The sequence below is a fragment of the Nannobrachium achirus genome, assembly GCF_963921795.1.
Source record: "Nannobrachium achirus genome assembly, chromosome: 9".
In the NCBI taxonomy this organism is placed as follows: Eukaryota; Metazoa; Chordata; class Actinopteri; order Myctophiformes; family Myctophidae; genus Nannobrachium; species Nannobrachium achirus.
The window spans coordinates 54,038,069-54,110,157 of NC_137818.1; the positions used below are offsets into that span (position 1 = coordinate 54,038,069).

Genomic DNA, 72,089 nt, shown 5'->3' on the forward strand with positions numbered 1-72,089 from the left:
ATATTGAACAAGGGATGTGTGTGTGTGTGTGTGCGTGTGTGCGTGCGTGTGTGCGTGCGTGCGTGCGTGCGTGCGTGCGTGTGTGTGAGAAGAAAGAGAGAAAGAGAGAGAGAGAGAGAGAGAGAGAGAGAGAGAGAGCGAGAGAGACATGTTCCATGTCAACCTGCAGGGTCAGGTACACACACACACACACACACACACACACACACACACGCACGCACGCACGCACGCACGCACGCACGCACGCACGCACGCACGCACGCACGCACGCACGCACGCACGCGCGCACACACACACACACACACACACACACACACACACACACACACACACACACACACACACACACACACACACACACACACACACAGACACACACACACACTGAAAAAAAAGAAAGATATTTAATATTGGAGGAGGTGTGCCAAAATGAAATTGTAACCCCTCCACTATACTATAAAAGAAGGTTCTCAAACTCACTCTGCATTGAACCTTCTACTGGAGCTGAACACACACTCAACACACTCAGAACTCCTTTCATCTGAACAACAAGGTGCAACTTGCAAGACTTCAAGATGATTCTTGTTGTTGCAGTTCTGTTACTGGCTGTAACAGTCCACTCTGCTCCTCGCTGTGATCTCAACCTGGTTCTGGACTGTGATGAAATCTACAAAGACGTCTCCACACAGAGTGGTGTGTACGACATCTACCCCACTACTGCACCTGTCAAGGTCTACTGCGACATGGACACAGATGGAGGGAAGTGGACAGTCATCCAGAGAAGAGTGGACGGCACTGTGAACTTCTACAGACCCTGGGCTCAGTACAAGGCTGGGTTTGGAGACGCATCGGGCGAGTACTGGCTGGGACTGGAGAACATGCATCTCCTTACCAACTCCAAGAAGAAAAAGTATCAGCTGAGGGTGGACATGGAAGACTTTGAGGGAAACACAGCGTCTGCCTCTTACTCCTCTTTCTCTGTGGGTTCTGAGGCTGATGGATACAAGCTGCAGGTCAGTGGTGTATACATTAAGTAGGCCTACTTTACTTAAGGGATATTTCACTTTCAAAAAAGTATTTTTTTTCTTTCGTCTAATCACCCCGGTGAGATTTTATTTGCTTGATTCAGTATTTAGATATTTCATATTCATTTTTTCAGACACGCCAACTGCCTATACAAACCCATTGTAACTTCAAACTCTATTTCTTTTTTTTTAACAAAAGGTGTTTATTTGCCATTCTGTCTCCATATACATTCACAAAGTTATCAGCAACTCCATTTTAACCATGATAGATTCATCAAAAACATTTTCATTTTTCCGGGTGACTCCTGATGCCCTCCTATTATCCCATAGAGTTAACACAGAAATCGCAAATGTAATGCAATTTCCGAATAGTAAAGTATAAAATACGGCTAGCATGATCAAGAACACAAGATAGTAAAAGGCACAAAGCATTATAATTTACTTTACTGTTCGAAATAATGATTTGTTGGCTTTAAGTCCAGCTATTTCTGTTATAGTTTCCCCTTCAAAATGTGACTTCAGCACCCGGGGGATGCTGAGAAATTTGCTGAGTGGGCGGGCCGTGAATAAGGCTTATACGTGAGCTGTGTTTTTTCGATGAACCTTTTTCATTTATTTGTATCTTTTTGGGAAAATGATTAAAAAAATAATAATAATAAAAAATAAAATAAGTTACTGAAAAAACTTGGGTGATTTTGATGAATCATGGTTAAAATTTAATTTGAAGTTGTATCTGATAAAATTAATATCAAATATCTAAATATCGAATCAAGCAAATTAAAATCTCCTCAGGGTGATTAGATGATAAAACTGAAATATCCCTTTAGTACAATTTTTAAGTATTTGTACTTGCGTATTTCTTTTGGCTACTTTTACTTCTACTCCACTACCTCTCATAGGCAAATATTGTAGTTTTACTCCAATTATTTGAACACTTTAGTTCCTACTTCCTAGTTACTTTGTAGATATTGATTATTATTACAAAACATAACCTACATTAACCACTTCAGCCCTATCTAGACTTCGTCTATTTGGAAATAGCAGATCTACAAGCTCACAACGTATCGCGAAGTCAGCTTGTAGATTTGCTATTTTAAAATCATTTTATTCATTTTGAAAACATGAAATGGAAGATTTCTGTTTCCAAGTACATCTTGATGCCTACTTTTACTCAAGTAAATTCCCAATAGCGTAACAGAGTATTTCTGCATTGCAGTATTGGTACTTTTACTTAAGTAACAAATGTGACTTTTTCCACCACTGCTGCAGGTTGCTGGCTTCAAGAATGGAGGAGCAGGAGACTCTCTGACCTACCACAATGGAATGAAATTCACAACCTTTGACAAAGATCAGGACACGGCAAGGTCCGGCAAGAACTGTGCACTTCTTTATTACGGTCCATTTTGGCACAAGAACTGTCACCATGCTAATCCCAATGGTGTTTACCTCTGGGGACAGACGCCTCATGAGTCCACAGGTGTAGTCTGGTACCACTGGAAGGGTGTTAAATACTCCCTGAAGGCTCTAGCGATGAAGATCAGACGTGTTCCTTAAACATGTTTAGGTTCACATGCAGAGATCCAGAAGCACAGCCGTGATATAAAAGGCATGATGCAATATTTACTCATTTTCAGGGTTTGATTTTGTTTTCTTTTTTCTCTCTCTTTGAGACTCTGTTTAATCCTAAACTCATACAGTAGATACTGTATCTGTATTGTATCACATATTATTACAGTGGTGACCTGTCCTCTATGGCTGTTAAATCAATAAATAATACAAGCTTTTGACCTAATAAAGAGATGCATTCAAAGACAGAGGTGTATTTGGTGATTTGGTAACAATTTACTTAAAGGTTTGTGTCTGTAATGCATTATAATCACCTTTGCCTTATAGGGATTCATATAACTCGTTATAAATGTTTATAATGATGCATAACAATGTATAACAAGGCTCATGAAGTATATTATTAAGTGCTGCTCATACTACATTAAGTCTTTATATACTGTATGGGCATAAAAGTGACACAGACAGACGTGTACAACAGGTACTCTGACAAAGCCCAACAACTATGACTCAGGCATATTGGTCGAATCGGCAGTGCGACGTAGGTGTGAACCCTAGTTGTGAGGGCCGCGTAGGCCCGAACCTCTAGTTGTGGGCTCGCTGAAAGGCAAGTGAGACATGATATAAATAACAACAACACGTGGGCTCGAGACCAGTATGTTATATCAGTATGTTACTATGTTACCAAAACTTTATAGACCAAGGTTATTCTCCTCAAAAGAATTACCGACAGTACAAAGGCAGGGCCCTTGGGGAGCAGCCAAAGGGTAGATCTTTGTGCTAATACATGGTGTTCCATGCGAGCCCACACTGTTTCGTAGGAACAGTATTTCTAGTTATCAATAAAATCTTAGTGTTCTCACAGATATTTGGAAGCCCAGCATGGGCCCAGGCCCACAGGTTGGGAATCAAGTTTTATGCAAACACTTTGAATTGGGGCGCTTACCATGAGCAGTTTTGGCCACATGCTCACTAGCCCATTCTTGTCAGTGCTGGCAGGATTGTGTGGTCTAACTGATGGGCTAGACGACCAGTACTCGGCTTTGAAGCTGATAAACCTTTTAAAACCATGACAAATATTCACCCACAATCTTCCCAGAGGATAAGCAAAGAAATGGAATATAGCCTATATAACCGATCCGATACCGTATGCTATTCCATGCACCTCAAGATTGACACAAAATGGATAGCACATGCAAGTACTGCGTTCAGCGTTCTTGGTGACGCCACCATCAACAAGTGTGACCTAATATAAATAACAAGGCACATGTTGGCACCTCAACAGATGCCAACTTCATACACATTCCACATTCATTCACAACCACATTCATACAGACAGCACCGAACAGCACCGATCGCACCGATATGGCCATGAGTGCACAAGATGCTCGACAGAGTGAAGTCTAGTTTAGTTTATTAGTCGAACAGAAAACATCAAAAACATCCCCCTAAAAAGTACATTTCATTAAGCATACCGCGAAGCTTGGCCTAGAGCTTTAAGATTTCTGCCCAAGCCCACACCGACCCGTCGGCTTTGGGTCGGGTCGGGCTTTGAAGCTGCGCGAGCCGCTTTTCGGTAACGAGAACCGCTTTTCGGTAACGTGAGCCGCCTCTCACAAACTCCTGGTTTAGTTGCACTCTGCAAAACTTATGTGTGACTGTGTGTGTTCATGCGTGCACTGCCGAGCGGGGGACATCTTTGAAACTGTCCACACAGTCACTTTAGTACAGCCTAATATTATAGAAGTTGTGTGGAGCGGCTGTGAACGTTGTCTTTGAAGCTATAATAGCCTGTACGCCTGCTGGCTGATTTAGCGGAGGTCGATCAAACCGTGTTCTCTGAGCGAGGCTCTGATGATTATTTGTTCCTTCATTTGGACGGTATAACAGCCTATTTGATACTGTACAAGCTGTTTTGTTTTTGATAAAGACAGCTGGAAAAGGATAGAATGACTCGGTTCTTAACGAATCACCGATATTTAATGAGAAAAAAAGGCTGCAGTGCATGCAGCGATTAAGCTTGTCTAGAAAAATGGGTCGGGCTCCAATTGTCAATTATGTATCAGAATTTGAGTCGGTCTCTGGCAGACGTTCTGTCGGCTGGGTTGGGCTCGGGCTCACGAATTTAGGCCTGATTAAAGCTCTAGCTTGGCCAAGGAGCCAAGGGTGGGACATACGTATATACAAACAGACAAAGCCAGATGTAGGAGTGGTTAGCACCACTAAAAAATTGGTATAAAGCATTACTACCTTATTACTTGCGCAAGCAGAGCGCGCAAGTACTGTAATGTCGGTGTCTCCTCTTGTTGAAGACCGTAGCCCAATCAGGGACCAGCATCTCTGGCAATGATATCATTAACAGCCAATGACGGACCAGCATTCCTGGTGATGCCACTGGTGATGTCAGCAGAGTTTGGTATATAAGAGCATTCCTGGTAATGTCTTCATTAACAGCCAATGAGGCCAGCAGAGCACACCTCATGGCGCGCACTGCTGGCGCGCACTGTATGGCCTGCGTGCGCAAGAAGCAAGTTGTCACCTCGACAGAGTGCAGTTCTAGTATTCACTAGTTTGGGTTCCTGGGGACACATCACATTTCTTTTGGGTCTCAAGCTAAAACGTTTGGGAACCAATGCTGTAGGCGGAGAAAGCTTGGCAAAACATTGAGATACAGTAGTTATTATTTGCCGCATACCCAATTCCCATCTGTGACTGACAGACGACTGCATGACATAAGTTAGGCAGAATATTTACTTGAAAGATAACTGACTACACTGCAGAGTAAATTGGGGTGAGGGCTTGGCTCTGGTCCATTTCCATAGTGATGCGGTTGAATGGAGGAGATTAGAAAGCCTGCATGTGTGCTGAGAAGGGATTGTGGCAGTTAAATCTACCATCTTAACAACTCCATGTCTGGGGTTGTTCATGAATCATTTGGGAAAGGCTGAAGGCTCGACATTTCTATGTGTCATTAGTTCGACTAAAGGGTTAGGGTTAGGTTTTAGGGTTAGGTTTAGGCATAGTTTTACTGAGGTTAGGGTTAGGGTTTGGGTTAGTTTTAGGCATAGTGGTTAACATTCACCTGGTTAGCATTCACCACTATGAAATATTTGGTGATCTAGGTGTGTGTTAACAAATAATAGACCAGTCCAGAAACATGCTGCGTGACAATGAAAGTGAATATTTTGTACCTGATGAATACATATATGCTGTATATGAGGAACTATGTTTCTTGTATTGTTTTTAAGAAATGTAAAAGCTATTAGATTTCAATTACTTGTTCGGAACCTCAGACTGCACACAAATCTTACACTTATAATTCATAACACATCCTTTATTTATACATTTGCCTTCTCACAGCACACCAGTAGTGCAATTGTTTCCAAGAGATGCGTTGTGAGCTTGAGCTCTGGGTCCCGGGCAAACGTCGAATTGTTCTTTTGGGACTTGAGCTAAAAACTTTGGGAATGTTTGAGTGCGTTAGTTTTTGCCGAGATGGCTCGACTTTGGGAGACGAGCATAAATGACAGGCGGGCATGTTGTGGCCACCGGAGTTTGTGTGACTGTGACAGACACAGATGAGCTGCATGCAGCAACTTCTCGCACACTTCTCCTACACTTCACTTTTAATATGCAGCAGCCAATAGTGTGAACAATACATCAATGCCCATTTATTGTACAGTACTACTTACTACAAGCCTATTTATGTTGAAACTATCCAATAACGAAGAAAAGAAAAAGAAAACAGCAAACACACACGCACGCACGCATGCACGCGCTGGATTACAATCTAATTTGCAGAGGATTAGATTAGATTTCTTTTTTTTATATATTCTTTTTATTAGGGGGGACAAAAACAAAACAAAATTAAGGAAGGGCCTTTTGTCTAGTCACAATAATACAGTAAGCCAGGGGTACTCAAATAGCTTAACCTGTGGGCCACATTACAAAAATGGCAAAGGGCCAGGGGCCAGTTGATAAAATGTCAACATTAATGATACTTGATTACCGGTACTTCTGTCTTTCATTGCCGCCTTATATTGTTGATCTTAACAACTGACACTGTTTCCTGTCAAATCAAACAGATTGGTATTGAATTCGCAAGAGATGGTAAAATGAAAGCGAAAGCATCCGTCCATTTTGGGTAGGCACCAGCTTTTCTTTTTACATTTTTGAGCGGTGGTTACACCGTCTCCTATACGTGGCCGTGTGTGTATGCGTGCGTGTGTGTGTGCGTGCGTGTGTGTCTGTATGTAGCCTGCAGGCCTGCAGTACCTTTTATGACCACACATGTTAAGGGAGGGGCGCTGTTGTTCAGGCCAGGCCAGACCAGGCACACACACACACACACACGCACACACACACACACACACACACACAGGGGGGAAGGGGGGGGGGGGGGGGTAAACCACCGCTCAGTTCACACGGGTGTGATTTTTAATGATTGATTGATTGATTGATTGATTGATTGATTGATTGATTGATTACTGTTACTTATGTATTTAGGACCCCCTCTAAAATGAGATGCTGCATCTCAAGGAGCAATCCTCTCAATAACTTCTGACCAAATTCTGATTGATTGACTGGCCAGTCAAAATTGTGCCACGGGCCGAAGTGGCCCATGGGCCTAGGTTTGAGTATCACTGAGTAAGCTGTGGGTTGCTGGGTTTTTGAGCAGAGCAGAGCTGTCCATATGGTGCTGAGTTGTGCTGGGAGAGTATTTTTTGCAGGTCTTTCAGTCCGAGTGTATCAAAGAATCACACCCAATGTGAAGTGAGCAGTGGTCGTGCTTGCATGACGTCTTCAGACTAGGATTTGAGTCTAGGATGTACAGGCTATGCTACACACACACGTTTTGCTATGGCAAAACGCTGAGGAAAAAGGCTACAGACATACGACATATGACATCACTAGACAAACTTGATGCTACCTACGTACACACATTTTACTATGGCAAAACGCTGAGGAAAAAGGCTACAGACACAGGCACAGCCACTCTATGGAGCGGTTTACTGTACCACCGCTCAAAAAGCAACTGGGTTAAGCGCCGTTGGTCCCACCAGTTTAACATTCACCAGGTTAGCATTCACCAGTGTTGGCAGGTTAGCATTTCACCAGGTTAGCATTCACCAGCGTTAGTTTTACTGAGGTTAGGGTTGGAGGGTTAAGGTTAGGTTTAGGTGTATCTCCGTCCCCCTAACTTTCGTCACCTCCGCGCAGCCAATCATAAGCTTCCGCTGACTTAACCCAGTTGCTTTTTTGATACACTCGGACTGAACGACCTGCAAAAAACACTCTCCCGAGTTGTGCTGGACAGCAGTGGACACCTGAGCTCTGTCCATTAGTCCAGGATGTTAGCTCCAGAATATGAAGGAATCGTTCAGTTTGTGATAAAAGCATGAAATTTGGTACACTTATAGCCAAAGGCATTCCGAAAAGATTTGGATATGGAGGCATCATGAATTTTCAACATGGCGCTCATGGCAGCCATTTTTCAAAATGGCTTCCAGCAACGACTGTTTTATTATGAGTAATGGATATAATATGATATTTTAGACATATGTATCATACATATGGTAAATGTATTTTGAATAATTTAAAAGTTGTCATTGAATATTCAAGATGGCCGCCATTTTTCAAGATGGCAGCCGTCACTTGTATGACTGTCTGATATGGGTGATCTCTGTGTCAAATCAGTAATTTTTTATGACGCAGAATTCAAATTTGGAACTTTGGAATTGGCCAAAAGCTTCCTTCTATCTCACTGCACAGGCTACTGTATATACAGTACAGTATAGTATCACTGTTTCTTTAAAGATGGCAGCCATATGGCCAAAATCTAAATTATAATTGCAAGAAAATAGAGCTATTATCTATTTTATTGGAATTACATTTTGATCCAATAAACTTAACAATCCATATATCAGCAACAAATGCACCATTTGATGAATGGAAATGTAATAAAACTAGAAGTTTGCGGCCCTTCGTGCCGCTCACCTCTAGAGTTTGCGTCCGCTTCCTTACTATACTGTAGTGTACTGTACCTTACTTTACTGTACTGACCTAACTGTACTGTACTGTACTGTACTGTACTGTACCTTACTGTACTGTACTGTACTGTACTGTACTGTACTGTACTGTACTGTACTGTACTCTACTCTACTGTATGGTATTCTACCGTACCTTACTGTACTGTACTGTACTGTACTGTACTGTACTGTACTGTACTGTACTGTACTGTATGGTATTCTACTGTACCTTACTGTACTGTACTGTAGTGTACATTACTGTACTGTAGTATAGTGTACTGTACCTTACTGTACTGTACTGTCCTTACTGTACTGTACTGTACTGTACTGTACTGTACTGCACTTCTGTATAGTACACTACTGTACCTTACTGTACTGTAGTGTACTGTACTGTAGTATAGTGTACGGTACCTTACTGTATTGACCTTACTGTACTGTACTGTCTGGTACTGTACTGTACTGTAGTGTACCTTACTGTGCTGTACTGTAGTGTAAAAGCGCTATATACTGTACTGTTGTGTACCTTACTGTGCTGTATTGTAGTGTAAAAGCACTATATACAGTACAATCCAGATAGTATTATTGTTATTATTATGACTATTGTTATTGTTATTGCTATTGCAACTGATATGGAGATCTCTATCTTTATCCATCCATCCATCCATCCATCCATCCATCCATCTGTCTGTGTCTGTCGGTCTGTCTCTTTCTCTCTATTGATAGATGTTTCTATCTATCTGATATGGAGAATTTCTTGTACATTTTCTCATCAAACAAAAAACAATGTTTGCAGTAGGCAGAGGGATCCTTTACCAGCTTTTACTACAGGGAAACACATTCAAGTATAGTGCAGCAAGTAACCAAAACAATCGTTCAGTTTGTGATAAAAGCATGAAATTTGGTACACTTATAGCCAAAGGCATTCCGAAAAGATTTGGATATGGAGGCATCGTGAATTTTCAACATGGCGCCCATGGCAGCCATTTTTCTAAATGGCCACCAGCAACGACTGTTTTATTATGAGTAATGGATATAATATGATATTTTAGACATATGTATCATACATACATAGTACTTGGTAAATGTATTTTGAATAATTTAAAAGTTGTCATTGAATATTCAAGATGGCCGCCATTTTTCAAGATGGCAGCCGTCTGTTATGGGTGATCTCGGTGTCAAATCAGTCATTTTTTATGATGCAGAATTCAAATTTGGAACTTTGGAATTGGCCAGAAGCTTCCTTCTATCTTTCAAGATGGCAGCCATATGGCCAAAATCAAAATTATAATTGCAAGTTATTATCTATTTTATTGGAATTACATCCAATGATCCAATAAACCTAACAATCCCTATATCAGCAAAAAACTGAACCCTTCGAAATGTATAGTGGATGTTGAAACACAGCCAGGGCACACTGGCGACACCACTGCTGTGAAACTCAGCATGGGGTTCAGTGCCAGCTAAATAGACTTTGCTTAATAATGCCATAGTTTCTGTCGTTAATGTGCTGGTTGTGGTGATAGTTTAGTGGTAGCAGGCCTGGAATTTCATCATTTTAGGGGCAAGGCCACTGGGCCTTTGGTGTTTGGTCTTTTTTTTTGGGCACACAGGCCAAATGTCAGGACAGGAAGGCCATCAAATAAAACATGATTTAATTTAAGTGTTAGGGATGATAACCTAATCTGCAGTGAAATAGATAAATGATGGTATTTACACTCTGATCCATGCTCAGCCCTGGCCTGCACCAATCAAAGTCACTGGATTGGTTTAAAGATGCAGACTCTGGGGAGTTAAGATTTCAGAAAAAAAACACTGGTGTCTACATGACAAGAAAGAGACACCAGTGTCTACTGTCTACATATTGACAAGTAGGAGATAGAGGAGAAAGTGGTACAGTCAGATGGGGCATTTAGGCCACTGTGGCCAAAGGGCATAGTATACACTTGTTTTGAGGGGCACAAGGCCAAACTGAGGGGCAACAGAGTCCATGGCCTTCATGGCCTCCATGAAATTCCTGCCCTGAGTGGTAGTGTAGTTTAGTTTCCTAAATGCTATCTAATTTTAGTCCCACATCTATGTAGTTTACATTAGATGTAGTTAGATAGCTGCACCTGAATGGACAGGGTGTGTCAGTGTGGAAGAGCTGAGCCACTGGTAACGGGGCTTTGTATGACTTTCACATAGCTACCCAGATGGTGTACAGATCGCATAGGAATGGTACTGGATGAACGATCGGTCTAGGTGTAGGGCTAGGTGTCTTATCCGAACCTAGTTCCCATATCCCATACTAGTCCAGGATGTTAGCTCCAGAATATGAAGGAATCGTTCAGTTTGTGATAAAAGCATGAAATTTGGTACACTTATAGCCAAAGGCATTCCGAAAAGATTTGGATATGGAGGCATCATGAATTTTCAACATGGCGCTCATGGCAGCCATTTTTCAAAATGGCTTCCAGCAACGACTGTTTTATTATGAGTAATGGATATAATATGATATTTTAGACATATGTATCATACATATGGTAAATGTATTTTGAATAATTTAAAAGTTGTCATTGAATATTCAAGATGGCCGCCATTTTTCAAGATGGCAGCCGTCACTTGTATGACTGTCTGATATGGGTGATCTCTGTGTCAAATCAGTAATTTTTTATGACGCAGAATTCAAATTTGGAACTTTGGAATTGGCCAAAAGCTTCCTTCTATCTCACTGCACAGGCTACTGTATATACAGTACAGTATAGTATCACTGTTTCTTTAAAGATGGCAGCCATATGGCCAAAATCTAAATTATAATTGCAAGAAAATAGAGCTATTATCTATTTTATTGGAATTACATTTTGATCCAATAAACTTAACAATCCATATATCAGCAACAAATGCACCATTTGATGAATGGAAATGTAATAAAACTAGAAGTTTGCGGCCCTTCGTGCCGCTCACCTCTAGAGTTTGCGTCCGCTTCCTTACTATACTGTAGTGTACTGTACCTTACTTTACTGTACTGACCTAACTGTACTGTACTGTACTGTACTGTACTGTACCTTACTGTACTGTACTGTACTGTACTGTACTGTACTGTACTGTACTGTACTGTACTCTACTCTACTGTATGGTATTCTACCGTACCTTACTGTACTGTACTGTACTGTACTGTACTGTACTGTACTGTACTGTACTGTACTGTACTGTATGGTATTCTACTGTACCTTACTGTACTGTACTGTAGTGTACATTACTGTACTGTAGTATAGTGTACTGTACCTTACTGTACTGTACTGTCCTTACTGTACTGTACTGTACTGTACTGTACTGTACTGCACTTCTGTATAGTACACTACTGTACCTTACTGTACTGTAGTGTACTGTACTGTAGTATAGTGTACGGTACCTTACTGTATTGACCTTACTGTACTGTACTGTCTGGTACTGTACTGTACTGTAGTGTACCTTACTGTGCTGTACTGTAGTGTAAAAGCGCTATATACTGTACTGTTGTGTACCTTACTGTGCTGTATTGTAGTGTAAAAGCACTATATACAGTACAATCCAGATAGTATTATTGTTATTATTATGACTATTGTTATTGTTATTGCTATTGCAACTGATATGGAGATCTCTATCTTTATCCATCCATCCATCCATCCATCCATCCATCCATCCATCCATCTGTCTGTGTCTGTCGGTCTGTCTCTTTCTCTCTATTGATAGATGTTTCTATCTATCTGATATGGAGAATTTCTTGTACATTTTCTCATCAAACAAAAAACAATGTTTGCAGTAGGCAGAGGGATCCTTTACCAGCTTTTACTACAGGGAAACACATTCAAGTATGGGATATGGGAACTAGGTTCGGATAAGACACCTAGCCCTACACCTAGACCGATCGTTCATCCAGTACCATTCCTATGCGATCTGTACACCATCTGGGTAGCTATGTGAAAGTCATACAAAGCCCCGTTACCAGTGGCTCAGCTCTTCCACACTGACACACCCTGTCCATTCAGGTGCAGCTATCTAACTACATCTAATGTAAACTACATAGATGTGGGACTAAAATTAGATAGCATTTAGGAAACTAAACTACACTACCACTCAGGGCAGGAATTTCATGGAGGCCATGAAGGCCATGGACTCTGTTGCCCCTCAGTTTGGCCTTGTGCCCCTCAAAACAAGTGTATACTATGACCTGAGGCCACAGTGGCCTAAATGCCCCATCTGACTGTACCACTTTCTCCTCTATCTCCTACTTGTCAATATGTAGACAGTAGACACTGGTGTCTCTTTCTTGTCATGTAGACACCAGTGTTTTTTTTCTGAAATCTTAACTCCCCAGAGTCTGCATCTTTAAACCAATCCAGTGACTTTGATTGGTGCAGGCCAGGGCTGAGCATGGATCAGAGTGTAAATACCATCATTTATCTATTTCACTGCAGATTAGGTTATCATCCCTAACACTTAAATTAAATCGTGTTTTATTTGATGGCCTTCCTGTCCTGACATTTGGCCTGTGTGCCCAAAAAAAAAGACCAAACACCAAAGGCCCAGTGGCCTTGCCCCTAAAATGATGAAATTCCAGGCCTGCTACCACTAAACTATCACCACAACCAGCACATTAACGACAGAAACTATGGCATTATTAAGCAAAGTCTATTTAGCTGGCACTGAACCCCATGCTGAGTTTCACAGCAGTGGTGTCGCCAGTGTGCCCTGGCTGTGTTTCAACATCCACTATACATTTCGAAGGGTTCAGTTTTTTGCTGATATAGGGATTGTTAGGTTTATTGGATCATTGGATGTAATTCCAATAAAATAGATAATAACTTGCAATTATAATTTTGATTTTGGCCATATGGCTGCCATCTTGAAAGATAGAAGGAAGCTTCTGGCCAATTCCAAAGTTCCAAATTTGAATTCTGCATCATAAAAAATGACTGATTTGACACCGAGATCACCCATAACAGACGGCTGCCATCTTGAAAAATGGCGGCCATCTTGAATATTCAATGACAACTTTTAAATTATTCAAAATACATTTACCAAGTACTATGTATGTATGATACATATGTCTAAAATATCATATTATATCCATTACTCATAATAAAACAGTCGTTGCTGGTGGCCATTTAGAAAAATGGCTGCCATGGGCGCCATGTTGAAAATTCACGATGCCTCCATATCCAAATCTTTTCGGAATGCCTTTGGCTATAAGTGTACCAAATTTCATGCTTTTATCACAAACTGAACGATTGTTTTGGTTACTTGCTGCACTACATGGTTCTAAACCACTTGCACTGATATGACTGTGAGCTGTCCATGGTGCTGGACAGGTAGTTCTAAACCACTTGCACTGATATGACTGTGAGCTGTCCATGGTGCTGGACAGGTAGTTCTAAACCACTTGAACTGTGAGCTGTCCATGGTGCTGGACAGGTAGTTCTAAACCACTTGCACTGATATGACTGTGAGCTGTCCATGGTGCTGGACAGGTAGTCCTAAACCACTTGAACTGTGAGCTGTCCATGGTGCTGAGTGTATAATGGTTACTTGATTGTAAAAAAGTGGAACCAGCTTTTCCACATACCAACAAGACAGTCTCATATATAAATGGCGTGAGCCTGACTGGCCTCCCTGTCCACTCTCGAACTGTAGTAATTTTCACAATGATTTTGAATGAAGCCTTACAAACCACACTGCAGTGTACAGCGATGAAGCCGAGCTACCGCATACAGGCTGGCTGCTTGTGTGAATGCCTTATAGTGTGTGGTGACGGTCTGCGGCTGATTTGACCAAATTGAAATGGCGAGTACAAAGGTTCTTCCCGTGAACAATGTTCAATGAGGCTTTCTTTTTTACATGCATAAAATGTCAATTTCAATCCAACTTTAACACTCTTCATGTAGCAGAATCTACTTTTGAATAGAGAGATTTACACAGATACTGTAACAGCAGCACATACAGGTTAACCCTGTTCTAGTTTGGCCAAAGGCTGATAGTGTAGCAGCTAGCTAACTATATGTCAGAAAATAATACATAGCTTACTAGAGGAAATTATCTGGTAGCCGTCTATCATCCCAGTCGCTTCCATCATTAGTTATAGTTACGGTATTCTAAACTGATTGATGGCGGCTAACTTAGTTGTGAGGAAAATAATATGAACCAACGAACAGCTGTTCCAAGGGTATTGGTTACTTCTAATTAATCTTTTTTTGACACCAAAGCACTTCATCACTGATTTCATAAAAGGCACTCTAAAAAAGCCTTCCTTCTGAAGAGGGGGGGGGGGGGGGGGCTTTATCGTCCTATATAATCACATTAACCGTTTAATCTAAAAAACGTGGACCTTAGAGTTATGACAAGACATCAAACGATTCTCTGATAGACATTAAGAATACTGTATCCTTTGAACTCAAATGAAACATGCCATGTGTTGATATACAATAGTTTAGCTGCCACTAAGAACATTGTGCCCTAGCATTTTTCACATAATTATAATTCTTATTCAATAGGTTACTAATAATACCTACACATGTTACCATAATTTGATTACTTATACCAAGATTGTATTTATTTGTTTGTTTGTTTATTTGTCTTTAGGCAGAGAATCCAGCACTATGGCATTAAGTGCCATTAAAGGGATATTTCACTTTCAAAAAACTTTCTGTCATTTCATTGTCTAATCAGGCTTTTGGGAACACTCAGGACAGTTTTTGAATTTCTTCATTCAGTATTTAGATATTTGATATTCATTTCCTCCCATTTTCCCCCTTCCAAGACCTTCCTATACAAACCCATTATAACCTCAAACTCCATTTTAACCATGATAGATTAAATGAAAACAACTGTCCTTTTTTCTGGTGACTCCTAACACCCTCCCAATACGTGAGCAGGCTGTGTTTTTTCGTTAACTTTTTTTCATTTATTTTTTATAATCTTTTATTGTATTTAATAATTTTCATTTCGCCAAATAATTTATAGAAATCAATGAAAAAGGTTATTGAAAAAACACAGCCTGCTCACATATTCGGAGGGTGTCAGGAGTAACCAGAAAAAAGGACAGGTGTTTTAATTGAATCTATCATGGTTAAAATGGAGTTTGAAGTTACAATGGGTTTGTATAGGAAGGTCCTGGAAGTGGGAAAATGGGGGGAAATGAATATCAAATATCTAAATACTGAATGAAGAAATTCAAAAACTGTCCGGGGTGTTCCCAAAAGCCTGATTAGACGATAAAATGACCAAAAGTTATTTTGAAAGTGAAATATCCCTTTAAAGCACTGTTTTATTCTGCTTACTTTAGACTGTTTACAATTGCTGCCATTTATTGGAAAACACAATTGCAGAATGATTTAGAAGGCATGCATTTAACTTAATGGATCCACTACATAGGGGATTCAATTGATCACTAATACTGTATACAGTATTATTTTGATACAGTACGTCTTGGTGAATTGAATACACAGGACCACAATGGAAACAAGCCCTCAGGGATTTTTGTGTTATCCTTTTAGCATTATTGTATATCGTCGTTGTCGGGTGGAAACCTTGTATGTCCAAGACCGTTCGTTTTGTATATATCATTTTAAAAATGAACAAAACTAGTGAAAACAGCAGATCTACAAGCACACAACGCCTCGCACTGCTGTTTTCACTACTTTTGTGCGACAGACTTGTATGATGAAGCAGGGTTTTACTTGGTGAAAAAACGTACAAACGTGAAACTTGGAGATACGAGGTTTCTGCCCAACAGTGACGATGTATAACATCTGTACTTTTTGCAAACTGTTAAGTTAAACAAGTTATTTAATTTCATTGAAACTATTACTGCTAAGTTAGAATCTAATAGCCGTATTGGCTATTTCATTTCAAAGGCCCCCTTTTTGTTCATCTTTGACACACATTTGCACATTCGTCGTTCCACATACATCTGGGTAGGCCACTGATGTGTGTTTTTTTCTCCCCCCGTAACCCTCAGAACCTTAATCTCTGCCATTAATGGAGTTTTTGTAGAAGTTAATTAAACATTTTCAGCGATAGCGGCACAGCAATCCCAGCAGAGAGTGCGAGGGCCGTGTGCGAGAGGAGGGAGACCGAGACCGATTATGCTGTTGCCTAGCAACACATGCACAAAATTTGAAGCGATTTAGTGCCCCCATAGTGGTTCTCATGGAGGTCATATGTTTGCTAAATCCCCATAAACGTGTTGGCTGTCTGTCAGACAGCGCTGTGAGTCTATGCACGGCAGACGTCCTCTGACTGGATACGCCAGGGGTCTTCAACGTTTTCAGAGCCAAGGACCCCTTAGCTGAGAGGGAGATGAAGCAGGGACCCCCTCCCCTCTACATATATATTGTACGGTGTAAATGTTGTGATGGAGATTCTCATCGATTTCATAGATACAGTAGATTCATGGACTTGTTTGACAGTTAACCACTTAGAATCTTACGGTATATCGTCGATACTTAGTAAACTTGACCTTTCACTCTGTACATGGTCTGCTAGTTTTTACCTCTACACCAAACCTATTTGCCAAAAATAGCTGATCTACAAGCTCTCAACGCCTCGCGCTGCAAGGCGTTGATAGCTTGTAGATCAGCTATTTTTGGCTAAAGTTCTCCTCAGACTCAGACACCTCAGAGTAGGGATGCGAGGGTTCAAGTTGTTCATTTAAAATAATTATCCTATCACACAAGGATTTGGTGGCCCCCCCTGGAGTAACTCTGAGGACCCCCTAGGGGTCCCGGACCCCCTGTTGAAGACCCCTGGTATACGCCACTGTGTCCTTGCAAACACTGTCGGACTCACAGGACTTGTGTCTTTGATTATATACCGGTAGCTTGTCTTAAGCAGACAAGAGCTTAAAATCAGACATTACTCCACTATCCATTGGCGAATGGTCTCCATTTCTATTGCACCGTCATCCAACCCGCGTTAAATTAGCTCATTCGCACACACACACACACACACATGCACACGCCAATGGAGGCAAGTAGGACAGGGGTTTTCAAAGTGGGTGACGGGGCAATAATTTGATTATATTATAATATTATTTGGACACTTAAAAAAATATTTAGTATCATTTTAAACGTAGTATCATTTTAAAAGTAAAAAGTTATTTTCAGTCAATTCTAACTAAAATGGCTATTATCTCAACGTTTTCCTCACAACATAATCGCTAAAATATGCTATAAAAATAAGGTGCTGGGAGTGAAAATTATGAATATAATGTAGGGGTGCCTCGGATGAAGAAAATATTTTTAGGGGTGCCCTGAGCCAAAAAAGGTTGGGAACCCCTTAAGTAGGCAACCAACCATGCAAGGCACCACATTCTCATAGTTTGGGATTCAGTGTCTTGCTCAAGGACACTTTGACACGAAACCACGCAGTAATCGAGCCGGGGATTGAACCGGGATCCTTTCAGTTCCCAGAAAACCACTCTACCTCCTGAGCCACTGTCCATTAAAAGGGTTCTTTTAAAAAGGTTCTTTTAATGAAGGAATGATATGCAAATGCTCATAGAGAAATAAAACAATGTGACTCATTTGCATCAAAGGTGAAGACAGAACCATGTATCGCAGAGGAGGCTCTGCTTCACTCAGTGTCCCTGAAATACCGTTGGCTGACCCACATCATTGATTCTTGCATCCCACAGATCACTGCGAACAGGGACGTGCAGAGAATGTTAGAGAGGCAGGGGCTGACATTTCTAAAAGGGTCTTTTGGTGGAAATCTATTTTCAGTGCTTCATACCACACTAAACTATGCATAAGTAAATACTGGAAATTTGGCATGAAGGCATGGAATTCTACAAAGAGAGGACAATTCTTTCAACATAAGATGCTGCATTCAAGTTCAGGAGAGTTTGGACAAGGCAATTCTCTTGAATGCTGCCTTCAGGTATGGCATGGAAAGAGGGCATTTGCATTTCTTCCACCATAGTGAAAACTGCATTCATGGTCTGGAGAGGGCACTTTTTACAGATGGATACATGTCTATGTCTATGTGTGCACGTGCCTGACTGCGAATGTACAAAATCAAGCCAAAGCTGTTCTTTACTTTGCTTTGATAGGGCGAAAGAGATGGGGAGGGCGAGAGAGAGAGAGAGAGAGAGAGAGAGAGAGAGAGAGAGAGAGAGAGAGAGAGAGAGAGAGACTGCTGGAGCATTCACTTTTAGGTCACGCTAAACAAATGCTTTACCACATAGCCAAATAAGAATATTCAGTCTTGGGGTCATTTTGGTTTCTGGGAGGCTGGGCATTGAATGAAACACAGAGAAATAAAGTAAGGGGCCATGCACAGTAAAATCTGCAGTGATATTCTAAATGTACAAATGGATCTAAATACGCTTGTTTCCATCTGTACACTCTCTCTCAGGGAGAATTTTACTGTGCGGTGTTTATTTTGTGGGTTGAGGTGTTGTATTTCATGGTATGAAATCAATTCAGTCAGTAAGCCCTGTGTGGGTATACAGGGATAAATTGTAATCACTTAAAACTAAACCATTCTCCTGGCTGTAAGGGAACGCTCACTCAATTATGCATTTATATCTTGATGGAAATCTATCAGCAATGTATCTTCAGCAATCCTGGACACAATTGGACACAAAAATATGGAAACAATATTCTACTCAATTTGATTCTCAACAAAATTGAGAGAGAAAGAGAGAGAGAGAGAGAGAGAGAGAGAGAGAGAGAGAGAGAGAAAGAGAGAGATCCAAATAAAGGGTCAGAAACATAACAAGGTCTGCATGCATAGCCATTATTCATGGAACCACAATGGAATTAGGCGCTCAAGTTTTTTCCAGATAATGTACAAATATTCGTATATATATATATATATATATATATATGCATTTTTTCAATAAAGATGTAAATCAATCAATCAATCAATCAATTGGTATTTTAAATGATATGAACACATTGACAATGACAGTTGAGCATTTGTACCATTGCAAAAATGTTATATCTTGTGTGAGTGCATGCATGCCTGCGTGTGTGCGTGCACGCACGCGTGGTATTATTTTGTATATGACCAGATTTTATCCCACATGATATTCCCTCCATCAGAGAGCATGACGTGAAGGAGCCATAGGTCGCAGTTTACTGTCAGTACCAGCACAGCTTGTCCGTATGTATGTATATATATACTGATACTGTGGTGATGTGTCACTGTGACATCACAGGTGACATCGCAGTGATGTCAGATACTCAGAGCAGGGATCTCCATATATAGGCATAAACAGGTGACATCACAGTGATGTCAGATACTCAGGGCAGGGCTCTCCAATCCATATACGGGCATAAAAGGGATTCTGTCAGGGATCTCCATATATGTGCATAAAAGGCATTAGTGATGTCAGATACTCAGAGCAGGGATCTCCATATATGGGTATAAAAGGGATTCAGTCAGATACTGAGCAGGGATCTCTATATATGGGTATAAAAGGGATTCAGTCAGATACTGAGCAGGGATCTCTATATATGGGTATAAAAGGGATTCAGTCAGATACTGAGCAGGGATCTCCATATATGGGTATAAAAGGGATTCAGTCAGATACTGAGCAGGGATCTCTATATATGGGTATAAAAGGGATTAGTGATGTCAGATACTCAGATTAGGGATCTCCATATATGGGCATAAAGGGAAGCTGTTTGGGATCTCCATATATGGGCATAAAAGGGATTGTATCCCAGATGATGCCCTGTTAGGAGAACCACGTTATTCATTGCATTTAATTGAACCATAAAAGAGTATTTCACCCTTTTGTATATGGTCTTTATATGCCTTTATTAGGTTGTAAACATTGTTCATCTGTTCTTCATTTGTATATTGGATGTTAAAGCACATACAATCACAATTACATAATGTCACTTGTTTAGAACAAATACAAAGAGAACGTGTAAACAATTTTGAACTGTCGGGAAAACAAGTCCTGCACCAATATGAATAAAATATGTGTATCTCTTATTATCAGTATGCTAATCACCAATCATCATGCTAATCAGTTCATTTTGTGTTCTCAAATTGCAGACTGGGGATGAGAGCTGTGAGACCATGAAGATTTATCACAATCTGAGAGAATGTGACTGAAGCCTACATGTTGGTTTATTAGAAATGTAGATGTCGGGGGCATCCGGTGGCCTACTGGTCAAGGCGCATACCACATAGGCACCGCCACATAGGCATGGTTGCCGCGGCGTCGCCGGTTCGATTCCCGATCCGGGCGACCTTTGCCGCATGTCACTCCCCATCTCTCTCTCTCCCCGTTTCCTGTCAGTTTACTGTATACTATCAATAAAGGCATAAAAGCCCCAACAAAAATCGAATAAAAAAAAATGTAGATGTCGAGTGTGATCATCTCATTGAGGATATTTCTGTCCCAAAAGAAGAGGGATTTTTCTTCATTTTCCTCTTAACATTTCTTAATTACAAAAATGTACCTTAGTGTATAGCTGATGCACTGAAAACTCCAGAAATTCATATTCACACTGTATATTCGTATTAAATCATAATCTTTGATTAATATCTTCATCCTTTCTGAATTACGGTATTCAGTTACGTGAGTTTTTCATCTAATTATATGAGGACAACATATTTCATTTTGACACGTGCTTCTGAACGACTCAAAACACTGATTTAGCTAAATATAGTTTTGATAAAACCGTTTGTGGACCTGAATATGAACATGTATAATAGATATATCAAAGTGAAGTTGCCAAGTCAAATCTTGAGTGATCATTTACCTCTGAGATTGTACAAATAACCAAGTAGCCAAGGTCCATCTGGTTACATGTGTTACAATCTCTGAGTTGATATAACACTCAAGAGCCTCAGTCGTAGCATATTCCCCTCCAGTCAAATTATCCAGCAAACGTCAGGACTGTGTGAATCATATCGTCACTGTCGGGCAGAAACCTCGTATCTCCAAGTTTCAAATTTGTAGGTTTTTTTGTAAAGTAAAGTCCTGGTTCATCATACAAGACTGTCACACAAAAGTAGTGAAAACACCTCGCGGTGCGAGGCGTTGTGTGCTTGTAGATCTGCTGTTTTCACTAGTTTAGTTCATTTTTAAAATGATAAATACAAAACAAACGGTCTTGGACATACAAGGTTTCCACCCGACAACGGAGATATGGCTGCTGTTCATTTCATAGCATGTTTCTGTCAATATTTCACAAGATCAGAGCTCTAAAGCAGTGGTTCTCAACCAGTGGTCCGGGGAACACCAGTGGTCCTTGAGGGGGTTCCAGGTGGTCCCCAGCTAAATGATGGAGAGTTGGTAACCAAATGGATCCTTATAGATCCATTTTACACTCTAAAGGGTTAAATTATTGTTAAACTTCTGCATTACTTAATTTACAAGAAGTAATTAGAAAACGTAGAAGAATTGTCATTTTGATCAACGTTTAACTGCTATCTCTCCTATGGTATACCACATCAATACAGCATGGAATTGTGCACAAAATCCTGTCTAAATCTCATCAAACGGTGGTCCGTGGCTCAAACAAACGCAGAATAAATAATGGAGCTTGATATGAAAAGGGTTGAAAAGAGAGCCTTCATGAACCCTGGTGTCAGGTAAGGTACTGCTAACCCCTGTCACGCAAACTCTGCACACAATGAACTGGAGCTTAAAGGGGCCCCACCATGCTTTTCAAAATATATTTTTTTATATAAATATTGGTCCATAATACGGTTTTATACAGGTTTTAGCCTAAACAACCCCTCGGATATTGAAATGTCATGTTCTGTCTGTCTCTAATTCCAAGCCGTTTCAGAAGCAATACCAAAATGCCCTTTGTTGGCAACGGGGTGTTGTCTTTGGGCTAAAATTGGAACGATACAGAGAATATTAGAGAACCACGGTGAGAACCATGTAGAGTCAACCGTAATCTTCTCTGTATCGTTCCAATTTTAGTACCACTTTACCTCATGGTTCCACCTATAGTCTCAATAGAATATAGCCTCCCAAAAAGTACCGCCCCCTTCTCGAGGGAGGCCAACAGGAAATGAGCCCCCTGTGACATAGCATGGTGCCGATTTCAAAAGAGGACCGTTCAGACACACCCATTCACAAAATCACTGAAATGAAAGGCAAGGCTTAGAGTTAATAAATGTGTTTTGGGGGGGCTGGAAGAGGCACTGAGAAGACCAAAAAACAAGAAGAAAATGACTAATGTGAAATTCATGGTGGGGCCCCTTAAATGAAGCACATTCTAAGGATCCATGGAGTCAGATAAGATGCAGAGGGGAGTTTGGAACAAAAGCCATGCACGGGGGTTAGGAGGTCAGCTGGCTGGGGCACGCATGTCACCAGCCCATCCGACACGGTCTGCGTACCACCGTCAGCAGGTGTGTAAATATGTGTCATGATTCACACTCTTCTCTGTGTGTCCCGCAGGGGACGGCTACCCCAGATGGGAGTTTAAATGCTGCATTTTCATGTGCTATCATTTAGTGGGTTAGTTCACCCCTCATTGGGTTTGCCATCTGGTGCCCTCTCTCACTCACACACTGTAGCTGCTCTGTTGCCTTAATGCCCCTCAACTTTGTACCACCAGAGCATTGCCAGCCCATTTATTCCACCGTTAACAAAGTCACAGCAACCCCAGTCAAAATGACATTGAGCCAAGTATATCTGTCCAGGGACGTGCACACATAGACATCAAAGGGGGCTTGAGCCCCTGGCCTTTTATCTGTCTGTAAAAAAGTGCCCTCTCTAGACCATGAATGCCGTTTTCACTATGGTGAAAGAAATGCAAATGCCCTCTTTCCATGCCATACCTGAAGAAAGCATTCAAGAGAATTGCCTTGTCCAAAGTCTCCTGAACTTGAATGCAGCATCTTATGTTGAAAGAATGGCACTCACTGTGTAGAAATCCATGCCGTACGCCACATCTCCAGTATTGCCTTTTTTATGCTTAGTACAGTGTGGTATCAAGTACTGAAAATAGCCGAGGTCTGCTATTTTCAATATTTTCACCAAAAGGCCCTTTTAGAAATGTCAGCCCCTGCCTCTCTAACATTCTCTGCACTTCCCTGTCTGTCTGTCTGTCTGTCTGTCTGTCTGTCTGTCTGTCTGTCTGTGTCTGCATGAGCAAAAGACACTGAAAATAACTACGCAATCTGGAGTTTGAAAACAAAAATTAGACGAGGATAACGAATGTACATTTGTATGGCATTATGCTTTGAAACAAATTAAACCACATGGCGTAATAATACGCTGTGATAGGATGTTTTCTAACAATAAATACAGCCATTTGGTGATGGATTTGCTGGAAAAGTTAAAACAACCTCTTATAGCATAGCATCAATATTCATGCACCCCACAACTCATTAAACAGAAGAAAAATAACTCATGCTAAACATTCATTTGAACTAACCTTGTTGTTCTACTTTGAAGATGTTTTAAATCTGTATAGTTTTATAAATATAACTAACAATAATAAGATTTACAGTTTATACATGTTTATATTTATTCTTATCTTGTTTTATTGGCACTGGACTCCATACTCTTATCTGTACCTACTACCTATATATGACACCTGAATTTACCTCAGGGGATCAATAAAGCTTGAAACATAAAACTCTATAAAGTTCTGAAGAAAGAAAAAAAAAACAATAACTCACCTTTTAACAACTTCCCAGAAGTATTTGCCCAAAAAGAGTTGTTTTCTTCTTTCTTCCTTATTTTCCATTTGGTTTGTCAATCACAGACTTCGACTCAAGCACCTTGACTCCTTAATTTTCCTCTCAAGAGAAGGGGGGGAAAAAACATCTCAACGTCTTTTCTTAATTCTCCCCACTTGGATCTTTACTTCTTGACGCAGTGGTGTCTTTCAAAAATGTGTGAGTATAAAGATTAGTCCACGAGTTTATTCCTCTGTCATCATCCCTTCATTTCTGGAGACGCTGGGCTTATAGGCGATTACAGACACACTTAGACACCCATAGCGACTGTTCCCTCCCTTTATTGACGGACTCTCTTATCACATTTGCCAGAAAGCAGACAGCCGCTAAACTGCTCATGTCTCACCTTCCAAATGTGCTCGTTTGGAATTGTTAATTGCATGTGCTTACACTGCCCTCAATATGTTTCCATTTTGCACAACGAGATTCATTTCGTTTGGGGGAGGAGGTTTTGGGGGGGTGTCAATCAGGTTGAGGTGCATGGGAGCGCAGAGCGGGGAGCAGTGATTAGCCTACCCATTTCAATTCTGTATTGGAGGAAAGAAAAGGGGGAGAAAAAAAACCTTCTCCAAACACACAGATGACAAATTGAACCATTAATCGCTTACAAACGCTCATCTGCAGCCTTTTCCCCAAATTCCCCGTGAGTTTCTTTGCCAGTGCACAAACTTGATCGTTAATGGGAGCTCGAGAGACAAAAGTATATCCGTTCCATGTGATCACCTGGTTATCGATCATCATTCACAGGCAACAGACAACAACAACAAAAACACGCAAAAAAACAATGTTATGATTATTAAATATTGAGGGAAGAACACACTAAAGCGCGGGTGCCTGTGCTGTGCATGCAGTCCATAAAGGAGGAGGGGGGACGACTTTCAGATGACATTGACGCTATGTAGATGGGAGTTGGTTTTCTGGTTGTGTTGATGTTAGACAGTCGTTTCTCTCGTGTTGATTCAGCCACCTCGTCTCGTCAGCACCGAGCGCCAGTGGACAGCTCCCTGCAGCGGGATAATACGTGCGCGCGCGCTCTCTCTCTCTCTCTCTCTCTCTCTCTCTCTCTCGCTCCTCCTATAGCTTTGGACACATATCGTGCGTCGAGTCCGCTCCTCACCATCGCTCCAAGTGCTTTCACCCCCTTTTAATGGAAATAAAACACATTTATGTTACAAGACCTGGAAGTTTACAACCTCGGGGGGAATCTACGGATTATACCTCGTTTCGGTGTTTGTGGCAGGTGCGTCGTCGGCGGCATCATCAGACAACACAGATCTGTGAGTAAACTGGATGTATTTGTTTTTTTTGGCGTGCGTGCGTGTGCGCGCGAGCGTGTGTTTGTGTGTGTATGTGTGCGTGTGTGCATGCGCGTGCGTGCGTGTGTGCGTGCGCGTGCGTGCATATACGAACTCCATACAAATTCTTCTCGGCGTTAACGAGATGCAAATGAATGATCGATTCATTTATTGCACAATCACAATAATAATACTATTGATGTTGGTGTTTAATCTCAGATTGAAGCTGTCAGTAATACATAGCAGCTGGTCAGTGTGTGAGTAGCCTATACATAAATGATGAGCACCAGACCATGTGTTATAGCCAATTAAACACCAAATTGACGCCTGTCCCTGGTGTATATCGCACGGTGCGGACATGTAGACGCGTTGTCATGTGTGTAATGCTGCGTTTGGTTGACAATTAATCGGATGGAATTGGGGTCGGTGTTTTCGTGCTGCCTGCCCGATGCATGCGTAAAAGCTTTACGCTTTGGCCATTCCTTTGTCTCCACGATGCGTTTGGGTTCTTCTTCTCCTCTGTGTTCCTGAAGGATGGACGCTTGTACGTGTGGATGATTATTGAACAAAAGATTCTGCAGGTGCTGGTCGGTATAGGCTATAGGACACACATTGTTTTAATTTCTTAAATTGGCTATTTGGTATTTCTGTGGCGCGCCTGCATGCATGGGGGCGCGTGATGTGCATGTTTTGGTGCTGGCTCGAATTTACATGCAAGTTGTTGTTTTTTTCCCCATTCGCTATTGCTATATCATTCGTGTGAACTAGTCTTTAAATTTCTTGTTTTAGTAGCAGGTTTACTTTTTCCAGGGACCAACGTGTGCAGAATGCTCATCTGATTTTGTTTTTACCTGGCGTCAGTTCATAATATGCAATCTGGTGGACTGTGTTTGACGAGAACGTCTAATATGACAAATGTCTAATTGATGATTGATGGTGATTGTTGATAGTATAGTATAGTGATAGTATAAGAAAACAAGGGAAAGGGGGGGGGGGGGCGTCGTGGATGCAGACGTTCGTGAAATGCTATTATGGATGGAGATTGGAAAATGTCTGCGTTTTTTTCTTTTTTAGTTTCACCTGTATTTCTTCCCCCCCATCCATCCTCTATGAAAAACAAGCCATCACTGTAGGCTATGGCATTCATCATGTAACCCAGTTTGAGTGCTTTCCCAGAGAAACCGACCGCTTCTTGCTCTATTAACGCTCCCCCAGGTTAACGGCGACTGACGAGCCGTACGTTGTCTCGGCGTAGAGGCAGCCTCAGCCCCCCTCCTCCTCCTCCTCCTCCACCTCCTCCTCCTCCTCCTCCTCTTCCAAAACATTTTGGTCCAAAAGGTTCGGTCGCAAACCAACCGCGAAGCTGCTGTCTACGTGGACTGGTGCCGAAGCCCCCCGTCCTCCCAGGTCATCTGCCGCCAAGCCCAGAGGAGACATGGCGACGAACGGCACCAAGACGGACGGACAGGTGACGGAGCTGAACGAGGTGGGGGCCGCCAACGCCAGCGACAACAAGCCCGGGTCGCTGGACGTCAAGCCGAAGAAGGAGAAGGAGATCAAGGAGAGGGAGACGTGGAGCGGGAAATTCGACTTCCTCCTCTCATGTGTCGGCTACGCGATTGGACTGGGGAACGTGTGGAGGTTTCCTTACCTGTGTGGAAAAAACGGTGGAGGTAAAAATTATAATTATGATGATAATAAAGTATTGATACTTGATGAACAGTTTGTCAAAAAAAGAAAGAAAAAAAAAGTAGGCATATAGCCTACTGTGTTATACAGATTTATAGGCCTACAAAAGGTGCTAAAAGGATAACCCCCCCCCCCAAAAAAATACCTTATTTTCATTGAGGTCCTGCCACTCATAAGTCATATTTAACTTGCCTAGGACAGTGGTTCTCAACCAGTGGTCCGGGGACCACCAGTGGTCCTTGAGGGGGGATCCAGGTGGTCCCCAGCTAAATGATGGAGAGTTGGTAACCAAATGGACCCTCATACAGATCTTTAAGTCTCTTGAGAGTGTGAAATGAAACCAAATGATTGTAAAACATCTGCATCACTTCATTTACATGAAGTCTACACAATTAGAGAATGTATAGAAGAATGGTTATTTTTGCTCAACGTTTGCCTGCTATGGTACCAACATTTATAGGCCTACAGCATAGAATTGAGGAAGCTGACAAAATGTTGCTGGCTGAAGTAAAATCTCATCAAATGGTGGTCCTTGGCTCAAATGCCGAATTGTATGCAAAGGTTGAAAACCACTGGCTTAGGAGATAATAAGAACTCGCCATCACGTGGCAGAGAATAGGAATCCATAACCCTATATAATATAATGCTTCACACTTTGCATGCATGGGGCTGTAGGCTCAGAATGCACTGGTGCAGTTTTATAATTGACACGCTTTGACTCTTATCTGTTCCCATTCGTCCGTGCCAGGGGCCTTCCTGATCCCCTATTTCTTGACTCTCATATTCGCTGGAATGCCCTTGTTTCTACTGGAGACTTCCCTGGGTCAATACACGTCAATTGGAGGGCTGGGTGTATGGAAGCTGGCCCCTGTGTTTAAAGGTAGGCCTATACCCTCCCCTAGGTTGCAAACACCCACAACTACAAGCCAAGAAACTGTCCTTATTAGGTCTGTCACGATTATGACATTTTACATGACGATTCATTGTCACTCAAATAATTGCGATTAACGATTTAATTTTTTTTTTTTGTCGTTCACAATTACATTTCTGTTAGGCTTTGAAGTTGCACATGGCAGATATGACACATAACCTAAATATGCAACGAAATGACTGATATATCTGACAACTTTATACTTAAAAAAGAACATTGATAGCGGAAATAAATAGCCGATCTACAAGCTCACAACGCGTCACGATGCGGCGCGTTGTGAGCTTGTAGATCTGGTATTTCTACTATTTTTGACTTAAAAAAATATCTGAACATTTTTCAACATGGAAACGATTATGATGATTATGAAAAATAATCACGATTATGTCCAAAAATTGCGATTAGACGATTATGTAATAATTGTGACAGCCCTAGTCCTTATATTATTTAAACCCGAATCATATATTAAATTGTCGCCTAATTATCAGCAATAAATACAAACAAAAAAGAAAGAAGACTTTGGTCTGCATCAATAACCTCTTATATCCACTTCTGTGTGCCATAGGTGTTGGCCTTGCGGCGGCCGTGTTGTCCTTCTATCTTAACATCTATTACATTGTCATCATTTCGTGGGCCATTTACTACCTGTGGAACTCCTTCACCACTGTGAGTATCGTACCGTACCGTACCGTACCGTACCGTACCGTACTGTCCATCAAGATTAGAGCTCCCAGTTTCCTTCCAGCTCACAGGGAAGAGAGTTAGAAACATGCATGCTAATGCCAAGTGAAGCATAAACCCCTAGCTCATAACCAGTGGTGTAAAGTAACTAAGTAGGCTACATTCACTCAAGTACTGTACTTAAAGGAGTAGTTCACCACTTTTCAACCTGTCTTCATATAATAGGTCCTCAGCTAATGTTCATGATAAAATATCACAATTTTTTTCTACTCAGTCCAAGTCTCCTAGGAGAGCTGTGGGAAGTTCAGAATCCATCGTCTTGTGACATCATTTTCCCCCAAAAAATCAAAAAAGTATCAATATTTTTGAAAAACATATTTCGATTTTTATTATCGCAAGAACAATGGCTTCCACTTTAACATTGCAACTTTTCAGGAGTAGAAAGCCTGTATTTTCTATTAGCTTGGATTCCCAATCGATGATGTCACAAGACGACGGGTTTCTGACCTGCCCACAACCCTCCAATAAAAAAAGAAAAAAAAGAAAAGCTATTTTTTTGTGAAGACCAATTATATGAAGATAGGTTGAAAAGTGGTGAAGTACTCTTAAGCAACATTTTGAGGTATCTTTTACTTTAGTTGAGTAGTAAAACGTGTGTACTTTTATTCCACCACTCACTGCTCATAACATTGGTTTTGTTACTCATGCAGACACTTCCGTGGAGCTCCTGCAACAACCCATGGAACACAGAGAACTGCTACACCAACTACAGCATCGTAGACACCACCAACCTGACCAGCGCAGTGGTGGAGTTCTGGGAGTAAGAGACCGTCTTGTTGTACCTTCCTCTCGCTTCCAGAAACGGCACATTATATCGTTGTTTTCGGGTGGAAACCTCGTATCTCCAAGTTTCAAATTTGTATGTTCTTTCGCAGAGTAAAGCCCCGCTTCATCGTACAAGGCCATCGCAACTAAAGTAGTGAAAACAGCAGATCTACAAGCACACAACGCCTCACGGTGCGAGGCGTTGTGTGCTTGTAGATCGGCTGTTTTCACTAGTTTGAATCATTTTTAAATGATAAATGCAAAATGAACGGTTTTGGACATACAAGGTTTTCACCCGACGACGACGATATTAGGCCTGGCCTAGCCTGCATGCTTCCTTGAGATGCATAAAAGAGAAGCCATTTTTGCACCACAGCCATCTCCCTGTGTGTGTATAATAGTCTTATTGTTGCCCGCTCTTATCTTATAGGCGCAACATGCATCAGATGACCGACGGCTTGGAAAAACCAGGGCAGATCCGAGCGCCACTGGCAATAACGCTGGCCATCGCTTGGGTCCTTGTGTACTTCTGTATCTGGAAAGGGGTTGCCTGGACAGGGAAGGTGAGGTTTGATTTCTAAACTAGGGCTGGGCGATATATCAATGTTATAGCGATATCGTGATATACGACTAGATATCGTGATATGCGTCTATAGATATCGTTTGGGATTTTAGATTTTTGAATATTGTAATTTAAATGTATTGATAGGGCAAAAGGCCAGGCCTTTCCTGGTTTTACATACTATTCTTTATTTTAAATAAATATCAGAAATGGTCAAAAATACAGTGTATATCTACAATATATAAAATATCTACTAGCTTACCACGTGCAGTGATGCGACGTGCGGTGAGCTATTTTCACTATCTTTGAATTTTTTTTGGAAAAAACGTAAAAGAAAACAGATTCATCACCATATCGATATCGAGGTACTTGGTAAAATAAATGTTGCGATTAGATTTTGTCCATAATATCGCCCCAAGCCCTCATCTGTGTTGGGCATTCACGAATAGTGATTTTTTAGTATTCAAATTAAATATTAGATAAGCAAGAGGCAAACATTGTGAAAATAGCCGATCTACATGCTCACAACGCCTCGCGTTGCGAGGCGTTGTGAGCATGTAGATCTGCTATTTTCACAATATTTATCTGCGGAACCGAGTCACATTAAATGTAATAACTACAATTCCAAGTGCTTGTCAGGGTGGGGGTCCCCAGTTAAAATATGTTTATTTTGGGGGTCACGGCCTAAAAAGGTTTGAGAACCCCTGGTATAGAGCGTTAACAAATTCATCCACCAGGGGCATTGACAACTCATTCTTATGACTTCCTATCTAGCCAAGCTTTATAAACTATATATTTTTTAAAGAGAGAAAAAAAAAAAAAAAAAAACGTGAATATTTGACTTCGGTGAACAACGTCAAATAGTGACTTTGATATTCGAATATTCGAATATGTGGTGAATGCCCTATTTTCAACAGGGTTCAGTTGTTTCACAGCCATGCCGAACACATCATTCTCCTATCACACCATCACTCATTTAGATCGCAGCAGCAGAGTATAATTGTCCAGATTGATTTCTCCAGTTCTGTAGAGGAGTGGAGACATCAAACACTCCCTCTAATCCAGTGCAGTCTCATGGCAGCTTCCTCTAATTCCAATCCTCCTGACAGCTCTCTGTGCTGTGTGTGTGGACCCATGATATGAGCAGCAGCGACACGCAGCCAAACGCCACACCAGGGGCGTCAATTGGGTATGGCAGGGGTATGCAGCTGCCATACCCTGGGTCCAGGGAGGAAAATAAAAGTTACTTTTACATTTAAATCCATGCTTTAAAAATTACAGTAAAATAACCACAAATAATGGTCACTTTAACAAGGTATTATAATTATCACACTTGTATTCTCCCCATCTTGACAGAATGGTATATTCCCAGGTTCCGCAGGTCAGCTGCACAGGTGCAATGCATTATTGTTAATTGCGGCACGTTTACTAACATGCCAAGTTTAGCTGCACTTGAACAACCGTTCCAGGCTGCCATATCCAGCCCAAGAAACCGTAGAGACGGGGGGGAAAATAAAATGTACTTCTTAAAATAAATATATCATGCCTGTTGCTAAGGTATGGCCTTCGCGCGCGTGCAAGACACCAGTCATGTTGCCATACCTTAGCTTTTTCTGAACTGACGCCACTGTGCCACACTGTCGTCCTGTTGAGCCGGTTGCCCTCCCCAGCGCTGCCATGACGAAAAGCCCTGCATGTGTGTGCCATGTGACCACGGCAAATAAAATGTCTTTTGGTCACAAAATAGCCAATCCCTTTTGCACATTTTGCCTATGAATATCATGCAGAGTGTAGGGATGGGACCATGTGAACATTTCATATCACGATTATTGTGACAAAAGAAATCGTGATTTACGATATTATCGCGATAATCAAAATCCATTATCCTGGGGCGGAACGTTTGCCCAAAAATAGCAGATCTACAAGCTCACAACGCGTCACGTTGTGAGCTTGTAGATCAGCTAATTTTTGGCAAAGACATTCGATAGAGTGAAAAAAAGACTGTATCAAGTACGTATATTATAAGTACCTTTTACCAATTATAGAGGATATGCAGCTCGGCAAATAAAAGGTGAATTGATCCCAGTGCATGACGGAGGACGATGTCACGATAAATTAAATCTCCACGATACAATTATCGTGAGTGTTTTTTATCACCATAAACGATAATATCGCGTATCGTCCAATCCCTAGCAGAGTGTGGGGAAAAAGCGAGAAAGAGGGAGAATTTAATGAAATGAAAGCTTCAGTACATTGGAAATGGTTGTTAACCCGTTATATGTTGTCTCTGACTGTGTGATACTGAAGCCTTTTAAAGCCCTCATGAAGAGGCCTTTTGTTTTCCCCCGAATGGTGTCTGAATTGCAAATGTGCTAATTCTGCCGCGCATCGTTTGCAAGTGCACAGCAAAAAAATAAGGAGCGTTAATGTAATACAGAGTGTAAAAGGGGGTCCACTTGTACACACTGAGGATTCAATTAACACTCAGAATTAGGGATGGGACGATGTAAAAAGGTCATGTCCCGATTATTGGCCAAAATAATTGGGATTAAAAACATATCAAAATATGCTTAGAACTCTTAAAATGCCACTTTTGTTAACCGCTTGCACCCCAGCATCCTGAACATTAGACAACATTTGCAGATCTGCTCTTTTTGACTAGAGATCGGTTGTAGGGCTGGGTACAAGGATTCACTCACATTTTGTGCTTTAGCTATCGAAAAATAGCAGATATACAGGCTCACAGTGCGGCACCAAGTGCCGCGCTGCGAGTTTGTAGATCTGCTATTTTTTTTTTTATCGTGAAAATTTGTCTTTGAATGACCCCCAAAATTATATGTATTTGGCCACAGACCCCCATCTCAAAATATTAAGTATCAGGGACCCCCCAGAAGCAAAATTTGAGTTCGCTTAAAAATACATGTATTCAAAGATTTGTACACATTTTTCACGACTTTTCAAAAATATTTTTCAATAGCTAATGTATAAAATAAGGCCCCCTCCACCTTGGGCCCTAGTAACTCAGTCCCACTTTCCCCCCCCTTGTGACGCCCCTGAGTGCACCCTCGCAATGCAACACTATTAACATGTCTGATGCTTTGTTCTGACCTGTTCCTAGGTGGTGTACTTCTCAGCCACCTATCCCTACTTCATGCTGTTCATCCTCTTCATCCGCGGGGTGACTCTACCCGGAGCTAGAGAGGGAATTCTCTTTTATATCACGCCTGACTTTAACAAGCTCAAGGAATCTGAGGTAAAAAAAATAACAAAACAAAAAAACACATTGATGTTGCTTTCAGCTGGAAACCTTGCATGTCCAAAACTGTAACATTTAAGGAAATGTTATTTATATTTATATAACTATATTGGATCCATTGATCCAATATAGTAATTATATACTTGTTAATACTGGTTAAATATTTATAAAACCCACAGACAAACCTACGGTGACCACTTTCAACCTGGCCTCCGTACATACTGTAAATACTTTGGGCATATATATATTATATTATATATATATTAATAATTCAAATTCAGAAGCTTTCAAAAATGCCCCCCACAATAGCTGATGTGAGCTTGTAGATCAGCCATTTCTGCTACTCCAGCAGGAGGTATAACATAAATGTTAAAGAGGAGATACTATGCAAGGTTTCTGCCCTGAAAAGCGACCACTATACTTGGGTAGATGAATACATGGATGTCTGATTGACCAGGAAGCTTACTAGCTGTCCTCCACCTCCTGCAGGTGTGGCTGGACGCAGCCACCCAGATCTTCTTCTCCTACGGCCTGGGTCTGGGCTCTCTTATTGCTCTGGGCAGCTACAACCCTTTCAATAACAACGTGTACAGGTAAGCAGCGGTGTCACACCAAATTCTGGGCCCTGGGTACAAGGATTCACTGCGGGCCCCCCATGAATGTTCTTCATAAGGGGAGGTGTTTGACCCATTTAGACAGGGAACGCATTATTACGCATTATTTTGTTAAAAATTGGAAAATAGCAGATATACAAGCTCACAGCGCGGCACAGAGTGCCGTGCTGCGAGTTTGAAAATCTGCTTTTTTTATTTTTTTTATTTGAATATTTCAAATCCTTCTAAGGTTTTTTTGGAAAAACCTATGTTTCTATGTCAGTGGTGTTCAAACGTTTTCATGTGAAGGACCCCCAAAATTATATGTATTTCCAGGGGTCCACCAACATGTACATACAGATACACAGACAAATGTGTCTGTGGTAAAGGCTTTGCCTTGTCCGTGGCAAATTTGAGATTTTCCACTGTAATGTTCTTATTTTGACCATAACACCCAATTACTGAATGTCCAATCTCAGAATAAGAATGACACTGATTTACTAGGACACTATGGCATATTAGGAGTCCGAGTCCACAGTCCCCGAGTCCACAGCGAGTGTACAAATGCATACCTGTTAAAAAAAAAGCTGTATTTAATACGTTGATGCAAATCCTTAACAAGTGGTTAATGAACATGGAAATTGCACTGCCAGCCTTATAGGCCATTATTAAACATCCTTATTAAGTCCATGCTGCCAAGGCTATAGGCCATTATTAGACCGAGATTCCATTTTCTGCGAGCAGGGACATAACAATAAAACGTGTTGAGAGCTGCTCCGGGGGGTGCATAATATCGTGGCACGTCCGCAGGGGCCGAAAGAGCCTCTTCTCCGTGGGCACGGAGCGTACAAATTGTTTATCAATTGCAGAAGCACTGAGCCTCACGTTGCACTTGTTTTATCCGGGCTCGGTCGTATAATCAAATCAAGGATCCACACAATTAATATTTTTATTGCATTTCACTGTACTAAAGCATTCACGAATAGTGATTTTTAGTATTTGAATTATTCTACCTCAAAGTATTCGAATAGTCGACAGGAATGGCCAAATTGTCAAATATTAAGTACAAGAGGCGAACGTTGTGAAAATAGCCGATCTACATGCTCACAACGCATGAGCATGTAGCTCTGCTATTTTCACAATATTTATCTGCGGAACCGAGTCACATTAAATGTAATACCTACAATTCCAAGTGCTTGTCAGGGTGGGGGTCCCCAGTTCAAATATGTTTATTTTGGGGGTCACGGTCTAAAAAGGTTTGAGAACCCCTGGTATAGAGCATTAACAAATGCATCCACCAGGGGCATTGACAACTCATTCGTATGACTTCCTACTGTATCTAGCCAAGCTTTATAAACTATATTTTTTTTAAAGAAAAAAAAAAAAAAAAAAAAAAGAATATTCGGTGAACAACGTCGAATAGTGACTTTGATATTCAAATATTCAAATATTTGGTGAATGCCCTAAAAGAGAAAACAATAAAAAAATAAAAATAAGCGAATATTCGACTTCGGTGAACAACGTTGAATAGTGACTTTGATATTCAAATATTCAAATATTTGGTGAATGCCCTAAAAGAGAAAACAATAAAAAAATAAAAATAAGCGAATATTCGACTTCGGTGAACAACGTTGAATAGTGACTTTGATATTCAAATATTCAAATATTTGGTGAATGCCCTAAAAGAGAAAACAATAAAAAAAAAAAAATAAGCGAATATTCGACTTCGGTGAACAATGTCGAATAGTGACTTTGATATTCGAATATAGGAATATTTGGTGAATGCCCTACACTATACGGAAAAGGGCTACATTTTGCCTGAGAAATTGTGTGGTTGATAGTGAGGCTGGCAGCGGGGATGATGTGTTCACTCAGCCGTTGCAACAAGGCAGGAATTTCACTCCCCTCAGTCGGGCCATGATAGCTGGAGGAGATCAAGGAAAAAAAATGATTTCCAGCTCTGACAACAAGGCCCTGTTTTCATGTTTCTCCCGTCCCCCAGAGACTCTGTCATCGTCTGCTTCATCAACTCGTGCACCAGCATGTTCGCCGGCTTCGTCATCTTCTCCATCGTGGGCTTCATGGCGCACGTGACAAAGAGGACCATCGCGGACGTGGCGGCGTCGGGTGAGTACCTCAATCCGTCAAAACGCCTTCCACCGGAAAACGGTTTGATCGTCGCACGGAGCGGTGTTATTGATCTAGACTCCAGTCTAGACACAGGGAGTTTTCAATACCTCTTCTTAGGGCTGTCACAATTATTACATAATCGTCTAATCGCAATTATTTGACATATTCGCAATCATTTTGTGATAATCGTCATAATTCTTTTTAATATATGTTCAAACATTTAAAAAATAGTGGAAATAGCTGATCTACAAGCTCACAACACGTCGCGATGCAACGCGTTGTGAGCTTATAGATCGGCTACTTCCACTATCAATGTTATTTTTTCAGTATAAAGTACAAATATGTCCTTCATTTGGCCAAAAATAGGAGATTTGGTGTTTGTCAACGTCAACTCCAGAGACCAAGGGTCCAACCAAGGGTCCATAATGGACCCTTACGGGTCCGTAACTCTGAGCGAGTACAAATGTGTACAGTCTCAGAGTAAAATAAACACTGAGGATTTTCCAGTGTAGATATGGGTCCCATAAATAAAGAATTGTATCAAATGGGCGGTTCGTGGCCTAATGCATATCAAACTGAAGGATTCTTGAAATGACCAGGGGTCAGGACAGACCCCTGGGGGTCCCTGCTCAACAAACTATAATTAGGCTTATAATTGGTTAACTGGATGCTACTACAGAGCACTAGTACAGAGTGCTTCTACACAGCTTCACAACCGGGCAGGGGCTGACATTTCTAAAGGGGTCTTTTGTGAAAACATCGAAAATAGCAGACCTCCAACGCGCCGCGCTGCGACCCGTTGTGAGCTTGGAAGTCGGCTATTTTCAGGGCTTGATACCACACTGAACTAAGCATAATCAAGTCAATACTGGAGATGTGGCGCAACGGCATGGATTTCTGCACAGAGAGGGCAATTCTTTCAACGTAAGATGCTGAATTCAAGTTCAGGAAAGTTTGGACAAGGCAATTCTCTTGAATGCTATTTGCATTTCTTTCACTATAGTAAAAACTGCATTCCAGGTCTGGAGAGGGCACTTTCTTACAGATGGATAAAAGGGCAGGGGCTCAAGCCCTCTTTGATGTAACGTGTGCACGTGCCTGCAAACGGGTTCTACATGAGAAGAACTGTGATTTTCCTGTGTGTGTGTGTGTGTGTGTGTGTGTGTGTGTGTGTGTGTGTGTGTGTGTGCATGTGTGTGTGTGTGTGTGTGCATGTGCATGTGTGTGTGTGTGTGTGTGTGCGCGTCTTCTCCCAGGGCCTGGCTTGGCGTTCCTGGCCTACCCAGAGGCTGTGACCCAGTTACCAGTGTCTCCTCTCTGGGCCATCCTGTTCTTCTCCATGCTGCTGATGCTGGGGATCGACAGCCAGGTGAGCCTCTCCCTCGCTCCTCTAGTGGTTTGACCTCAATATGCACGTCGTTGCAGGTACATATCTGCAGGGGCGTCACAAGGGGGAGAAAAGTGGGACTGAGTTACTAGGGCCCAAGGTGGAAGAGGGGCCTTAATTATTTTATACTTTAGCTATTGAAAAATAGCAGATATACAAGCTCACAGCGCAGCACTTGGTGCCGTGTTGTGAGCTTGTAGATCTGCTATTTTTGAAAAGTCGTGAAAATGTGGGCAAATCTTTGAATACGTGTATTTTTTAAGCGAACATTTGTAACTCAGATTTTGCTTCTGGGGGGGTCCCTGGAACTAAATATTTTGAGATGGGGGTCCATGGCCAAATACATGTCATTTTGGGGGTGCTTCACATGAAAAGGTTTGAACACCACTGACATAGAAACATAGCTTTTTTTTTTTTTTCAAAAAACCTTCAAAGGATTTGAAATATTCAGACTCCGCACACATTTTCACGATTTTTCAAAAATAGCTGAATTATAGCTGAGATTGTATATCTGTATATCTGTGAGCTTGTATATCTGATATTTTTCAACAGTTAAAGCACAAAATGTGAGTGCATCCTTGTACCCAGGGCCCAGAATTTGGTGCGACGCCCCTGCATATCTGCTTGCTCTCTCCCTCCGCATGATAAGCGTGCGGCTTGCTCCGTGCGGACGGATATAGTCGCACTGTGACATTCGCTGTCAGGTCTTTTTAACGCATCTCTGTCACTCGACGACAGTGCCCTCGGGTACCAATATCTGTGTTTATTCTTTATTTTCCATGTGTGATCCGCGGTGTTATCGGGTTGCAAGCCAAATAGGCTATGCAGACCGGTAGCCCAAATCTAGAAATTTCTTTGGCCTATCCAGACTAGAATCAGATTGTTATTGTGTCAAGTTTGAATGACGACAAAAGATTGTAGCTTGATCGGCAGTTTTCACTAGATTAATGCGACAGCCTTGTATGATGAAGCAGTGCTTTGTGAAAAAAACATACAAATTTGAAACTTGGAGATTCAAGATTTCTGCCCGACAGTGACGATTAAACTCACGTCGATGTCATTACGTAATTAGCACAGTAACAAGGGCAGATAGGTCGACGATGTCTGAACATGCAAATCCCATCCAATCACTTGCAAAACAAGGCTGTCCTAAAGATCAGATCTGAGGAACAAATCAGATTTGCCCTAGACGTGAACAAAGCCATAAAACCCAGGATATCGCTGCATCGTCGGGTAGAAAAACAACATCTCCATGTTGAAATCACGAATTCTTTTAAAATAGCAGATCTACAAGCTCACAATGCATCACATCGCGATCCATTGTCAGCCTGCAGGTCGTCTATTTTCACTATTTTTACAAGGTTTGGTTTCCCCATTAAAAAAATATCGCACTGGCAGATTTGTCTGTATTCAAGGCTAGAAATGTAGCTTCACACTAGGTTCTCCCGCCTGGCAGCATCCCCCCCCCCCCCAATAAATCATGAACCGATAATAAGTGTCATAGTAATGGCTCCTTTGCATATTATCAGAGCTGCTAGGAAGATGGCGTCCACGAAGATACAGCGGTTAGTCAGAAGATTATGCTGCCTGTTATGTTCCACGGTTTCCTGCACAGTAATCTGTCATTGTCTGTCAGGTTCACTGTTGGGACGAGGCTAGCCAGTCTGAAGCCTTCCCAGTTCATTTAACGACCCAGAGTGTATTAACCCAGAGGATTTTTTACTGTGTGCAGAAGAAAGAATAGTGGTTTTCAGCCTATTTCACATCAAAGTCCATTATCTACTCGTCATTTGAGCCGCAGACCAACATTTTACAAGATCTAGCCTCTCAGACCCAAAGCTTGGAATATTTTGTTATTGTTGGATACGATTTTGTCCACACTTCCATGCTGTATTGATGTGGTACCACAACCACAGGAGAGATAAACAGAGAATAACAATTATTTTATTCTCTAATTGTGTAGACTTCTTGTAAATTAAGTGATACAGATGTTTAGGAGATTGTACAATAGATGTTAACTCCTGAGAGCATAAAATGAAACCAAATGGGTCCATTTTAAATCTCAAGAGTTAAAGATCCATTATTTAGCCGGGGACCACCTGGAACCTCCTCACTGGTGGTCCCTGGACCACTGGTTGAAAACCACTGCTGTACAGAAGCACCCGATCTACTGTAGTAGGGCCTTGTACGATCTCCCCAAGCCCTCTCATAATCACGCCAAGGACCGCCCATACCTTCTTCTGATTGGTTGGAATGAAGCGAAACTGCGCCCCGTCTGAAGCGGACTTGAGCCACGAGAGGCAACTTCTGAGTGAGCTCAAGCGAGCGAGTCGCTGTGGTGAACGCCGCGAAGTCCACTTCGGGCCAACTCAGTGCCGTTCGATTCTTTGATGGACAGAATCGTAAATCATGTTTTGTCCGCAGACAGATCACTTGACTGGGTGAGTGGGGTTGTAGAGATGGTACAAGTCCACCCCATGGAATGGGGACATTTGGTAGTAATTCCTCTCCATTGAATGGGGTGATTCATAGTGGATCGGCTGATAATACTGACTAGTTGAGAGACCTGACCATTACAGAGAGATTATTTAATTTAAAGGGGTCCCACCATGAATTATTAATTTTTGTCTTGTTTTTTGGTCTTCCCAGTGTCTCTTCGAGCTCCCCAAAAAAACCATTAACTCTAAACCTTACCTTTCATTTCAATGATTTTCTGAATGGGCGTGTCTGAACGGTCCTCTTTTGAAATCGGCCCCATGCTATGTCACAGGGGGCTCATTTCCTATTGGGCCCCCTCGAGAAGGGGGCGGTGCTTTTTGGGAGGCTATATTCTATTGAGACTATATACAGTATATGAGGTGGAACCATGAGGTAAAGTGGTACTAAAATTGGAACGATACAGAGAAGATTACGATTGACTCTACATGGTTCTCATCGTGGTTCTCTAATATTCTCTGTATCGTTTACATTTTAGCCCAAAGACAGCGCCCCGTTGCCAACAAAGGGCATTTTGGTATTGCATCTGAAACGGCTTGGAATTAGACAGACAGAACATGACATTTCAATATCCGAGTGGTTGTTTAGTCTAAAACCTGTATAAAACCGTATTATGGACCAATATTTATATAAAAAATATATTTTGAAAAGCATGGTGGGGCCCCTTTAAATGATTTAACCACAGTACACGAACCAGTGGTTATGTGTAGTGAATCAGTTCTGTGTTGTGTGTTCTGTTCCGCTACAGTTCTGCACGGTGGAGGGATTCATCACGGCTCTGGTGGATGAGTTTCCCCGGGCTCTGAGAGGACGACGAGAGCTCTTCATCGCCGCCGTGTGCCTGGTGTCCTACATCATCGGCCTGTCCAACATCACACAGGTAACTGACAGTGTGTCTGCTGTCCTACAACAGTGGTTCTCCAACCTTTTCAGGCCGAGACCCCCAAAATAATCATATTTTAACTGGGGACCCCTCCACCCTGACGAGCACTAAGAGTCGAGGCATTACATTTTGTATAACATGGTTCTATTGTGAAAATATTGCTCACATGTTGTGAGCATGTAGATCAGCTATTTTCAAAATTTCGGCCACTAATATTTGACAATTTTGCTGATTGGTTTGATCTGTCATTTTAGAGTTATTAAAAAGTCCTTAAATTGTCACATTAGAAATGTACATATACCCTCAGTCTATACACTCAGACGTTGTTGGTTCGTTTACTGTTGAGTGAGAAAACAATGTTGCACATTAAGTTAATCATGTTGAGAGAGAAAACAATGTTGCACATTAAGTTAATCATCTGGAGACCCCCCCCAAAATAATTTGGGAACCCCCCCTGGGGGTCCCGACCCACAGGTTGAGAACCACTGTCCTACATCATCGGCCTGTCCAACACACAGCTAACTGGACAGGAAAGTACAGCAGACAGCTTTTACTACTTTCTACTTGTAACAGAGTATTTCTACATTGCAGCGTTGATACTTTTACTTGAATAAAGAATTTGAGGACTTTTCCCACCACATGTTCATTAGAAAGGAACGGCTCCCTACTGCTAACCGGATCCCATCGTTCTTTACAAAGAGCCGTTCAAAAGACTCGATTCGTTCGCAAACACCCCACCTCTATATGATGATTAAAGGTATGACTAAATATACAGAGAGTTTCATCAACAGATAAAAACAAAAATGTTACAGGGAGGGGCGTGTGGAGAAGACAGTGGAGAGAAGTTATTTTATGCTTGGCTGTGCATGGGCGTCACGCTGTTGTAGATTTTGTTCTATTTTCGGCACACGGCTAAGTATGAAGCAGGCATTAGTACGGCATCGAGGCCTGCCAATAGGATTTAGTATAAAATTAACTGTAGAATTTAGTTGAATAAAACTAGACTAAAAGTGCATTAAAACGCTAATACTTGGGGGAAATGAAAAACTGGCTTGGTCACTCCCTTCATATCATGCCAATGGCCAATGCCTGTGTGCAAGTTCAGATCAATCGGTCAATCCACTGAGGAGAAAACGTGGTTTCGGACAGACAGAGGTTTCTTCATTTTATACTGTTGTTTCCTGTTGAGATTGGCACATTTCACCTGTTTTTTTTTCATCTCACTCACGTCACTTTTGTCTGCTGACCTCACTCAGCAACGAAATAAACAGAAAATAAACAAAAATTTAAATAAAACAATTCACAGGAGGCAAGCAGTGATCACCCCATGATGTGCACTGCAATGTAGTTTCAAATGCACTACATTGCAGGCGTTTTTTTGAGAGGGAAAAAATAAGAAGACACATGTGACATGTGTGATCTGGGCAGCTTGCCCCAGGAAATGTGCCAACTGCCAAACTTGGGTTACAAACCTCATAAGGCTTAAACGGTTAATGATCAAACCGGGCAAGTACAGCAGACAAATTTGACCCATATCAGAAGGTAATGTGCTTGAAATATGTCATCAAACCCATGCATATGGCAGTGAGAGCGAGCAGATGTAAATGTTTACGGACAGTTTCCCTTTTGGCATTTCCTTTTCGCTTGTGCCAGCGAATGCTGTCCACAGTCAGACATGACATGGGTGTCTGTTTTGCATTGTGCGTGTGCCTGTGTGTGTGTGTGTGTGTGCCTGTGTGTGTGTGTGTGTGTGTGTGTGTGTGTGTGCGTGTGTGTGTGTGTGTGTGTGCGTGCGTGCGTGCGTGCGTGCGTGCGTGCGTGCGTGCGTGCGTGTGTAACCAGGGAGGCATCTACGTCTTCAAGCTGTTCGACTACTACTCTGCCAGTGGGATGTGTCTGCTGTTCCTCGTGTTCTTCGAGTGCATCTCCATATCCTGGTTCTACGGTGTGTAGCAGCATCATCACTGCATCAGTGAAGCAACTAAGCATCACAGTGCATTCATCATCCATTAACCACTTCAGCCCGCGCGGCCCCTATGGGCATGTCATTACAGATGAACGTTCAATGGAAATGGCAGATCTGCAGCGTTTACAACTCGTCGCGTTTCGACTCGCGTGCGCTTGTAGATCAGCTATTTTTGTCAAAGAGATTTGGTGTAGCGAGAAAAAAAAGGATTGGGCCTAGTATACTGTATGTAGCAATGTGCAAAACCATGGGACATTTTCATAACCCAAACATCTTGATATGTCTTAATATGTATGCAGTAAAGATATATATATATTTTTTGCATTCATATTTTGGTGAAGTTAGCATAATTGGTCATGTTTACAGACGCATGATAAACCAATTATTTAAAAAATAAATTCTGTTCAGAAATTAATCTATTATTTGATTACTTGATGAATTGCTTCTAGGGCTGTCACGATTATGAAATTTGACATGACGATTAATTGTCACTCAAATAATTGCGGTTAACCATTTAATTGTGTTTTTGTCGTTGACAATTACGTTTCTGTTTGGCTTTTAGGCTTTGAAGTTGCACATGGCAGATATGACACATAACCTAAATATACAAAGAAATTACTGAAATATTTATGACGATTATGAAAAATAAACGCGATTATGTCAAATAATTGCGATTAGGCGATTATGTAATAATTGTGTCAGCCCTATATAGCACCTCAGCAGATAATTAGGACACCCGCTTTCCTTCTGTTACCAAACTGAGACGGTGAAGAAACAGGTTAAATGATGCATTAACCTCACGCGTCTCGAACAACATCAACACAACTTCAAACGCTGTTCGTCCTCAATGACACCATCGGCGCTACCGTGCTCTGCCTCATCTCAGCGCCTGATTGAGACATATTCGTGCGGCGGGTGTCGCGCACCAACAACAGCAGATCTACAAGCTGTAGACTGTGTCACGCTGCGTTGCAGCGGGAGCTCGTAGATCTGCGACTTTCAGCGCAGCGCGCGGGCGCGCGACCGAGAACTACTCAGGCGTATATAAGTCATCGTCATGCATGGCACGCCGGCGGCAAATTGAAATAAATTGGCTATGAATATTTTTCCATCGTCCTTTTCATTTGTCTCTCTCAGGTTGTGACAAGTTCTACGACAACATCGAGGAGATGATCGGCCACAGGCCCTGCATCTGGTGGAAGCTGTGCTGGACGGTGTTCACCCCTCTCATCGTGGCCGTGAGTGCTCCCCCAGAAATCCAATATCCTACCACGCTCAGTCACGACATGAAAGACATGAAAACAATGAAGTCGAGTCAATATTACGTGCCTCGGGTCATGTCAGGCCCGGTGCCGTATTTATACTCGGTTCAGCGCCCGTGGTTCGCGCCCAAAACACAGTGGTGTAAAGTAACTAAGTACGTTTACTTAAGTAATGTACTTAAGTACAATTTCGAGGTATTTGTACTTTACTTGAGTATTTACAATATCCAATATTTTTGCTTCTACTCCACTACATCTGGGATCCAAATATTGTACTTTTACTCCACTACAATTATTTGAAAACTTTAGTTACTACTTACTTTGCGGGTATAAATTATTATATTATAAAACATACATGAACCACATTAGCCTAATTTTCTACACAGGCTATTTGAAAATAGCAGATCTACAAGCTCACAACGTGTTGAGATGTGACACGTTGTGAGCTTGTAGATCGGCTATTTTCAAACATTTTGTACATTTACTTTTGGTACCTTAAGTACATTTTGATGCCAATACTTTTGTACTTTTACTCAAGTACATTTTTAATCCTGGACTTTAACTTGTTAGGATGCCCTCACACCAAAATACCTAGAGTGGAATCCGCCAATGCATTTCAATGAGAATGGAGCGTTTTTTTTTGTTTTTTTTTGCAGAAATCCTCTACTGGCAAAAAAACACTCCATTCTCATTGAAATGCATTGGCGGATTCCACTCTAGGTATTTTGGTGTGAGGGCACCCTAACAGAGTATTTCTACATTGCCTTATTAATTAAGTAAAAGTCAAAAATGCGAGTACTTTTTCCACCACTGGTATATGCGCCCAAAACAGCAGATCTACAAGCACACAGTGCGTTGCACTGCGGCGGCGTCGTGAGCTTGTAGATCAGCTATTTTGAGCGTAGCAACGTTCCCCCCGGCAACGGAGCTGAAGTGTAAAATCACCCCTTGAGACGACACTGCCCTGGAATTAGCGAATGTCAGGGACTACACGAGGCTCTTGATTTATCCTTCGTCGTACGGGCGGAGAACAAATTGGGCGTAACGCGTGTCCCCATGTCTCCCACAGGGGGTGTTCTTGTTCAGCGCCGTACAAATGGTTCCACTCACCATGGGAGATTACGTGTTCCCGGGCTGGGGCCAGGGAGTGGGCTGGCTGATGGCTCTGTCCTCTATGGTCCTCATTCCAGGGTACATGGTCTACATGTACTTCGGCCTCAAGGGCACTTTCAAGGAGGTAAGAACACACTGTAGATATGAAATGGTCATTGTCGGGTGAAAACCTTGTATGTCCCAAACCGTTCGTTTTGTATTTATAATTTTAAAAATGATTTAAACTAGTGAAAACAGCAGATTGTGTGCTTGGACAGGGCGTTGTGTGCTTGTAGATCGGCTATTTTCACAATTTTTGTGCGACACTTTAGTATAATGAAGTAGGGCTTTAAAGTTGCTATATGTAGTTTTCTGCTGACATAAGCAGGAATGCTTTTTTTTTTTTTTTTTTTTTATCTTATATTGAGACGTCTAACAATGCTCCCTAAAAAAATCTAGTCTCTGTGGCCCTTCTAGGAGCCGCAGTCTGCCTCCAAAACTATTATTTTATCTGTAAGAAGCTCTGTCACTAGCAGCTCATTGGTGCATGAACCAGCTGACCTGGGGCTAAAAGGATTGACAGACAGGTCTAACCAATCCAAACAAGAGGCGACCCTGATTGGTTAAAAGCAGGGCAGGCTATCTGTCTATCGACCAATGACAGAATTTCTCACAGATAAAAATAATAGTTTTGGAGGCAGATTGTGGCCCCAGGAATTGTCACAGAGATAACATTTCTTTAGGAAGCATGGTTAGCCGTCTGAATATAATAACATTTTAAATAAGCAATTGCCTTTTTCCTGCTTATGTCAGCAGAGAAATACATATAGCAACTTTACCAAAAAACATACTCATTTGAAACTGGGAGATACAAGGTTTCTGCTCGACAGTGACGAAATGGTATAGATCGATGATAAGTAAGAGATGTTCCATTTTTTCCCCTTCCTGATACCTGATCCCATCTGAACTTGCATAGAGATTGGCTATTTTCACAATAGAACCGTGTTATACAAAATGTAATGCCTCAACGCTTAGTGCTCCTCAGGATGGGGGGTCCCCAGTTGAAATATCATTATTTTAGCGGTCGCGGCCTGTTTGAGAACCACTGGTCTAGACTCTACTGTATGCTGAGTAGGCCTACTGATCCTCCGATACCAATGTGTAAAAATGAATAGATAAATAGTTATTACCATCAGTCAGACATACGTAACTGAAAAAGAGCAAACTAGAAAAAGTGTTCGTCGGAGCACAGGTCTCTTTTATTGTGGGCCAGCAATGTTTGGAATTCAGTCATTTTAGAAGTGAATAGAGACTCTGTAGAAGTTGAGGGATTAATGTTGATGAAGTTATTGTAGGCCTACAGACAAAATATGTTGATTTAATTGTGAGACTGTGGTATATAGTTTTGTGTTTGAGTTAATAGTATTGTTATTAATGTGAAATGGCTTGTTGTTATAGTGTCAGACAATTTCTTCCTCTGCCTTGTACGGCAATCCGACACTGTGTTCATGATTTGAGGCATTTTGTTCAAAGCGACCAATCTTTGCCAATCGCAGAATGGAAAATGAAAAGTCGGAAAAAGATCCGTCTTGATCGCATGACTATACAGATAGTTAATGTGTACCGATTTGCGTGATCTTTGCACAAAATATGAGTAATAAAAAAAGGTTTTGCTAAAATTGGCCTCCCGGTGGTGCTGACAGGACAATGTGAAAAGGGTGTGATTTCTTCCTCGGCCTAGTGGGAATGTGCGTGCAAAATCTCACGGCAAATGGGCACTGCATTTTGTTCAAAATGAGCCACTCCTGCAAACTTTGGATGCCAATTTTAGCCAGTCAGGATGGAATATGAAAAATCGACGTGATGTTTGGACAAAATCTGAAATAATATCAAAAATATATATATATTTTGTCAAAATCGGCCTCCTGGTTACACTATAAAAAGCTGATGTGAAAATTAAATGCAGGGCAGAGATTTTTCCCTTGGCCTCTAGGGAGTGTGTGTGCAAAGTTTCACAACAATCAGGTCTAGTTATAAGCAAAAACGTGAATCGGACTGTTATAGCGCCACTATGAGGCTTATCGGTGCATTATTATTTCTATAGTCATGTGATCAAGACCGATCTGTCAGATTTTTCCTAATCCATCCTGATTGGCTAATGAATCGGACAGATCTGTCTTGATCCCATGACTATAGAGGTAATGTCTACCGATTTGCGTGACGTTTGGACAAAATCTATAGGAGTAATATCAAGACATTTATTTTGCATAAATCTGCCGTCTGGTGGGTGATGAGAAAAATCTGGGGCAGAGATTCTGCTCTGGCCAGGTAGTGTGTGTGCATAGTCTCACTTCGATCGGTGCCGGAGATTTGTTGTACACAGAGCTTGTAGATCGGTTATTTATAGAGTGTGACACCCATGCACAGCCAACCATAAAATGACTTGTTGCAACCGTAGATCGTATTTACTATGAAAACCTGCAGCTCATGTGCGTCAGTCAGTCACACCTCATGTCACGCTCCACATATGGCCAAGACCAGGCAGGAATTTCATGGAGGCCATGGCCGCCGTTGCCCCTCAGTTTGGCCTTGTGCCCCTCAAACCAATTGCATGACCTGAGGCCACAGTGGCCTTAATTCCCCAGCAGACTGTATACCACTTTCTCTTCTGTCTCTTTCATGTCAATATGTAGACAGTAGACACCAGTGTCTCTTTTTTGTCATGTAGACACCAGTGTTTTTTTTTGTTTTTTTTTTAGATTCTGAAATCTTAACTCCCCCAAAGCCCCATCTTTAAACCAATCCAGTGACTTTATTTGTGCAGTGCTGAGCATGGATCCCATTTTAAATACCATAATGTATCTATTTCACTGCATTAGGTTAGATTCAACAAATTCTTTCAATGGGCTCCACCTACATACGTACCGACATCTCCCCTACTACTTCAACAACACCCCATTACAGCTAAACCCCACCTTCTCTGGCCCTACCTATGCAATACATTTGCCACGCACATCCCCCCACACACCAACCAATGCCACTTACAGGCCAATTTGTGTATACATGCAACCTGACGGTTGCTTATCTCCCGATTAGGGAGTCTTACTGGTAAGATCAAATTACTGAAACCCCAAACATGGAATTGATGTCCACAAAGCATCACTGATACAACGCCACACGGCTCAGTTCCATTACTTCTCAGAGAAATTCTAGGTAGCTAGCCGTAATATTTTGAATGCCAAAACTTCCACCACGTAAGAACAGTGACCGTTTTCACATGTCAACTTCAACATTTTCACTATACTTCCTGCACTTCGGCCCTGTGAAAACGGGGCTTTGGACCATGCTGCATTGAATCCTGCATACAGCCAATATGTACAATGGCTGGCTTGCCAGTTTCTAGGTTTTCTTTAGCATACAGTAGGGCACTTTTGTAATAAATGCATGAAATAAATCCTACTCAAAGGTTTGTGACTGAAGACCAAAGACCTGCTGCAGCTGTGCTCAATAAGAACATAACCGAGATTATCTAACCTGTGTGGTTCAAAGGCAACCAGTAGTGTTTCAGACGATAGAAGCATCCGCAGAAGGGTTTTAAATGTGGAAGTCCTGCAATCTCAGATTTGACCACCAGGCGACAGCAGCTTCGTTGTTGTACTGCGGTTCTGGGGGCTTCCACTAGATGTGCTACCATCTTTGTTATAGTTCAGACATCGCTGCAATTTCCTCTTCCTCAACAGAAGGAGACACTCACAAGACTTTTTTTTAAACAATGTGCTGGTCAGTTTAGTCAGGAACACTCACGTCTTATTGCATAAATGGAATACAGTTAATCTTGGTGTTAATGGGCTCCGCGTTTGGAGATGTTCCCTGAATTTTGCTAAGCTAAATCAGGGAACGCTAAGCAGTAGGGATACAATAGCAGAACAATAGCAATACATTGACATGTGACTTCGAGTCGAATCACAGTATTTGAGCTTAACAACATGGACATGTAACTTAATCAGACAATCACAAGTATTTGAGCGTAGCCATACTGATCGTGCAAAGGTGGAGGCTGGGGTGGATGAGGCAGCTAGTAGTGATTGATTCCGAAGCTTTGGAACCAAGCATAGGTAGAGAAAGCAAGCCGTATTTAAAGGAGCCTTCTCTACTGATTGAGAAGTATGGCAGTAATGTGACGTAATGACCAGCAGATATGATAATGAGGTATGAGAACAGAGCTGACTGACAGCTGACTACTGCTGGGCGGAACGACTCCCGTGTCCTGCATAAACTAACGCTGACGCTTCATTTATAGGCCAATATGGTTTTCTCATCTAGCTGTAAATGCTAATTGTAATTATGTTTCTCTCTCCCGCAGCGACTCCGGATAATGTTCAAGCCTCCTGCGCTGCAGGTCCGGCGGAAGGAGAACGGCCCGGAGCAACAGGCAGCAGAAAGCAGCGCCGCCAACGTAGCTAGCCCCACCAACCCCGCCAGCCCTATTGGCCCGGCAGCGCCGGCGCCCACCGCTACCAGCCCCGCTACCGCCAACGCGGCTCCAGCCGTCATCTCCACCAGTCCTACGGCCCCGGCTAACCCAGCCGCCCAAGCTCCTCCCCCGGCAGCCGCCGCTGCTACCGCTACCAGTCCTGTGAACCCAGCAGCCAGTCCAACCTCCGTCATCACCACCACCATCACCACCAGTAGCACCACCGCAGCCGCTCCGGCTAACCCCGCCACCGCGACCAGCCCCGTAAGCCCACCGCCCCCCAACCCGGCCGTGGCCGCCCCCACAGTGCCCGTCATTCCCCCCAACCCGACAAGCCCGACCTCCAACTTGACCAACGCCGAGGCCAACGTCTAAAAAAAAAAAAAGACGAACGCGGAGAGAAGAACCCTATAGCTGGAGAGGGTAGACAAAAAAAAAGTGAGAACATTATACAAAGGACTTCCAAGATTTCAATTGATTCACCTACCTCCAGGGGAAATATGTGATCAAAACAAATCTTTAAAAAGAGAAAAAACAAACAAAAAAATAAACTTGTTTTAATTTTTTGCATTTGTAAAACCAAGCCAATAGTGTCTCATTATTGGTATGCATTCCGAATACAAAAATCAAAGACTGTTAGTGTTCAGAAATACTACCATTAAAAAAAAAGAAAAAGAATACCATAGGAAAAAAAATGTAAAACATACTGTGTGATACTGTGAGAAAAGAAAAAAACAGAGAATAGAATAGCAATTTGTTGAATATCTTTCATGAAACAAGTAAATACAGTGTGAATATAGTAGATGAAGTTAGTGACTAAAATTGACATCATACGGGAGGAGAGCGAAGGGCGGAACGATGGGGTCAATTTTAATTGTGGATGTTTACCAAACCTCACACAGTTGTCTCTTATTCAAACATGTCTCTCTGTGAGGACGGCACTACAGCGCCAAACAGAGGACAGGGGGAGGGGGACGGGGGAGAAGGGAGCGACGAGAAAGCACAATGCCAATAAGAAGTTTGGAGTAAATCCAGTATTATGTTGCAAAAAGATCTTTTTTTGTGTGTGTGTGTGTGTGTGCGTGCGTGTGCGTGAGAGAGACTGTTATTTTTTTCGTTCCTTCCTTTTTTTGGAGTAAAAAAAAGCAACAAAAAACTTTTATGTGATTGAAACATTTTTAGAATTATTTTTAGGATGTTTTTTTACTATATGTTGTTTACGACGGAGGACCAAAATCGTATATATATATACATAGATAGATATATATAGGCAAGACGAAAAGCAAAAACTATGCCATTTTAGTGTTCGGTTGGTGAAAAGCACAGGGTACAAGAGAAAAAAATAAATACAAGTACGAGAAAAAGCACAGGGTTAGAAAAAGCTGATTTACATACATGGACTGATGGCAGTCGATCCTGTTTACGTTTTGCATGCTTTCCTCAGGAACATCTGTGAATTATTTTTCCAAAATGTCTCCTGAATATGAAAAAAGAAGAAGAAAAGAACAAGGCCTTAAGCCAGTTATAACAACCAATTTCTACAAAGCCATTACAGTCTGTTTACATGACTGGGCAGATCAACAAAACACCACTTTATATGCTAGCACAAAAAACTCGGACCAACTCTGTGTTTAAATGCAAGTCCTTGATTTTACTTTATGTGTATAACGATCAATTATACTTTGATCAATATGTATTAAGCAATACATATGTAGATGTATAGGTGCAGGCCAGTTTAGACGAGTGGTCTGTTTTTTTTTCTCATTTTGTTTACGTTGTCTTTGCTTTACTAGTGAAAAAGCACAAAGCTTTAATTTCAGCAGACTTTTGCCATGGCGTGTTAGGACAATGTAAGGCTTGATTTATTCTTTGTTGCGCGCAGATGTCGCTCGCGCAACCTGGAGAAAAGCCGATCTACAAGCTCGCAGCACGTCACAGCGCGAAGCTGTGTGAGCTTGTGGAACGGCTATTTCCGCTTGCGCGCTGGCCGTGCGCTAACTTACCCAGTGAGCCCTAGTCGGCTATTAGACGTCCGTCTAAACATCTTTTCACCGGCTAGGCTTGGCCTATATGTTGACTAGCTGTTTTTAAGTGTCTAGATATAAATATATTATATCTAGCCATTGAAATGACGTTGTTTCAATGTCTAGGCTAAGCCTAGCCATTGAAGATGGCTAGAAAACCCTATTTTAGCGTAGCCGTTTAGACATATAGATCAGGCACGTGCACACATAGACATCAAAGGGGGCTTGAGCCCCTGCCCTTTTATCTGTCTGTAAAAAGTGCCCTTTCCAGACCATGCAGTTTTTAGTATGGTGAAAGAAATGCAAATGCCCTCTTTCCATGTCATACCTGAAGGCAGCATTCAAGTGAATTGCCTTGTCCAAATTCTCTTTAAAGAATTGCCCTCTAGAAATCCATGCTCAATGCCAGTATTGACTCTAGTATTGACTCCAGTATATGCTTAGTTCAGTGTGGTATCAAGCACCGAAAATAGCCGACCTCCAAGCTCAGGAGCTTGGAGGTCAGCTATTTTCGATATTTCCACCAAAAGGCCCCTTTAGAAATTCCAGCCCCTGCCTCTCTAACATTCTCTACACGTCCCTGTTTTAGACGTCTAATAGCCTGAATAATTCTCAGTGGGGAAGTATGAATCGAGACTTTAGTTTGCTTCTATGGCAGCTACTGTGAAAAGGTTGAACGAAACATGTTTACTTTGAAAAGCAAAACAACTGAGTGGAAATGTGAAATGGCTAACAGTTCATGTCCTGTGAATTTTGTATAAATTACTCTACCACAGTTTTCTCTGGAGCTTTGTTGTAAAACTGTACCGTGTAAAACATGTAACTGTGAATGTCTGTAATACATTGGAAGTTATTGTCTAAATGTTGAAAAAAAGAACAAAAAAAAGAGAAATTCTAAAAGGAGTTGCTGTTTTCTGCAATAATATTTTGACGACAGAAACCGAAGCACATATCTTACAGAAATATACGAGAAATGATGATGACAATGAAGATATCCACCGTTATATTAAAAATAGAAACTATGTCTAGTAAAAAAAAAAATATTGTTTTGTATATTTTTAACTGTCTCACTGCCTAATGTAAAACATAATATAGACATGATATGTATCTAAATGGGGTCACATGATAAAGCACGATTGTCATGTTATACAAAAAGAAAAAGGAAGCAAAAAAAATAAAATAAAGAATTATAGAAAATTACAAATACAAGACATGCCTTCGTATGTGCGTAATTGCATGTGTCTAAACAATCTCTAGCGTTTCTTATGTGGAAATTAGGTCACCACGACTGTCCTATCAGAAGCTATGTTTTGCACGCAGAATCCTCCTGCAGTAATTGGCTATTGTCTCCCGCCTTGTAAATAAATCCTCTTGTTTTATTTACCGTAAATGCATTCACACTATTAAGAGAAAAGAAGGGGGGGATCTACTTTCAGCACGGATTATACAGATACCAGATCCTGCAAAGCCGTGTGTTCATGCCTTAAGCCCGAAACGCGCGAGATGAAACGAATAAGAAACCTTTTGTTAATTACTACCGAGCTAAGACGGCAAAACCCGCTATCATCTCGGGATAAGATGCCGACGTCTTGCAAGGTTTTCAATGAGAACGAGTGAGTGACTGTGAGTGAAAAGCACAGAGAAAATAACAACGAGAGCAAAAGAGATGCCTGAGTGCTTTTCTTGGGGACTTAATATGCTTAATTTGCTTCTTTCCGAAAATAGCCGATCTACAGAGCCTTCACAACGCATTGCATCTCGCGATGCCTTGTTGTGAGGCTTTGGAGATCGGCTATTTTTGGTGTGTGTCAGGAAACACAAGCTGATCACCATCAGCAGGCTGTGTGTGTGTGTGTGTGTGTTTAACCATTATTTTATGCTTTAACTATAAAAAAATAGCAGATATACAAGCTCACAGCGCGGCAACGAATGCCGCGCTGCGAGCTTGTAGACCCGATTCTATAAGTGATGAATGATACAAAGCCTTCACAACGCGGTGCATGATTCGCGATGCCTCGTTGTGAGGCTTTGCAGACCAGCTATTTTTGGGAGATATCTAGCTCGCCATATACCGCCAAAATGCATGTGTGTGTGTGTGTCAGGAAAACACAAGCTGATCACCAGGCATCAGCAGGCTGGAACAACAACATCACCACCAAACAGCTCTGGCCCTGGGGCCACGTGGGGCCCCAGCAAGCGTGTACACCCACCCCTTTGTGTGTGTGTGTGTGTGTGTGTGTGTGTGTGTGTGTGTGTGTGTGTGTGTGTGTGTGTGTGCGTGTGTGCGTGTGTGTGTGTGTGTGTGTGTGTGTGTGCGTGCGTGTGTGTGTGTGTGTGTGTGTGCTCACGTGCGCGCCTGCATCTTGCTTCCCCCCACCTCCTGCGTTTTTTCTCTTTTTTTTTTGCTGCTTCCATTAGCTTCCAGTGTGATAAAAGAGACAGCGCCAGCTGACACCACCAACAATGGCTCGCACATGGAGAAATAGAATGAGATGTCCTCACTGGTAAGCTTGTGGCAAACCGCGTGCGTGCGTGCGCACGTTCGTGTGTGTGTGTGTGTCTGCGCGTGTGACAGAGAGAGTGGGCGAGGGAGACAGACAGAAACAGATACTGAGAGAGAGGGGGGGGGGGGGGGGACAGAGAGATATATCGTCGTCGTCGGGTGGAAACCTTGTATGTCCAAGACCGTTGGTTTTGTATTTATCATTTAAAAAATGAACTAAACTAGTGAAAACAGCCGATCTTCAAGCACACAACGCCTCGCGGTGTGCTCGTAGATCTGCTGTTTTCACTACTTTTGTGCGACGGCCTTGTACGATGAAGCAGGGCTTTACTTTGCGAAAGAACGTACAAATTTGAAACTTGGAGATACGAGGTTTCCGCCCGACAACGACGATATGTGTGTGAGTATATTGGGGGGTGGGTTTGAGGTTGAATAATGCCTCTAATGTTAGCTCAACACATAACGACCCGTTGATGAATGACACGCCGGGCTCGCCTTATTCCCACACGTGCAATTTAGCATCATTACCCATGAAAACCAGTCACCGCCCTCGAACAACCTGGAACTGATGTCTTGTGTCCACACAAGCAATAGATCATCATTTTCAAGGGGGGGCGGAGGGAGGAGGGGTCTTTATTAGTGGGATGCAATCTACCGGAACACATAGTCTGGGGGTGACGACGTTGCCTCGGCGCTGATAGGTTGACTATAGTGTACAATACGATACAACCTCATTTTGGCTCCACTTTTCATCGTACCTACCGCCTTGTTGTGGTTGATTCGTATCGTGCCGTATCTACACACTGTAGCTGATAAACCGGATATTATTTTCAGTATCTCTAAAGTCATGTCATCAACATGGATCCGTCCCATTTCCCATATTCCCTCCTGATTGGCCTACGATTGCCTTCTAAAGTTTGTGTATGCTGACGTGACGGTCGCTTATCTCCCGATTAGGGAGTCTCACTGGTAAACGGATATTATTTTCTGTGTACACACATTACTATTGGCTGTGATAGGATAGCGCTTGTATATTGTACGTTTGATCCGTTGAAGCCGGGAAAGCATCCGTGTCATTTTAGATTACATTATTTTATACTTGGGCAATTCAAAAATAAGGCCCTATTCATCTATTTATTTTTTTATTTTTTATAGTGACAATGTGTGCAAATATTTGCAAAATCTTAAGCAAATATTTTTAACCAAAAATGTCTGGGGGGCCCTAGCTAGCGTGTACAGTACACCCACCCTAGCAAGCTTGTAGATCTGCTATTTTTGTAGATCTGAACTTTTTATGCAAATCTTTGAATATTGTAAAAGCGAATATATCTCAAATAATTGCTTCTGGGGGGGGTCCCTGGAACACCATATTTTGAGATAGGGTCCGCGGCACTCGGTGCCGTGCTGTGAGCTTGTATATCTTTATCAATTTTTCAATAGTTAAAGCATAAAATAATGGTTAAAGTAATAATGTATAATAATGTGTTCCATGTCTTCAGGATTGGAGTGTTTCTAAAATGATGGTTTAAAAACATTGCTTCAGCTCCACGTTGTGCACAGGAGAGATCCCAGCAACGGGACAATGTTTGGCGTGGAGCGTTTCTTGGCCGCTGTCAGTGCAGGACTAGAGAGACTATTTTTAAAGTTAAAACAAATGCTCGCTGTGTGGCCGCCTGATGATCCATGGTGCTTTTGAGGAAGGATGACACAACGCTATATAAATCCTCAATGTCATTTTAACTCTGGACGTGTACGAATGTGACCAAATGGACCCTTAAAGGGGCACTCCACCACTTTTCAACCTATGTTCATATAATTGGTCCTCACTCAAAAATAGCTTTTTTCTTTTTTTCTTTTTTTTTTCTCAAAGGAGGACTGTGGGCAGGTCAGAAACCCATCGTCTTGTGACATCATCGATTGCCAATCCATCTTATAGAAACAGCAGGCTTTCTATTCCTGAAAAGTTGCAATTTTAAAGTGGAAGCCATTGTTCTCGCGATAATAAAAATCTAAATATTTTTTTCAAAAATATTGATTAATTTTTTTTTTGGGAAAATGATGATGTCACAAGACGATGGATTCTGAACTTCCCACAGCTCTCCTAGGAGACTTGGACCGAGTAGAAACATTTTTTGATGTTTTATCATGAACATTAGCGAGGACCTATTATATGAAGACAGGTTGAAAAGTGGTGAACTACTCCTTTAAACGTGAGACACTCCCTGAGTTCCAAAGATTTTGGATTTTTACTGTGTAGTGTGTAGCTTGTGAAAACAGCAGTATAACTTACTAATCGTCACAGCCCATTTTGAGAGAGATGACCTCATTATGATCCCTTGAACCCCCTATTTATGGGGCAAAAATAGTAGATCCACAAGCTCACAAGGAGTTGCAATGCGAAGTGTTGTGAGCTTGTCAATCATCTCTTTTAACGGTAAAGACATTTGGTGTAGATGGAAAAAAAGGAGGGTTTCGTGGATACCTGCAGGACTCCGGTCAACTAAAAGGCCTTATTTTTTTTATTATCCTTTATTTATGTATTTGTTTTAAAATAAAGCCCCTTCTCCCCATTTAGATGCATTTTACGGGTCACCAAACCTGCACTGTTTTTTTTATTTTTTGTGTGTGTAATGGTTTGTGATTCCCAGACAGCCATCTGAGGTACGCTCACCCGAGAATTCAAATCAAATACATTAATGAATAACTAATCTTTGCCGATGCATGAATCTACATATGAATGTAATCAGAGGATGCTGTGTGCGTGGTTATTTCCAGCACGAGAGGCTGAAAGGGACGTCAGGCATGCAAAACCTCTCTGCATATATGCAAATCAGGCTCCGGTCTCCAATCTGAATATGAACCGCCATGCCGAAAATGTACCTGTTTACCGATTCACTTTTTAGCGTTTACCCTGTTTTCACACAACCTGCGTCGTGCGTGCCGGTGCCAGGGCTTTCATTTAAGTCAGCACAGCTGTCTCGGCTTCGAGATTAATCGACGAAGCCTGAAAACACATGGAATACAATGATAAAAAGCCTCTCGTGACACAGCAAATATTGTGTCTGTTTTTGCGAGGCTGCAGGCAATGCACGGAGCAGAGGCAAAGCACACAGTTTAGAGGCAATGCACAGAGCAGAGGCAATGCACGGAGCAGAGGCAATGCACACAGTTTAGAGGCAATGCACAGAGTAGAGGCAATGCACACAGTTTAGAGGCAATGCACAGAGTAGAGGCAATGCACACGGTTTAGAGGCAATGCACACGGTTTAGAGGCAATGCACAGAGTAGAGGCAATGCACACGGTTTAGAGGCAATGCACAGAGTAGAGGCAATTCACACAGTTTAGAGGCAATGCACAGAGCAGAGGCAATTCACACAGTTTAGAGGCAATGCACAGAGCAGAGGCAATTCACACAGTTTAGAGGCAATGCACAGAGCAGAGGCAATTCACACAGTTTAGAGGCAATGCACAGAGCAGAGGCAATTCACACAGTTTAGAGGCAATGCACAGAGCAGAGGCAATGCAGACAGTTTAGAGGCAATGCACAGAGCAGAGGCAATGCAGACAGTTTAGAGGCAATGCACAGAGCAGAGGCAATGCACACAGTTTAGAGGCAATGCACACAGTTTAGAGGCAATGCACACAGTTTAGAGGCAATGCACAGAGTAGAGGCAATGCACACAGTTTAGAGGCAATGCACAGAGTAGAGGCAATGCACACAGTTTAGAGGCAATGCACACAGTTTAGAGGCAATGCACACAGTTTAGAGGCAATGCACAGAGTAGAGGCAATGCACACAGTTTAGAGGCAATGCACAGAGCAGAGGCAATTCACACAGTTTAGAGGCAATGCACGGAGCAGAGGCAATGCACACAGTTTAGAGGCAATGCACAGAGTAGAGGCAATGCACACAGTTTAGAGGCAATGCACAGAGTAGAGGCAATGCACACAGTTTAGAGGCAATGCACAGAGTAGAGGCAATGCACACAGTTTAGAGGCAATGCACAGAGTAGAGGCAATGCACACAGTTTAGAGGCAATGCACAGAGTGTAGAAGCAATGCACAGAGTGTAGAAGCAATGCACAGAGTGTAGAAGCAATGCACGGAGCAGAGGCAATGCACACAGTAGTGGCATGCAGAATGAAAAGCCCAGCTTATTTATACTTAGTTGTGCGACTGCGTGCCACAACGAAAATAGCTGATCTACAAGCTCAGACATTATTGATCGGCTAATTTCCTGGGTGTATACACGCTACAAATTAGGCCTATAAAGCACTCGGTACATTCAAACTTATCCGATCTTAAAGCCCTAGTATCAGAGAGGTCAGAGCCTCATACATAAGAGCTTATTGTACGTCTAGTCCACCGTATAAGGAAATGCTATGGTTTCTATTTAACAAATCCCCCTCTTCCGAAAAGCACACACACTCTTCAAAAAAGGGGGAAAAAAGGAAAGAAGAAGGAGAGCTTAATTTACATTACATCACCCCTCCCCCATCCAACCCCCGCCGGCGATGTTCATAAACCCACATGGAAAAGCCTCTTCTAGTCAGTCTGTATATAGGCTAAATAATGCTACTGTTTTGAATTATAGCCAGCCCTTCCGACTGTATTTCCATATTCCTGTGTGATTAAAAGAGGGGATAGTTATTTTCTTTTTCTTTTTTAATTATTGACTATAATGAGTGAGCAACACAGTGTACCATATGGTTTCACAACGGTGATTAAAAAACGTTTCTAAATCAGTGAATTTAAGCAGACAATAAAGATGGCAATTTGAGCTAATCGGGAGGACTGTCCCCAGCTACCTGCAAGTTTGTTCAAGCTTGTCTTGTCTTTTGTCACGGTTTATAACATGTCCCCGGTGTGCCTCGGGCCTATTGAACAGTCACTGTAGATTACAGCCTGGCTCAAAGGCTCGCATGCAAATCAGGCGCAGTCAGGAAACAAGCAAAACAAAAGCGCAAAAAGTGAATTGGGGGGTGCGACGCTATCGCCGAATGAGCTGTCAAAACCACTGCTGGTGTTTTTATGTTTAATTTGAATTATTGTAATTTCGTACACAAGCAGAGAGGCACATGCATTGAATATGTGAATGAGACATCGCTTGTCATTTGGTGTGTAGACCTATGTCTTTTTTGGGAGAAATGGCACTGTCAGCGATTACATGTAGAACCAACCACTAAAAAGCTCAGTACCAAAAATACGCAATCTACAAGTTACATTTATTGCGACCGTGCGTCACCCCTCAGTCCCATATATGGACATATTGTGTCAGTCTCATGTGGTCAGTGATCTCCATATTTGGGAAAATATGGCCACATTTTGTCCAACTTAAACAACCAACAGCGGCGCGAGTCTCACTTGAAAATGAATTCCTTCCTTGTCCCTTTTATGCCCATATATGGAGATCCCTGATGTCATCAATATTAAGCCCATATCTGGGAATGCCCATACATGGACATATTGAGTCAGGACATACTGTTTAAGTGCGAACTCGCCCTTTAGCATTACTTTGTGAACGTTTAGCAAATCCTCCACCACATTATGTGACATTTTCATTCTGCAAAGTAAACATAAACCACCATCCCGAACATTACATCCTTTGTTAACTTCTTTTGTCCCGGGAGACAACATAATTTCAGCCTACAGAAGGTCACAGTTACTATCAAAACCTCCACCGGCTGTCAGTCAGTCAGTCAGTCAGTCATACGTCACACTTTTTCTCTTCTCATATCTCCGCCACCGTTGCCCCGATCCATGCCAAACTTTGCACACACACACACTCCTTGGCTGCCAAACCACTACCCCCACCCCTAATTTCTCACATGACCCTCTTCTAGCGCCACCATGAGGCCGATTCTTGCAAAACACATTTTTGGACACTGCTCCTACAAATTTTTACACAGTATGTCTACACTCATGTCATCAACATGGATCTGTCACATTTACCGCCACCATCAGGCCGATATTTTTAAACTAACGGGAGATTCACGTATCTCCCGATTTAGGGAGTCTTCCTGGTATTTATGTATGTACTTATTTATGTATTCATTCATTATTATTAATAGTATATAGGGCTACTGTGGCGTTAACAGCTGAAAGGATGTTGTTGTTGGGTTTCTCATGTCTCATAGCAACAGTCAAATGTTGTCATCATCTATTTACAGTACAGTAGGCCATGCTAGATGACCAAATGGCTCGTGCCAACCTTTTTTTGCCAAGGGGGAGAAATTCCACATGGTGAGCGATGTGTTTGTGATCTTGTAGATCGTCTATTTTCGGCGCGTGACACTGGCCCGCAGCTAAGTACACAGGCTTTACACATGTATGCACCCTCATGTCACCCTGCACACCACTTGTTCTGGTGTCCTGGTGTGAGGGGTGACTCCCCACTCCCCACCCAGTCTGTCTGTCTGTCTGTCTGTCTGTCTGTCTGTCTGTCTGTCTGTCTGCCTCCTCTAATGGTCCTCCTCTCCACAGGGATCAGTGACTTTCCTTTACTCCAGGGGTCTTCAACAGGGGGTCCAGGACCCCTAGGGGGCCCTCAGAGTTACTACAGGTCCTTCAAATCCATATTCTAGAACTAGCCAAAAATAACAGATTGTCTATTTTCGGCAAAGAGGTTTGGTGTCGAGGGGAAAAAAGAGCACACTAAGTACAGAGTGAAAGGTCAAGTTTATTAAGTATTGACGGTTCGAGTGGTTAAATATCTGAAAACACAAATTGACATGAATCCAAAAATACACTGATGCTTGTGCTGTCAAATGATGAAACTATGGAATCTGGGGGTCCCTGCTTCATCTCTCTCTCTGGACGGAGAGAGGAACAGAGGGACAGAAGGACAGTGAGACAGTAGTAGAACAGTGGGACAGAGGGACAGAGGGAAAGCAGGACTTGGATAATAGCTCACAGATTAAAACAATTCTTTGGCCATCAAACAGGATATTATGTGTGGCTGCCCTTTACTGTACACGGAGGTGACAACGCACAAACATCTCTCTACTCTATTAACACCTGAAATCAAGTACAGTATGTGTGTGCGTGAGTGCGTGCGTGTGTGTGTGTAATCTGTGCATACATGTTCGGCTCTGCATGTGCTTGTCTGCAGTGTGCCTGCCCCCATGTTGAGTTGATGGTCTTTGGCAAGTCGTTACGTGTAAACGTAGCCCACTGACATGCTTCACATGTAACGTTACTGCTGCCGCTGCCACGTCGCGTGACGTTTCATGATTACGCCCTTGATCGCCCATTACAATGTCTGTGCATAATAAGGCACACGCTTCAGTCCACTCACATGCTGTCAGGCAGCCAGAAACCTCTTATATATATTCAATTTTGTCGTGTTATTGATCATACTACAACGTCACCAAAAAAGCACAAGTAGCAGATTCTGTCCAAAAATCATGCAAATCGGTACACAGTATCTCTGTAGTAATGTAATCAAGGCGGATCTGTCCGGTATTTCATATTCCATCCTGATTGGCTAACATTGCGTGGCTTCCAAAGTTTGCAAGATTGGTCCGTTTTGAACAAAATGCCTCAAATCATGAACAGCAGAATGTGACGTCTGGTGAAATCTCCCACTAGGTCGAGGAACAAATACCACCCTTTTCACATTGGCCTTTTATAGTGCCACCAGCAGGTTGACTTTTGCACAACATTTATTTTTGGAAAAAACAGGCCTATATAGCCGATCTACAAGCTCACTGTGAGCTTGTATCTGCTATATAGGCCTACAAACTTGTAGCTTTACGAACTTCAAAAATGATGAACTTGAACAAAAATAAAACCTGTGTTGATTAATCAGAAGTTAGATTTACTGTGCCATCCCTTCAGGCGATGGCACGGTATCAGTAAATCTCACTCACGTGGTGTGCAGTGTTGGGGGGGTCGTGGTAGCGCAGTCGGTAGCGCTGTCACTTCCCAGCTAGAAGGTCCTGGGTTGTGCACGTCATCAGTACCCATACCCTGGGTGGGGAGCATGTTCTCCCATGTCTAGCAGGTACCCTCACAAAAAACATGCAGTAATCCGGGTCTCTATACTGCCTTCCACTGGTCAGCCGGGGCGCCTGATGGAGGGGAAAGGAACTGGTCGGAATAACGTGTTCCTTCCACGCGCTACATCCAACTGGGGAAACTCCCCCCTGTCAGGTGAAAAAAAGCTGCTTGGACTCCTCATGCATGGAAGGAAGCATGAGGTCAGTCCGTTGCTCTCCCCAGGTTGGCAGGTTGTAGCGCCCAGGATTACACTAGACAATTGACACCGGGAGAAAAATATTGGTTACAAAAATCGTGGGATAAAAAAAAAAGGTGTGCAGTGTTATTGTTTGTAGGCTACAGGCGCAAGCTGGCAAAGGGAGAGAGATGGCAGTGCATAATCTTGGTTCCCAAATAGGTATCATACATATTTTAGTGTGCTGATTAAGTTTACAATGAGTAATACACCGTCTGGACGTCATCTCGAATGAGATTCAAAACCGAGTATTCTCTGTAATTAAAATCAGCTGTGTTTGGAGGAACGTGCAGTAATGGGAATCAAACAGGTGAACATAATCAAGGTTCATTTATATTCACAAATCCTATCCATGTAATCACGCAGCAGGTTTGAGTTTGTGACTCTGTGACTTTTTAACAACGTGAAAACCATGTACTGTTGGGCTGGCCTACTGGTCCAGGCGCATACCACATAGGCTCTGATGCCTGACATTGTGTTGCAGGTTTGATTCCCGATCCGAATCACCTTTGCTGCATGTCAATCCCCATCTCTCTCCCCATGTCCTGTCAGTCTACTATCAACCAGTAAGACTCCCTAATCGGGAGATAAGCGACCGTTGGTCGCTTATCTCCACAAATAGGCCAAAAGTTTGTTTTACCAATTATCAAGACATACGGGCAGTTGACAGTTTGCCATGGTTACTCATTGAAGTTGAATCTCCATATATGGAGATAACCTACGCATCACACTAAGTCTGACCTCACCAGCCCATATTTGGGCATGAGCAACTTATGTCTCCATATATGGAGATATGATGACATCACACAGTCCATACAATACACAAACGAGCCCTACAGTATAAAGGGGCAATTCTTGCCAGGAAAGAAGCATTTCTTCGACTCAGACCTTATCGCCAGGGTTGGCTTATAGCAGCTGTCGGTAGGACCATATATGGATTCTGTTAGTGTGGATCTCCTAACAGGGCATCATCTGGGATACAATCCCTTTTATGCCCATATATGGAGATCCCTAACAGAATCCCTTTCATGCCCATATATGGAGATCCCTAACAGAATCCCTTTTATGCCCATATATGGAGATCCCTAACAGCATCCCTTTTATGCCCATATATGGAGATCACTAACAGCTAACAGAATCCCTTTTATGCCCATATATGGAGATCCCTAACAGAATCCCTTTTATGCCCATATATGGAGATCCCTAACAGAATCCCTTTTATGCCCATATATGGAGATCCCTAACAGAATCCCTTTTATGCCCATATATGGAGATCCCTAACAGAATCCCTTTTATGCCCATATATGGAGATCCCTAACAGAATCCCTTGTATGCCCATATATGGAGATCCCTAACAGAATCCCTTTTATGCCCATATATGGAGATCCCTAACAGAATCCCTTTTATGCCCATATATTATGGAGAAATCCCTGCTCTGAGTATCTGACATCAGTGTGATGTCACCTGTTTATGCCCATATATGGAGATCCCTGCTCTGCGTATCTGGTTGCTATGGTAAACAGTTGGTTGCTAGGGTAAAAAAACATGGTTGCTAAGGTAAACAGTTGGTTGCTAGGGTAAACAGTTGGTTGCTAGGGTAAAACCATGGTTGCTAAGGTGGTTGCTAACGTACACTAACAAACCAGCAACAACAGACTGTTGCCACAGCAACGTACACAAAGGTTTGTGTACACATGTGGTGTGATGTCATACTGATGCGGAGATATGAGCAGGGCAAAGGTGTGACGTGTGACGTGTGACCGACGGACGGACGGACGGACGGTCGGACGGACGGACGGCCGGTGGAGGTTTTCATAGTAAACTGCTCCCTGACGGTCGCAATAAAGGCATAAAAGCCCCAAAACAAATCTTATACAAAAAAACATACACTGTTGACTGTTGTTTAACAACGTGAAAACTATGCACTGTTTTTTTACAGTTTTTTTACTGTATTTTTTACTGTTTCTTGTTTTACAGTTTTTTTTACTGTTTTTTAAGCACTGTTGACTGTTTTTTTTTTAAACACAATGGCGTCCCATAATGATGCGACGTCACACCAGGTTGAAAATGGTCGACAGGCGTCTTTGATGCCTGTCAACCGGATGCAAAGCCCATTTTTCTTCTTGGTATTCCTTATTTCGTTTTACAAAGGACAATAGCACCAGAGTTGTTGGCTGTAGCTCCCAGCTCATTTATATGCTGTATCTTAATCCCTGGGCCGGCACAGAGTCCATTCTCCTTCGCTCTCTCCGGCCTTATACGACAAACACACACACACACACACACACACACACACACACACGCACGCACGCACACACACACACACACACACACACACACACACGCACGCAAACACACGCACACAGTGATTTGGGTCTAAGGGCCTTCAGGACAGAGTGGGACTCGGGGGCCCTGCAGTGAATCATACTTGTGATGTGGTGATTTGCATTGTGATCTGTCAGACAGACTCAGGCTCTGTGCTCACTGATGAGTGAGGAGGATCAGGCAGGCGGGCAGGGCCACAGCAGCCCTGCCCGCCTGCCCGCCTGCATGATGCGCTCCCTTCCCCACGTCCTCCTCGGGCTCCACATCATCAGCTACAGTCCTCCTCCTCCTCCACTGCACACCGCCCCCCCCCCCCCCCCCCCCCCCACCCTCCCACCCTCCACGGATCAGACCACAACCTAATAAAGCCCCGTTTATAGGCTTCGTTTTGTTGCGGTGTCGCGCGAAACCGGAAATAGGCGATCTGACTGGCTCACAGTGCGTCGCAGCCTGGCGCTAGGGCATTCATCGAATATTCGAATATCAAAGTCACCATTTCACGTTGTTCACTGAAGTATAATATTCGCTTCTTTTCTTTTTTTTAATTGTTTTCTCTTTAAAAAAGATATAGTTTATAAAGCTTGGTTAGATAGGAAGTCATAAATGCCCCCGGTGGATGAATTTGTGACCCCCAAAATAAACATATTTGAACTGGGGACCCCCACCCTGACAAGCACTTGGAATTTTAGGTATTAAATTTAATGTGACTCGGTTCCGCAGATAAATATTGTGAAAATAGCCGAGGCGTGGCGAGGCGTTGTTCGCCTCTTGTACTTAATATTTGACAGTTTGGCCAGTCCTGTCGAATATTCGACTATTCGAATACTTTGAGGTTGAATAATTCGAATACTAAAAATCACTATTCGTGAATGCCCTACATGGCGCACAAAACAAATAGTAAATCCGATTTTTAGAAGAAGGTATTACCTCTGTACAAGAGTGGTCTGTTTGTACAGAGGGGTTGAGGTTGAGGAGGGACGTATTTGAGAGATTGGGAGCGTATCTACAGTATGTTTGTTCTATGTTCCCCGGGTTCTATGTTCCCCGCTTACCTAGCCTTAAAGGGCAATTCCAGGCTAAAATATATGCCCCCCTTTATTTGCCTTTTATCATGATTCTTCCTACCTGGTGTGGTGGATTTCTGTTATTGTCGCCCCTCTTCAGAGATCTCCCGAGTCGTCCCGACCCCTCCTCACAGCGAAAATGCGGCACAGATATATAATATACACAGACAAAAGCGCACATTTTTGCCATTCCAAAGTTACCTTTTTCTTCATGAATCATCTTTTTATTTTTACGAATTCTAATGTCTGTATTATGGTCTACTTATGTCCTGATGGCCCTGTGAGGAGAGCATTGTTGTACCCACCAAAAAGTTGCTTCTCCAACAGCCAGGCCAGCGTGAACAAGACTAAAGAACCAGACTAACACCAAGCCCAGGGTGCTCTGGCATGACTGCCAAGGCTTTTTTCCTAGTTGGACCCAAATGCAAGCAAGGAACACAAAATCTTGACGTTGAAGACAGAGTTTAACTAGAATTTCCAGTATCTGTATAAAATTAAGAACAAAGCGACTATAAACTGGCTATACTGACTATAACACCAGTTACAGACTGAGACAAACAATTCAGCATACTTTCAGCAGGCACGTGCACACACAGACATCAAAGGGGGCTTGAGCCCCTGCCCTTTTATCTGTTTGTAAAAAGTGCCCTCTCCAGACCATGGATGTAGTTTTTACTATGGTGAAAGAAATGCAAATGCCCTCTTTCCTTGCCATACCGGAAGGCAGCATTCAAGAGAATGAATTGCCTGGTCCAAACTCTCCTGAACATTAATGCAGCATCTAATGTTGAAAGAATTACCCTGTCTTAGAAACTGACTTGATTTTGCTTAGTTCAGTGTGGTATAAAGCACCGGAAATAGCCGACCTCCAAGCTCACATCGCGTCGCAGAGCGACGCGTTGTGAGCTTGGAGGTCTGATATTTTCGATATTTTCACCAAAAGGCCCTTTTAGAAATTTCAGCCCCTGCCTCTCTAACATTCTCTGCACGTCTCTGACTTTCAGGGAAACAGACAGGTATAAATACACTGGGAACTGACAAGCACATAGTGGAGAAACAAGACAGGTAACAACTACAATGAAAGACAGAAAACACAAGAACATTGCTTCAAAACAAGGTGCAAGAGAGACGCTTCAAAAAAAGAAGGCACAGAAATACAAATCCTGACATCAACCTCTTCCTGAGGCTGAAGAAGGTTCCCCACACGTTATGGAAATCGTAGTGAGATTTCTTTATGGTGGCGAGTTGGGGAATAATGTCAAAGTGAACTGAGCAGGATGGCGAGGAGATCTACCGTAGCTCCACAGAGAGAGTCGAACTGGACATTCGGGAGGTGGTTGCGGAGGGGATAATACACACCATAGAAGTCAGTATGTCTCCTATGGAAGCATGTCGCACACTGAAAATAGCCGATCTACAAGCTCACAACACGTCACATTATGGCGTGTTGTGAGCTCATAGTTCGGCTAGTTTCAGATATTCGCTATTTTAGGATGAAAGAGTATTAGAAGTGGTCAAACTAGCATCTTCCATGAAACACGAACGGTCTCTGAGTATTTCATAAAAGCAAAGTGCAAAGCCTCAATCTGTATGTAGAACAGCAGCGACATAGATTTTAGAATGACCAGTAAGACGCCCACAGGGCGAGAAGCGCTGAAACATCAGAGCTTCTTAATACGGCACAGTTAAGAAACAGGAGTTAAACTACCAGTAAGACGCCTCAGGGCGACAAGCTCGTGCCATGTCTTGGCCGTCTGTCCAGTGATGTATATTGGACCAGTTACCCATATTTGGAAATTCATGTACTCTATGGAGATAGGCTGTGAGACCCCAAACATGCTTACAGTTATTCGTTATGTGAAAATCCTATGACGTCACACATCTGACATCATACATAAAATCCCTTTTATGCCCATACTTAGGGATCCCTTTCCCTGAGTATCTGACATCACTGTGATGTCACCTGTGATGTCACAGTGATGTGTCAAGGGAACCACAGTGTTCAGTGTTATCCATGCTCTGAGTATCTGACATCATGATGTCACATGTGATGTCACAGTGATGTGTCAGGGGAACCACAGTGTCAGGTGTTATAGACAGAGTTATACGGTCGCAATTAATCTGGCTGGCCGAGTCATCATTGTGATGTCAGAACAGGTCAGCTATATCCATATCTGGAGTCCGTGAGGTCAGATATAGAGGTATTGGCCAGCTCCATATATGGAGAGGTCTTGGCCATATATGGAGCGTGAAAGAGGCGTGACGCACGTTTGCACGGACGGACATGATCTGCAGGTTTTCACACTAAATGCGATCTACAGTCCCAAAAATACCTAAATATTGTCATCTTACATATACTGTTAAAAAACTAAAATAGGAAACAGCACAGAGTCGCAAAATCACACATCAGGACAAAGTGGTTCAGTCATGCGATTTCACTGAGCTTTATTCGATGCACACTACCGCCCTGCCTTACAGATGATGACCAGACACCTACGCACACCACACCATGTGCACCACTGGATCCACAAGCAGACACTGTCAGGTGTGATAACGCTTTGCGTAACAAAAACCCACTGTGAAGCCCCCCTTTCCTGGCTGCCACGCCATGGCCAGATTCGCCACCCTGTGCACTGCACTGCAACACGCATGCATGCGCTAGAATAGCCTAAAGATGCTTTCACTCTCGGTTCACCTGCACTACGGCCCCTGGCTGAGAGTGCAACAGAGGACCATGTGCAACACCCCAGCTCTGACTGTGTGGAGGGGATCCAATGCTTCTACTTCTCATTTCACTAGTAAGAGACCGTACCTCTACTTAGGTTTAAAGAGGTGAGTCTATGGAGTTAACATTCCTCTAATAGACCCCCGGGTGTGGTTACAATATGCAAATATGTCTTCCCTCTGTATTGTTGGTTTCTTCCTGAAATCTGAAAGCCTCTGAGTCAAAAGGCCCAATTGAAGTACACCGCTTTAGTGACTCCTAGTATAGGCCTAATCACAATACCTGATGATCATGTTTTAGGGGGGGGGGGGGAATCACGGCACCCTGCGTCTTTAAGGATTTATTGAAACTTAATAAGATGAATGTGGAACGGGATGAAGAACCCAAGCTAGGGCAAGACAGAAGCTGGCGGCCATCGTAGCTCTACTCGGGGAGCGGTCAGTTGTCGTTGCTCTTGCTCTGCCACTGGATTCACAGAGAAACAGAGACAGAAGGAAGACAACTGTGGTACTGTAGATATAGGGAAGTGATTGAGAACGGGAAGAACTCATTGTTCCGCAGGTCCGTTGGTCCGAGTAGGATGACCGTCGACAGGTTAGCTACTCACCAGCGTTAGTTTTACTGAGGTTAGGGTTAAGGTTAGGTTTAGGTCGCCGGCATACCAGCCGAACATACTGCTGAACTCGTGTTGAACGTAACTACATTAATTTAACTCTTCACAGAGGGTTGGCACTGGAGTAAAAACATAACAATAGGAGTAAGGGGTGGGGGCCTAGGGCCTACAATAAAACTAGATAAGAACACATCAATGCATCACAAAAACATACAGATTGTGTGAGCCTTGTACATTACTGGCGTCAATATACAATATAGTGGCTTTGGAAGTAGGGCAGTGGAGCCATTTGTGAAGGTTCCTGGTTGAATCCTCAGCTCCTCCTTACTTAGGGGCAGCAGTTGCTCAGGGGCAGAGTGGCCGCTTGGCTCCCAGTTCGATCCCAGGCTCCCCCGAGTCCCCCAGAGTTACTGTCGAAGTGTCCTTGAGCAAGACACTGAACCCCTAATTGCTCCCGATGAGCAGGTCGGTGCCTTGCATGGTTTCCTCTGCCATCGGTGTATCAATGTGTGTGAATGGGTGAACGAAATGCACATTCTATGTAAAGTGCCTTGGATAAAGGCGCTATATAAATGAACCATTTACCATTTAGTGTCAAGGCACTGACTGAACCCCAACTGCTTCCTGCATGGGCGCCGTAGTTATAATGCATTAAACGTAGACAAAATTCTAAATGCACTTGGCCAATAAAAACAACAACAGCTAATATAAGGGGACAGACACATTTATAGATATTTTTTTAGATCATCTTCACCTCCCTTTCGGGAGACCTGCTTCCTCCCTTTGACCTTTTGGTTGCCCTTTATTGGACCGCTGGCTTGGTGTGTCCCCCACGGACCCAGAAGAATTGGGGCAGTATTTCCCCAGTGCATGCTCATTATTTCAATCCTCGGCAGACTGTGGACAGGCACAGCCTATCTGACAGCTTTTGATGTCCTCTGCTCTCTCGCTTTCATTCTCTCTCTCTTATATTATTGCAATGTAAGACTAGCCGACCTTCCTCTTTCTCGTCGCTCCCGTAGCTGCACAGCTTTGCCCGTGCAGTTTCTGATGACCCCGCAGAAATATAAGAAGGGCAAGTGGGGCCATTTAGCAAAGATCGTCACCTGGCGTGTATACACACAGTAGGGAATTAACGACTTGTGATTTTTGCAAGTCGACTCGACTCAGTCAAAGGTTGAGTTGAAGTCGACTTTATCGTTTGATGACATCATCACATCACACACGTCCCCAGATGATTAACTTAACGTGCAACATTGTTTTCTCACTCAACTGTAAACAAACCAACATAAAGTTTAAGTATATAGACTCTATTATAGAGGGTATCTTCACATTTCTAAAGTGCCAATTTAAGGACTTTTTAATACTTCTAAAATGACAAATTAAACATTGTCCAAATTGTCAAATATATAGAGGCAGAAATTGTGAAAATAGCCGATCTACATGCTCACGTTGTGAGCATGTAGATCTGCTATTTTCATTCCGTCCTTGACAATAAGCAATCCTACTGTTTGAATGCTGTACAGGCACACATGGAGCAAAAATAATGATAGAAACAAATACAAAGGATCTTTTTTTTCAACTTCAACTTTCTCTGGTGGGAGTCGACTTGTGTAATGAAGTCGACTCAGTCAGTTTTTCGTTAATGCCCTAACACACAGTATTATGAGTTCGGATTTTATTTTACATTTTTGTAACATCCACCCAATCCATCTCTGCCTGAAGATGTGCACCTGTGAGGTGTTCTATTGTGTATCGGTGCCAAAATATTCAGCGGGAGGCTGAACACTCACACACGACAATTAGCCACACAAACCCTAGTGTTCCCTAGTCTGCTGGCAAACATTCTATGCCGCGCGATGGATTGTGTTCTGCTATTTACGGTTTAGAGAGGAGGGGGGCGGAGGCCTAGTAGTAGGCCTATAGACCCCCGGGGAACTCCAGTCAATGAAGTATATCGTCGTTGTTGGGTGGAAACCTTGTATGTCCAAGACCGTTCATTTTGTATTTATCATTTTAAAAACGAACTAAACTAGTGAAAACAGCAGATCTACAAGCACACAACGCCTCGCGGTGCGAGGCGTTGTGTGCTTGTAGATCGGCTGTTTTCAATACTTTTGTGCGACGGCCTTGTACGATGAAGCAGGGCTTTACTTGGTGAAAAAAACTTACAAATGTGAAACTTGGAGATACAAGGTTTCTGCCCGACAGTGACGATATATACGGTTTAAGTGGCTAACGAATAAGGAATCTACATTGTCAAGAGAGAGGCTTCCGAGTGCAGTTATTTCATCATCATATCATCATTGTTTTAAGTCTCTGAGGGCATTCATCTGGATGTGAAAACTGGTTGTCGTTGGAACATAAATTGTGATTAACACATTTTCTTTTTAAAAAGGTGTGCGTGGCCGTAGACTCTTTTCTCCTTTCCATTTGAATGAATCTCCGGCATCTGTGAGATCTTTTCAAGCCTATTATTCTTACGGTGAACACAAATGTGCCCGAGAACGAATGAGAGAAGATCACATGTACAGGCGTTTGTAAGATCTCAGCGTCTGAAGTGCCTTTATTGCATCTCTCTACGCCGATCGTCCTGCGTATAATAACCTGGTCGTCTGTTTGCCGCCGTAAACCTCTGATGATCGTTCTGCGTGGGTTTTTTCCCAACATGAAGGGAAATGATGATGCATAAAATATACTGTATATTTGGTCTCTGCTGGCTGGCTGGCTGCGCGCGAAGGCTCCACAGAACAATGTAATATGGTGGAAGAG

The 72,089-nt window shown here is 42.4% G+C and overlaps 2 protein-coding genes across 2 annotated transcripts; both read left to right on the top strand.

The window, feature by feature from the left end:
- Positions 1-575: 575 nt before the first annotated feature.
- Positions 576-2,579, top strand: LOC308290981 (microfibril-associated glycoprotein 4-like; the record flags this gene model as incomplete). Its single annotated transcript, XM_080732894.1, has 2 exons — positions 576-1,013; positions 2,295-2,579. The coding sequence occupies 2 exons, from the start codon at positions 576-578 to the stop codon at positions 2,577-2,579; spliced, it is 723 nt and encodes a 240-aa protein (XP_080589020.1).
- A 24,458-nt stretch (positions 2,580-27,037) lies between these two features.
- On the top strand, positions 27,038-50,201 carry LOC308291141 (sodium- and chloride-dependent GABA transporter 1-like; the record flags this gene model as incomplete). Its single annotated transcript, XM_080733084.1, has 14 exons — positions 27,038-27,275; positions 28,040-28,171; positions 28,785-28,885; positions 29,611-29,720; positions 30,156-30,288; positions 33,406-33,540; positions 34,033-34,136; positions 36,139-36,263; positions 37,523-37,635; positions 40,898-41,029; positions 42,875-42,977; positions 44,136-44,236; positions 45,330-45,497; positions 49,716-50,201. The coding sequence occupies 14 exons, from the start codon at positions 27,038-27,040 to the stop codon at positions 50,199-50,201; spliced, it is 2,181 nt and encodes a 726-aa protein (XP_080589210.1).
- Between the last annotated feature and the right edge of the window lie 21,888 nt (positions 50,202-72,089).